Source organism: Centruroides vittatus, unplaced genomic scaffold (assembly GCF_030686945.1).
Source record: "Centruroides vittatus isolate TY-2023 unplaced genomic scaffold, ASM3068694v2 scaffold_3315, whole genome shotgun sequence".
Lineage (NCBI taxonomy): Eukaryota > Metazoa > Arthropoda > Arachnida > Scorpiones > Buthidae > Centruroides > Centruroides vittatus.
The window spans coordinates 101883-164467 of NW_027122703.1; the positions used below are offsets into that span (position 1 = coordinate 101883).

At 29.1% G+C, this 62585-nt stretch overlaps 1 protein-coding gene across 4 annotated transcripts; it reads right to left on the minus strand.

Annotated features, from left to right (window-relative positions):
* Positions 1-2275: 2275 nt before the first annotated feature.
* Positions 2276-60728, minus strand: LOC136988553 (orphan steroid hormone receptor 2-like). Of its 4 annotated transcripts, XM_067286428.1 has the most exons (16): positions 60493-60728; positions 32781-32934; positions 32547-32673; positions 23790-23860; positions 22349-22589; positions 20038-20217; positions 17912-18069; positions 15065-15146; positions 14770-14966; positions 11047-11119; positions 9783-9939; positions 9563-9702; positions 8841-8978; positions 8599-8725; positions 4924-5060; positions 2276-2974 (listed from the first exon to the last, which is right to left on the minus strand). In XM_067286428.1, the coding sequence occupies exons 3-16, from the start codon at positions 32644-32646 to the stop codon at positions 2955-2957; spliced, it is 1821 nt and encodes a 606-aa protein (XP_067142529.1). In that variant the 5' UTR covers positions 32647-32673; positions 32781-32934; positions 60493-60728; the 3' UTR covers positions 2276-2954. The 4 variants fall into 4 exon arrangements, with proteins under 4 accessions (XP_067142529.1, XP_067142528.1, XP_067142531.1 ...); XM_067286427.1 differs by lacking the exon at positions 32781-32934 and having other exon boundaries at positions 60493-60727; XM_067286430.1 differs by lacking the exon at positions 32781-32934 and having other exon boundaries at positions 17912-18054; positions 60493-60726.
* Between the last annotated feature and the right edge of the window lie 1857 nt (positions 60729-62585).

Here is a 62585-nt window from a genome sequence, read left to right on the forward strand (position 1 = left end):
CATAAAAATTAACTGCCTTTATTATTATTATTATTATATGTTTTTTAACACAAAAAAAATTCAATTTCTTTATATTTGTTATGGCATTAGCAACAAATACAAATTTAAAAAAAAATAATTCAAAGTACTTGCTTTATCTGCTATTTGTGTAATAAGCAAAAATTCTCATATCTTTATAATGTTTTATTAGTGTCATTAGAATTAATGACAAAACAATTCTCACAATTTTTATGATAATAGTAAATATATATATATATGTGTATAAAAAGATAATTCAAAGTACCTGTACTTGCTTTATCTGCTATTTGTGTAATAAGCAAAAATTCTCATATCTTTATAATGTTTTATTAGTGTCATTAGAATTAATGACAAAACAATTTTTGCAATAAAATAAGCTATCACTGGGCTAATTAATATACAAGTGCATATTATTTATATATTTACTATACAATTTGTCTTCATTGTTTTGTGCCATAAGAGAAATGAATATTTGGTATCCTAAATTCTTTTGCACATTTCACAATTACTTAAATTTGTACAAAAACAACTCCAGTATTTTATGCTAAATAATTTAACTCTTTCAAAAAATATTGCAAACTTACATGCATTTTTTTATTATTATTATTAAAATGCTTAACGTGTTTCAGTTATTATGTGTACATGTGCATAATACACTGATAAATATATATACATACATACATACATACATACATAGTGTATGTACTTTATTTTTATATAGAATGAATCAAATAAAATCCATTATACCATAAATTATACTATTCGATGCATTGTATATACTAAAATCAGAGCCTGTATGTGCAAATTGAATCTATCCATAAGTACTATATCTATGCAATTGTATTGTAAGCTATTTATATGTGTTTGTCAGTTACAATGCATCCAAATTTGTGTTTTTTCATGTGGAAATATTTCTGGACATTTCCCACATGATACACTAACACATTTGAGTAGTTAATGGATATTTGAATAGATTCACTCTATATATTACATATAAATCATGTTCAATGTGATTCAAATGAGCACTTATTTTCTAGTTAAAAAAAGAAATTTGATCTTATAAATTATAATTTTTAATTTTAATCAATGTTATCAAAGTCAAAGTCTTTCTTTATCATCAAATAGTTTATGTATGTATATATATGTATATATTTTTTAAATTTATTAATAGATCTACTCACATATATTAAAGTAACATATCTATCAACAAATAATTTTTATGAAAGTTGTCAAATTCCTGATGTTCTGATGGTAATTTTCATATACAAAATATGATCCTATACACACGTGATACACATTTGTATATGACAATGAATGCACAAGTACATGCACATGCACATTATATGTACACTTAGTGTCATATGTAATCTTTTATTACATAGAAAAGTAAAGTAAATTTGACTTTATTTAATTCTCAATTTGTGTTTAAATATCACTTGAAGAAATGACCATTTTGATTGTCTAACTGGAATTCAGGCAAAGATGCTTCGAGCATTATTTTAATAAAAATACAAACTATTTATTGCAATATCAGTACAACACAATCTTCATACAAAGTATGTGGGAAGAAACTGCAATAAAATATCCAAATGTTGACAAATTTTCTACATAGCAATTTAAATAATTTAATAGAAAAAGAAATATGGAATGTTTCTTAACTGGCATTCATAAGAAAGATAAAGTTTTAATTTATTTCAGAAAGGTTTTCTTATTGAAAAATTACTTTGATATTAACTAAAACTAAAAAGAATAAATAATAAATATAATTTAAAAAGATAATTAAAATTAAAAAATAAACAATAAATTTAGTTTGGAGAATAATACATACATACACACACACACACACACATATATATATATATATAAATTATTCAAATTGCCATTTGAATGGTTTATATCTTTATTAGAATTTTAGACACATTAAAAACTCTGAAATATAGTTAATTCATCATTTAATGAATGTTAGTAAGGACAGAGAAGTAATCTGAAACATCACAGCATAAAAGTTTTTAAAACTATATTTGTTATTTTTATACAAAGGCTGTAATGTGTCATGTGATAGAAAAAAATTAAGCACTGCTCTTGATGCCAGCTATTTGCCAAATTATTCCATAGATTTCAATGTGATTTATTTTTGTCAATACCAATCAGATAACCAGAATGATCATTTTCTCAGTTATCATCATTTCTATTGAATTCATAATAGTTTCAAATACTTTTCAAGTGAATACAGTATGTAAAAATTATACTGATGATATAATGATAGTTTAGACACGAATATATTTTTAGTTACATTTTTACAATCTCAATGATACAATATTCTTTTTACAGTCAAGTTTTTTTTTTTCAAATATGAAAACTATATGATACTCTATCATAATATGATCTGGAATTGAGAAATATCTAAAATAATTCACAAACTATACAAAATACCAGTCCAATTCAATTAACTAATTATTCTAATAAATTTTTAGTCCTTGTAATTCAAGGAGTGTCAACAAAAACAATTTATTTTGTATAAATTATGTAGTATACAATGATGCAGTAACTACTGTATAAGAATTGCAATATTTTCGAACAACCTGTATATATATATGTAGTCAACATGACTAAATATTTCACTTATTACTGCGAGGATTATTCCATTTCATTTAGAAACCTCTATGCAAACGATCACTGACATTTATATTTTATATAAAACCTGAGAAATTTCTAAATACTGGAGACCTTATACACAAACAAAAACAGAAAATAATTTAGAAAACAACGGACAACTTTTTCTTTTTCACCAAATACTATAAACAAAACCCTCTCCCTGAATTTTCTATAACAAACCAAAAAAGATCACAGACTAATCACTTTATCTACAAAGTATATATATATATCTATATATATATTATTATTATTATTAGTGTTCCAGTGTTGAATCTTCTTTACTAGGAAAGACAATCCTTTGCTAGAAAAAATAAAAATTCAATTAATGATGTTAAGAAAAAATACTTCAAAAATAATGAATATATATTAATTAATTCCTTAGTGCATAACTGAAAGTTTGTCAGCATTATAAAAAGATAATAACATGGAACCTAGCTAATCAAAAATTACTTCTACTTCTTAATACTATTTCCTGTGATAACTATTCATATTTAGTGGGCAATTATTGGAGTAAAAAAAATATTGATATTGTAAGAAGGAAAAAGCACAATTCCAAGAGAGATGTAAGACTGGTTAAATTGGAACAGTGTGACAAATATGTAAAAAATAATTTGAATTATTTTAATTAACTTTGCAAATTTTGATAATTCCCAATATCAGTAATATTGAATATCAATAATAATATTAGCCAATACAGTAGAGCGTCAATTATCCGAAAGCAGATCAACCGAAACGTCAGTTAACCAAAAGCTTTCCAGTTGGACTGTGTGGTGCTGAATCGAATGTTTTTAATACTAAATTAACTTCTAAAGTATAATTTTTTTGTTTTTATATTTTTCAATATATTTATTTTGTTTGTACAAAATAAAGAAATAATTTTTAACGCTACAATAGCCACGATTATTATTATAAAAAATTTGGTTAGTCTTAACATCGACGAAAATTCAACACGAAGCGACATGTAACGAAGAAAAATTTCAACGTGGGATATATTAATATACTATTATTGGGATATACTAATATACTATATTAATAATGTATTTTTTTGTACATAATCGGTTATCCGAAAAATCGATTTTCCAAACAACCCCAGTCCCCAACTGATTCGGATAATCGACGCTCTACTGTATTCATTTTTCCAACTTTAATAAACATTAATATTAAGTTTAAACAATCTTTGTGCACATGGCATTTTTTAAACAATTGCTTTCTTGATTTGGTCATTACTTCTGAGAGATGAAATGTTACTGTCTCATGGACCAAGCAGAAGTTTGTTTCATGAAAGAGCAAAATTTTACAAAAGTGTATCTTTTTCAACATAAACTCTATTTTGTTCAATACAAGTATTCCAGCACTTAACTTGTGCATGAGTTCCTGTAGAAAAAAAAATCTTTTGGTTGTATGCAGTTTGTTGTTAGGATGACAGCAATAAAAGAAACCTTTTTAGTGATAAATAAAACATGGAAATTACTTGGAGTTTGGTCTCATGAGTACAGTGGATGAAGCAGACATTCAGACCAAGCACATCAAATCATTATTCAGTGTATCTAGTCGAGGTAAATCAGTTCACATTAGTCATGCCATTACTAAACTTGCTGATTTTATGCCTTCAAAATGCAAAATGGTTAACAGACCACTGCTCTTCCTTTTGTATAAACGTGCAGTAAAATCACCATCTTTACACTGCTACTATAACATTACACAGCTCATGTAATTTGTGCTGCCATTTGCAAGATATTTTGTAAGTAATTGCTGACTGTTCTGTAAGTAATTACAGCTATGTACAGCCAGTCTAATTTATTTCACTTTTAGGATTTTCATTTCACTCTCCATTGTACTAGCAAAAGTTACAAAAAGCACAGGTTTGATTGCAAAGTTAAATTTATAAATTTTGGAAACTTTCTTGTATTTTGTAGTGAAATCTACTTAGCATTACTTATTTTGTTTATTTCACATTTCAAGTAATGCTTTTCAAGTTTGGAAATAAATTTTTTGTAACTATATTTAAATAAATATCTAATATTAATTTTAGAGTATAAAGTAAAGTTAGAGTATAGAAAGACTTTCAATTTCAAAATACATTTTTTAGTCATAAATAATTTGCATATCAAATTAAGTCATAGAAATTTCAAAAATATAATAAAATACATTACATACTGTTAAATAGACAATTATGATATTACAAATTGTATTATAAACATTGTATCAAATTATTCTTTATTCAAGTTTTTGAAGGTAAAACTTACTAACCTACATCTGGTGTGTATTCACTGGAATCCATTTTCAATATATAAGGAATGATGCTATCAATTTGCACATTGCCTATTAAACCTGCGAAAAATAGCTCTTCAGTTATGTTAGGATGTAGAGAACGTAGAGCTGATAACCTGTTATTGAAAAAATATGAACATGTAATTTTTTCATTTCTGTAGCTTTAATTATTAGTATTAATATATTAACATCAAGAAATAATATTTATCATTCAAACATTAAAACAGGATAATATTTATTACCAAATATTTTCCAATTTTTCAGTTAATTCTCTTTTTTTCAATTAAATTTTAATAGTATACTTTTCAAAAACACAAAGAATAAATAACTATTCTCAGACATCTTAAACTTAAATGAATATTAGATTATGAAATATGTTACTACAGGAAAATATGATAATAGAAATAAAAATTAAATTGTTTTTCAAATATCAAAAATGACATATAAGCATCAAAAATATGATATTAAACCACACAACTGAAAGCTTTATGGAAATTACTGAATAAAAAAATTTGAAAGGTCTTAAAAATGAATTAGAACTTTATCATCAAATATTAACTTTTGTCAAATGATATTGTAAAAGGGAAATATCTATCATTCAAAAATAATAATATTATATAGTTATTGTATATATATTAAAGATAAGGAAGCTTGTATTAATATTATTAAACAATTATATCATTTTCTTTATAAATGAACACAAAAAAAATCTATAAAGACTCTTATCATTATTGTCTGGACATTTGAAAATTTACTATATTTACTGATATACTAATAATAAGTGAAAAATCTTTATTATATTGGGTTGTTTGAAAAGTAATTTCGTTTTTTTATTACTAGAGGAATTAGATGTATTTTTTCCAGCCAATTTTATTTTAAACCACATTTTCATTATATACTTTGACAGCTGACATTTTAAGGCTTATTTGTAAAAAATTTTGTTTGATTCTGTACAATTGTTTTTTTTCGGTGACCCATCAAATATGGAAAATTGAAAGCATCATTTTCAGTATATTTTGCTTTTTTTTTATAACTAAAAAATCAAAATGCTGTTCAAACAAGAAAAAAATTGTGGTACATGTTTGGAGAAGATGTATTGAGAGAAAGACAGTGCCAAAACTGGTTTACAAAATTGCGTTCTGGCAATTTTAATATCGAAGATACACCACATTCTGGATGGCCATTTGAAGCCAATGAAAACAAAATAAAGGTACTGATTGAAGCAATCTACCGTATAACAACACTTGAAATCACTACGAGATTAAATCTGTTAAATTAAACTGTTTATTATTACTTAAAACGAATTAGTTTCGTTTCAAAGCTTGATATATGGGTTCCACACGTTATTAACGAGAGATGCTCTCGTTAATAATGTGACAAATCCCACCATAGGATTTGAAAGAAATTTTTTTTTGAGCTTTTACCAGACAATTTAACAATTGATTCAAAAGTGTACTGCCATCGAGTAAACAAATTGAGTAATATCATCAAACAGAAAAGGCCAGAATTGATCAACAAACGAAGTGTAGTGTTTTACCATGATAATGCAAAATTTCACACAAGTTTGGTAACTTGTCAGAAACTGTTATAGCATAGATGGGATGTGTTATCACACCGACCATATTCGCCAGATCGGGCACACTCAGATTATTACTTGTTCCGGTCTATACAAATTTTTTTTAACTGTAAGACGTTTACTTGAAATGACAATGTCAAAAATCACTTGGATCAGTTTTTTGTAAACAACGATCAAAATTTTTATGAATGTGAAATCATGCTACTACCAGAAACAATGACAACAGGTATTTGACCAAAATGGTCAATATATAATTCAATAAAATATTTATTTATTATAAGAATATTGCATTTATTTTTCTATGGAAAAAACGAAATTACTTTCTGAACAACCCAATAATCTATAGTCACAAGAGAATTCTTGTTATTAATTTTCTATTTACGTCCTTTAAACTTTTACATCATCTGCTCTTTGAAACAATCACAAGTTTAGTATTGTTTACAGGATAATCTCATATACACTCACTTCTCATACACACTCAATAATTAAATTCATCTCAAAAAAATTTTTGTTAGAATTAAGTCCAAATCTTGGACTAGTTACTTCGATAAAAATTTACTTTTTTCAGTTCATCTTCACTGCATTCTCAAACTTTTGTCATAAAATAGAATCCTATCAATAAGATATGAATGACCTCAAGGTTTTATAACACTTGCCTATCCAATGCATCTAAACAGATCTTATCATTCATAGTTTTGTCTAAAACACCAAATGGTTCAATCTTGAACTATTTATTTTGATCACCATATTGTCTAGATATTAATCATAGTAGTATATACTAAAGATAAACGATTGCCAGATTAAATCATGCTATATTACTGCTACTATTAATAATTAAATACTGAATAATTTAGCCCAGAGGTAGGTGTTAGGTGTCATCCCTTATTAAATTTAATAATTATAATTAAAATAAAACTAATTTCTTCTAGAATTTTGTAAATTATTTAATAAAGAGATGGCACCTAACATCTATCTCTATGCCAAATTATTTATGCCAAGTATTTAATTATTAATAGGAGCAGTAATATAGCCTGATTTAATCCGGCAATCATTTGGCTTTAATGTAACTATCAGACTTAGAGATGTTTACATATATATAGTAGTATATACCAGCATTTCTCAAACTTTTTGCACGCATGACCCAATGTATTTGTTTGTAACGGTTCCACAACCCAAATGTTTATAATATAAAATTTTTAAAAAATTTGGCAAACCAGTCACCATATATTATATAACAAAATAAAATTATGCATTATTGATAATAACTTATACATGTGAAATGTAACAAAGTACATTTCTATTAAGAGCAGTTTGGGCCAATTTTGATTTGTAACAAATAATTTAAAGTTCAATAATAAAAACTGAAGTTGAACTATCAAAAAATGTAAGACTGACAACTGTATATAAAACAGACTGTTTTAAAATTATTCAGGACTCTATTTTACTTTGAAAAATATTTCAAGTTTCTTTTATAAACTTAATAAACTCTTTTTTAAAATGTACTTTTCAGATTGTAAGATTTTGTCATTTTCATTTTGTATATACACACACAAAATTATTTATTGATCCACTTTTGCCAAAATTCATCCATTATTTATTTTTTTATAATTTATAATATGTATGACAATAAACCTAGAAGTTTGAATAAACAAGGAAATGATTTCAAAACCATTGCAACTTAAATGACTTTACGACTACGCCTTACATATAATAATTTTCTATTTTGATGTTATTCAAAATAGAAAAGACATATCAATTTTGTATACACACATTCTATAAACTTAATTTTATTACTAAATGACAAAAGTAATTATAAGAAAAAGGTTTCTAACAATTTTCAGTACTTAACAGATGCATCTACTGTTCCTAGTTCTTAGAGAATATTTCAGTATTACAAGTATTTCTGCAAAAAGTAGTATTATTTCATGACCCATAGTCTGAGAAACACTGGTATATACACCTTCAAAACTCTTTAATAATGGAGTAAAAAAATATTTTTAAAAATAATTATTTAAACATAATTTTTAAATTAAGAACTTATTTATAAAGACATTAATATATTAAAATTTGAAAGTTACCTCAATAATAATTTAGGAAACCTATCATTATTTTCAGGAAATGTTTGACCAATATATGAACGTAATTCCTGATATGCCTTCTCTTGAAATTTTTCTACTTGACGTGCACTTGGTAGAGAAGGATGATCTGAAGAAAATTTCAAAGGTTTAAGAGATATAAAATGAGAATTAATATTGCAAAATAAAATATTAAACAAAATTACAATATATCTTAAATATATGTATGTTTTTCAAGAGCGTACCTGGACTAAAAAGTACGATTGCTTTCAGATATGCATACTCATGTTCATCGACCTGCAACCGTAACATTGAATTAACAAACTCTTGAAGTTTACATATATGATCTGTAACTTGTTTTACACGAACTGCAGACAATCTATCTGAAAATGTGTTTCAAAAAAGCATATTAATATAGTAACTTGATGATAATTTTTAGTTTGAAAATCAATCTGTTAAAAACTAAATTAATAATGTTATTTATTAAAATAGAAAAGTCTTCATATGTATAATGCTGAAAAATCTTCATTCCAGGAGTTATTCTTTTCTATTTTGATATAATATTTTTCAACACTATATATGTCTCATCATAACAGACAAAAAAATTCAAAGAACAGTTTAAATCAGCATATCAGATTCACAAAAGTTCTTCAAACCTTTCTGTGAATCTGTCAGTGTTAAATCTGATGGTAAGATGTAAATCATCTTGAAAACATTTTATCCCAATAAAAAGAAAAAAGTTGCTTTGTAGAGCATTGATTAGTGTCTTGTGTTGTTTGAATTTAATTATAAAATTTGCTCATTAATATTCTGTACAGATAATTATGAATTAGCAACAATTCTTAAATAATAAACCAACCAACCAACCATAAAATATGAAACTTTCATCAAATACATTCATCAATAATTCAAAAAATCTTATTTTATATAACAGTTTATATAAATTGCTTTAATAAAATTTCAATACCTTGCTGAACACTTGTTTGTAAATGACTAACAATTGCTGTTAAAATTGTGGCTAATGACATCACTTGAGAACACTGTGCAAGACCAAGCGTAAATAGTTCACTCCAACTTCCTCTTACTAGAACTGTCTGTACTTCGGGTCTAAAATAATTATTTCAAACAATAATAAATCAAATGTTTAAAGTTGTATTAGAGATATCACAATGTGGAAACGTTCTTACGCTAAAAGCTGAAAGGCAGGTATGGATCTTGCCCAATGTGACGATAAAAAGAGCAAACGAGAGGCACTCTCACAAATATAATGGACATTCAGATAAGAGGCACCTGGATTAGGAGTTGTGAGATTAAAAGCAACATGATAATCCATTAAAAGTGGGCCTTTAAAAGAAAAAATAATTATTACCAAAAATAAAAAATTTGTATTGCAGCTTCTAATGACAAAAACAATGCATCATGAGAGAAAATTAGAGATTAATTCAGTTAAAAATAACAAAAACATTAATGTACAGTACCTTGTAATTAGAAAAAAAAAAAAAAAAAGAAAAGTAACAAACAAAACAAATAAAGGAAGCAAACTCACACTAAGAACTGTAAAGGAGTTTTTAATTACTCTTATACTACTAATTGATAACAATATGTTTTAATTTTCATAGTTTGGGAGAACATAATATTTCCAATAATTTTTAATTAATATTATCTAGATCATTCATAGACAAACTAAGTTCAGATCTATCCTGCAAAAAGTTTTATGTAGCCAATACATAATTTTTGACATATTTAGAACACATCATTCATTATTTTTACAAAGTCAAATATTAGTCCAAAAATTTCACAACAAAGAGCAAGGAAATGTACAGCAAGTATAGAAATATTGTGTACAAATTTCAGACTTTTTTGGCTAAATGAGACAAAATAAGTCTGCACATTTCAATTCTGAAAGAATTGAACAAAAAGTTAATTGCTATACATTCACACAACCAAGTGACTGCTAGAAATACAGACTTGATAAGTAAATAAATAATCTCATGAATGTTTGCTTTCATTAAAATTATTTTACTTTTGCTGGTTTTTGGATTTGTGAGATTATTTATTCATTCATATAATCTTTAGAACTTTTTTTGGGCTAGCATTTTCTTTAAAGAAATAGTGAGTGTAAGTATTTAAATATTAAATTCTACATTCAGTTTTTTGCTTTTGTAATCAGAACATAGTTTTTATTGTCATCTAAATCAGGCATAGCAAACATTTTTGTGTTTAGGATACATTCTGATTACAAAAGCTAAAACTACGCAATCACACACACATGCATACACGTATATACCGTATATATATAAAACGGGAGGGCTAATTAATAATAAAGTATAAATATTTTCTCAAAATTTCACATGCCAATATCTACAGCAAATATTTTTATTTAATACTTCTTATTTCAACTAAGTTATTTAATAAATTAATAATGTCATATTAAAATAATTAAAAATGTACCTTCTAACTCAAATAATGATTCATTATCAGAATCCATATGAAGACATATTTGATCAGAACAACTACTTGTAACCTGCTTGAAATAAAAAAATTTTAAATTTCTTAAAACTTTATTATAAAAATTTCTGTTAAAATCTTTATAGAAAAATGCTCAATATATCATATTGTATTTAATAATTACAAAAATTTAAGTTAGTTATATTTAAGTTTATTATTCAAATGATCCAAACACTAAAATAACATTTATGAATAGATATGGATATGTCAGAAAAAAATTGAAACATCAGTCTAATAGCAAGTTGCTCCCTTTAGTTTTGATGACAGCATTAACTCATGGTGTCAGCGTCTACAAGACATTGGTATTGCTGTGGAGATAAAGAAATCCACACTACTTCAACTGCAAACTATAATTCCTTAAAATTAGGAGAAGAGGCTTTCTTTCAAATGACTATTGCAACAGCATCACAGAGATGTTCAATGAGGTTCATTTGCAGGTACCCTGCAAGATAGACAATGATGTTGAAGTCTGTACAATGTTCCTCTGGCCATATCTGAATTCTTCATACTTTGTGTGTAGGTTCATTGTCCCGTTGAATGAAAATCATTGCCATGTTAGTTTAAAGCCATCACAAAAGGTGCACATCAACTTCAAGGATGTTCTGGTAGCTGTTTCTAGTCAATATGATATTAAGATGCATAAGAGGACCAGTATCTACCCAACTAAAGATAGCAATAATACCACTCTTATCAATTTGCACATTTCATACCTGGTTTAAGAGGTTTGTAAGTTCACGAGGTTTTCTTCAGATGTGCATCCACTCAACTGCATAAGATAGATAAAATCTGGCATCACCTGACCAGGAAACCATATGTCAATTTTCAGTTGTCCAGTGACAGTTGTCCTCTTTAGTCTAGATAGACTTGTAGCATGGTGATGAGTTGTTAGCAGAGGCACATGAGAGGGATAACTGCCAAATCTCAGCATGGCCACAGAACTTTTACACAGTGAGTTGAGTAATGGCCACAGATGCACAAGCATTAAAATTGGTTATGATCTGGGTACTGTGGCCTGAAGATTGTTGATTAAAATCTATGAGAGTCAACAAAGGCCTCAAATATTAATGTAAAGTTTTCACCCACAAGTATTGTGTGCAATCATTCTTTTTCAGATGTCATGAAGTTGTTATAAATTCTTGACATGGTTGCATAGGAAAGCCCAAAAGCAACAGTCACTTTGAAGATAGAATAGCTGATCAGTTTTTCAGTTACTATAAGTCCATGATCAAAGTTTCTTGGTTCATTTTTACTGATGTTGATCAGCAACTTTGTCAATTTACATCTACTTAAGTAGTCTATATTATCAAATTAATATAAATGCCAGAAAAATAGAAACACTTCTCATAAGCATGATTAAATTTACCATTCATAATTTCACTAGCAAAAAATTTAAAATTTCTGATCCTAAATAATTATGTTTTTAACATTCAAATACTTCAAAATTTTTAAATGCCTTTCAACTTATACTAATGCTATACTTTCATATAGCATTAACAATCACGATTTTATTTGAGTCAACTTCAACATGAAAAAAAAATCAAATTCCAGATCTATATCACTGTAAATAATGGTTATTGGTGCATCTGTCAAGAAATTACATAAAAGTATGATGCTTTGTTTAGCTTTGTCATGCAGCCCAAATGTTACCCACCCATGATAAATTGGAGGTTGGTTTGATATGGAGGACAATCAATACACAATGCTGAAAGTTTGTTTTGGCTTGCAAAAAATCATTTTTTACAGATGATGAAACCTGAATACAATCCTTCAATTCTGATGAAAAATAGCCCACCACAGTGTGAAACTCCAAAGAGAGCAAGACTTGCTCTAACAGCTGGCAAAATAATGGAAATCAGCTTCTTTGATTGCCAAGGAATAGCATACCAACATATGCTGCCATAAACAATATTCATCAGTCAGTATTACCTGTCAGTTCTGCACATACTGTTAAATCATAGCCACCAGCAGTAGTGGATCAAGAAATAGCCAAAGGGGATTAACTCAAAATTTCAGTATTTCCAACATTGAAACAAATAAACAACAGTTTGGTTGTTTCAATAGTATTGTGCTTTCATTCTCACATTTGTACAATTTAATGATTTTCATTAAATTTCAGTGCAGTCTTAAAAGGTATTCTTAATATATATAAATTATAACAGCAAACTTTAACATTGACAAACAATTATTATATAGCTTTAAAATATAGCCTCAAAATCTGGCAGATTACAGTAGAGAGTCATTCATCCGAATCAATTGGGGACTGGGGTTGTTCGGATAACTTATTTTTCGGATAACCGATTATGTACGAAAAAATATATTAACCTGTCCGGTGTTCAAATTTTTCTCTGTTGTACATCGCTTCATGTTGAATTTTTCTCCATTGCGTGTCGCTTTGTGTCAAATTTTCGTCGATTTTAAGCCACACGAAAATTTTTTTAATAATAATTGAGGCTATTGTATCGTTAAAAATTATTTCTTTATTTTGTACAAACAAAATAAATATATTGAAAAATATAAAAATTATACTTTAGAAGTAAATCTAGTATGAAAAAAGTTTGATTCAGCATGACACAGTCTGACTGGAAAGCATTCGGATAAACAACTCTCTACTGTATTTGGCAACATCATTTTAACAGTTCATTACAGTAGGTTTACTACCTTATTTGTTTATATGAAAATTTCAGTATTTCAGTATTTGTTTATATGAAAATTTCAGTATAACAGTTCAGTTTATATGAAAATAAACAAATGAGGTAGTAAACCTTTCATTGTTATTCTGATTTTTATACAACATTTTAATACAAAATGTGCAGTATATTATAACATTTTCATTGTTGTCTATAGCATATTAAAGAAAATACAGTTTATATACAATTTGTAACAGTGGATCTATACAAATTTATTTGTTGACTTTCAGTCTATAACATTAAGCATTTATCAGTAAGATAACTTAAGTTTATGATGCTTATCTTGGATTGATAGATTAGACAGAAAAATAATTATTTTACAGCGTTTTAGTGACATTTAGGAGATGGTTAAAATGATGGCCGAGTAGTTAAAGTGTCAGCCTACCACTGTGGAGATCTTGGATCAAATCCGGATGGGTCAAAAAAACGCCAGGAATTTATCAGGGGTGGTGCATCCAGGTAGGTCAGGTCCCATCCCTCACCACCTAGCTGCCCCATTATAGACCTTGGCTGAATCTTGCAAAAAAAGCCCTCTTAGAGCTGTATACAGCTCTAAGAGGGCTTTTTCTGCAAGATTCAGCCAAGTTAAAAGTTAAAAAACAGTGCCATTTGCAAAGTATGGTTGGAATAATAATTCAGATGGAGCAATAATGAGTTACAAGTTTTCCTACAGGAAACAATGGAAAACACATTCTGATATCTTAATTCCCAATATACTTGACACCTAAATGCAAATTCCAGCATATAATGAACAAACAAAATTTATTGTTCATTATATGCTGGAATTCGCATTTACGTGTCAAGTTGTTGTTTTAGAATATAGTTCCAGTTTAAGTGTGCTAGTTTTTTAATTCCCAATATTCAAATCATTTTCAGAAATGTATTAGATTTGAGTAACAGTATACAGCTGTATGTTTGTATTTATATTTTCAAGTTTGAAAAAAAAATATATATAATTTAAAAATTTATTCAGACTTACATTTTCAACTAATTGACCACCCTGATGCATAGCCACTTTAGCAATTGTATCAAATGCTTTAGAAATAACACTTTTGTCTTTCAACATATGTGAAGGTGAATTATCTCCATTTATTGATAAACTAGGCATATTTTGATCAGTTGGTTCTTGTTTTAATGCTACTAAAGTCGTCACAACACTTGCTAATGTAGTTAGATCTAAAAAAATTAATTTATGTTTCAAAAATGGATTAAGATCAATTTTATATTTATTTCAAAACCTGAGTTTAAGATCTATTAAAATAAAAATTATTTACCAGCATTCCCACTGCTCACGTGATTTTGTACTGAACAATTAGATGAAAGTGCAGAATCTAATATGCTTCCTGTCCTCCCATCCTACAAAAATAGCATTTATGTACAGTACATATATATTTCTTTATTTATATGTAATAAATAACAAAACTATATACATTTTAATACACACAATTTAATGTCGACATATATAAAATCTCCCTTTTATATAAGGGTTTCACTTAAACTAATTCATAATGCTAAAACTAAATTACTATGTTTATAAACAGATAAGCAAATATTTCTTGTATATTCTTCTACACACAGATTTCTTGTAATAAAATTTTATTTAGTACCTACAATAAGAAAATAACTAACATTTCAACAATGATAACAATATAATAAGGTGAAAAGCCATTGTGTAGAATTAGCCATCTGTTTACTTCTTTCTTTTTAAATTCTCACACAACCTTTACACAAAAGCAGTCATTTTAGAAGTCACTAGATAAACAGATGTATTCAAAAAAGTATTAATAATTAAACCAGCTTTTACATTGAGCTCATTGATATTTCTTTGTAGGAAAGGGGTGGTGGAAATTACAATTTAATAAAGTAAAAATTACATTACAGATACTAGACATATCTGTATTTTTCTTCCTTGAGTGCGTAGTGAGTGCTGTATCAGTAACGTAGACCAAGCATTGTGATTTATAGTTATATTTTTACAAAATATAACCAGATTTTGTATATATATACATTAAATTTAAAGCATTTTCAATGGGACTGAATTTTGTTGCTATAATTTTGTAGCATTCTTCCCACAGATGCTATTCAAATAAAATAATCTTTTATTTGCATTAGACAAATTAAATTCTGGAAATAAATGTAATTTGTCCAATGCAAATAAAGATTATTTTATTTGAATATAATCTGTGGAAAGAAACTTTTTTGCAAACTGTTGCAAAACTATAGCAACAAAGCTCAATTCATTGAAAATGCTTTAAACAATACTTTGAGTTTTTAAACGTCGGTTTTTCTATTCTGTTGGCTACATGAATGAGTTTAAATATCACTTCAGGACATTCCTATCTTGACCACTTAAGTGAGGTGGCCAGTTCTCACGATGGAGTTTGATTTATATTAAAACTAATGCAATTTTACAGGAGAATTTCAGAGGTGGCCACAAAACAAGATTTTACCATATATATCTATAGTTGTTTTTGACTTATTTTTCATTATGTATAATTCTACTAGTCTAAATTTTTCACTAATCCAAACAATCTTGTACAATAATTATTTCTGATCAGCAAGAGTATATCTTTTTCTTACAATTAATTTTACCTTCTTTCAAAAAGCAAACAAATCCAGCAACAAGTTGTGTAACTTTCCTAGCTGTTACAAAAAATAACTTTTATATTATTAATCATAATAAATAAAATTGTGCATGGTACCATCTGTTATGAGATTTTATTATAAAAATTTTTTATATTATTAATTATCATCAAATGACAAAAGAGATGAGTTTTATAAAAAAACTATAAATGCTAATAATGAGTAAAATTTTCATTAAGTCTCAATAATATGACTCATAATCCTGCTCCATCTCCTCATTCCCTTCACCTTTAACCACCAATATTTAATAGTATCAATATCCCTTATACATGAGCTACCATAATAAATTTCATTTTTTAATCATTACCAAATCTTGAGATATTAAACAAAATAGATGCCAACACACACACACACAAATAAACATCGTACTAAACCCGATAACATTAAGCCAATACATCGCCACCTGCCGTAGATAATCGGGCTAACTTTTGGATATAAATGATTAAAGATTATGAATAAATTTGGCACTTGAGGTAGGCATTAGACGCCATCTCTTATTAAAATTAATAATTATAATAATTTAAATAATTTAGATTAAACTGGAAGAAAATAATCGACCCGAAGCAAAGAATTTTTTCCATTTTTTTTTTTTTTACTCTTTTATGTTCAGGTCTCAAAACATGGAGATTTGCAAAAAAGCTCATAGGGTCAAATTTGACATGATTCCAATACTTTCCCTTGTTATGTGTACATAATAGTTGGGAAAGTAAAAGGCTACAACAAATAATAACTTTAAAAAATAGATTAAAACAAACTAGATTGTTCTAATAATTTTATTTTCAGATCAAATATAAAAACAGATTTACAAATCCTTATGCAAAAAAAAACATGCAGTGTAAAGAAACTACCATGGTAATAAAAATAGAATGCATGACAGAATGGAAATTGATTAATAAATTTAAAATGTGAATAAATGATTTTTGTTCAATCATCATTTAGTAAATATTTTTTTTTATTTTTTACTCAAAGTGCCAATGAAACATATCAATTTCATGTGCTTTTTAAATATATTTTCTGGAAAGAAATGAAATTTATTTATAATATTACAGACACAAGATTTATTTAATTTATTATATGAAAAAGTGTCTGACACAACTAACCAATTTTCCTCCTATGGGCAACAGCCTACATATTAAATGCTTTCCGACTTCCAAAAATATACCACACAAATGAAATGTTCAAAAATTATATAATGTCTTTATTATGCTATCTCAAAAATCAAATTTAAAATGTCTCAAGACAACTTTATTATAATTTCAATTCATAATAGATATAATTCTTAATTACATAAAAAATGATTTTGTCTCAAAAATTTCAATTCCAATTTCTATTTTAAAAAATGGAAATTGGAATTAAAAACAAAACCTGTAAGTATTAAACATAACGATAAATCACCAATTTCTTATTCATCATTCATTTATAATTTATCAATATATAAAAAAAAAAAAATTTTAAAATTAGTTAAATATTTCACTGACCTTTTCAGCACTAAATGTTGATAAAGCTGCCAAAGGAGAACGAATATCTCTTCGAATATATATTCTTTGAGAACTACTTGATGCAGATTGTGTAATTGTCTTATCTCGTACTGAATCTAATGGTTTCCTCTCAGACTGTACAGCTGAAAAGCCAAAATCTGCTCAATTAAAGGTTGCTTTTTTTTACTTAAAATTTTAAAAATTAATAAAATTAACAGTATTAAAAGATACAATGCCACAAAAAAATATTAAAAAATTACTATTTGCAAAATATAAGGAAACAAAAAACCATTAATATTTTATTGTATTAATGGTTTTTCAACTGGTTTTAATGTTTTAAATAATGCATAAAACATTATTTAAAACATTAAAACCATGGATTAAACAGAAAACAGAAATAAAAGTTAAATTTTCACAAATAATTTCACTGTAATCAAAGTAAAACTGACAGAAAGACACTTTGCAATGTGAGATTTTTATTAGCTGAAAATGCAAATCTGGCTTATCAAAATTAATCTAAGAATATCAAAGAGTAATCTGTCCAAAAGTCAAAGACTGCCTCTATACAATAATATTTTCATATTTCTGAAAATTTGTCAGGATAAAAAATATTTGCATATAACTATAGCCTATTCACCATAGAGACAATAAACTCCAAACATCAATATTATCTAATGTCACATAATATTAACAAACATCTCTAGAATTTAAGGATATCACTAAAAATACATAGGAAGATATAAGGGGATATGCAATAATACTTTTTAAAATGCATGACTTGCACAATAATAGTAGATACCTATGAAAATGTCAAGAAAGTTACTTTATGGTATTCTGCTATATAAAAGTTAATACAAAAATTCTATTCACTAGATGAATAGAATTTTTGTATTAACTTTTATATAGCTCAATGATCAATTACTTTTAGTTAATAGGAAGTGACACTATAATTTTTATAATCATAAATATAATTATACATAATAAATGTTTTAATTTATTACATACAGCAAATTATATTTATTTCTTGCCATATTAGATAAATATAAATGTAAATGTTTCTAAATCCAAACTTTATAATTTTTGAACATAGAGCAATTTTGCTCTAAAATTCAAATTCTCTTGATGCTATCATATGAAACTGTCAATGCCAACAATATCTCTCTCTGTCTTTTATTTATTTTTTTATTTCAGAAGTAAATTAATTAATAGCCAGATTAAGTAGGCTGTATTAATGCTAGAAACTGCTAATTAAATATCAAGTAATTTGACCAGGAGATTGGTGTTAGGTACCATCTCTTGATAAATTTAATAATTATAATTAAATTAATTTTCTTCCAGAACATTCTAAAATATATTATTAAATATTAAATTTATTAATAGATGATGACTAACACCTACCTCTAGGTCAAATTATTTGAGATTTAATTACAGCAAAGCATCAATTACCTGAAACAATTTGGGACTGGGGTTGTTCGGATAACCAATTATGTACGAAAAAATATATTAATCTATCCCATGTTGAAATTCATTCAAAATCCTGGCACATTCTTAAATACCCTCTCATGGTCACGCCATGCTGCCAGCTAAAACAGGCACACCAACAAAAATAATATTGGAGTAGCCCAAGACATAGCCAAATATTGCAGCGCCACAGCACTAGCGGAAATTTAAATTTGCCAACCAGAACACTTTTGGTTAACCAATGTTTCGGTTGATCAATATTCGGACAACCAAAAGTGTTCCAGTTGTCAAATTTAAATTTCTGCTAGTGCTGCGGCACTGCAAAATTTCTGATAGTGCTGTGGCTTTAATCTAAAAATCAGTTAGTAAAAATTTATATTTGTGTAAATTAATATATATATATATTTATTTTTTTTTAATCTTTCATTTTAAAATTTGCAAATGTTTGCAAGTTTAAAAAGTAAAATCTTTCTTAATAATATCAGTAAAGCAGTTATTTTTTTCATAAACTGTTCACAATATAGTCTTGTTTCTCTTATGTATATTATGCAAATATGGTATCTTAAAATTGTTTTAAACATTGTTTAATCAGAGTATTTCTAATTTATGAATAATAATAAACAATTAAAAAAAATTGTTTAAAAGGAAAAACAGAAATTACTCACAATCAGCTCTCATGCCCATGCTAAGGCACTTTTGGAGTCTGCAATATTGACAACGATTTCTATGATGCTTTGTTACTTCACAATCGCGATTTCCACGACATGCATATCCTAATTGTTTGCGTATACTGCGTTTGAAAAAACCTTTACATCCTTCACAACTAATGGCCCCGTAATGCCGTCCTAAAAATAAAGATAAAACATACATAATTGGATGAAACAGTAAAAATATAAAAAACTATTATAAAAGATAGATTTAATAAATGCTATACAAATAAACTAAACAAGTAATAATGATAATAGCAGATGCACCATCAAACTTCTATTTTATTCTGATATTTATTTATTTAATCATAATTTTCATTTACTTCTAGAAAATAAATAATATTTCATAAATGTTCAGTTGTAAAATAAATCTTAAACATATTTTTGTAATATATAAAATAACTAAAAATTCCTTATAATAAATATACATCTGCAGCTTTGTATAAAGGTCTTAAAGGCTGGCTGTATGGCCAAAACAGTTCAAACATCAATTTAACACTGATCAAATGAGATCAAATTCAGGCAAGCCACTGGAAGGATTTTTCATGAAAAATCTGTCTTGAATTATGCTCTATTCCTATTCCTCATAACCCAGCAGCTCTCATTGTGGGCCAGTCAAAGCCATTATGGATTTGGAAAAAAAAAGACCCTCTTAGAGTCCACAGAATGAATGAGGAAGAAAGTCTAAAAGGCTTTTGTACAAACAGTTGCATTATTTTCTTCAGAATTATGACTACTGAATTACAATTAAAACAGACAACTTGAAACATTAAAGATATAGTACTATTGAAAGGATGCTAGACATTACATAACAGACAAGGAGATAAATACAGAAGTTACTAAAGAAACAGGTTAACTATTGATGTAAATTTATAGAACATCTTTTCATAAATTAGCAAATAAACATCATTTTAAATATATTTTGACTAATGTTTCCAATGTTCCTAGAAAGTCATTATCAGGCTAGATACATTTGATACAGTTTTCAAATACAAATAGAACATCAAAGACAATATAAAGAAAAAATTGTTTAATGTTTTTTATTCATATAAATGCACATAAATGCACTAAAAAGTAAAATCATAACATTGTCAAACAGATTCGACAATTTTCAATTTTTAGAATTTAGGAATAAATAAAATAGATGTTGACTATGGTATACAACAGCTAAGAATGACTGATGTCCTAAATGATTACAATCCCAATTGCAAATTGTGTTGTACTTTGCCTCACAACAAAAAGATTGATATCAAGATGGACTAAGGCTTTGCAAGAAAACTATGTATGCTAGAAAACTAGGGCTACATCACATTTACCTGTTGCCCTAAAAGAGCTCAATTAGAAAGGAGTAGACAGTATTGCAATTGGAAGCCTGAACAGTGGAAAAATGTACTTCATAGATTAATCTGAAGTTTTACTAATAAGAAATTCTCTATACCAATACATCTATCAAGTTGAAACCTGAAATCATCTCTAATATATCATGGAAAGGAACAGTTTTGGCAACAGCAAACAATAAATGCAGAGAGGTATCATGATTGATGTTCCTGTTCATTTAGATTTTGTCTTCATGATTATTAACCCAACAATTGGACAAGGATTTTGGATGAACATCTTGAAAGTAAAGACATATGAAGAATAGATTGGCCAACCAGATTCCTAGACCTTAACTCATTGAGCATGCTTGAAATGCTTTAAGCTGGCAACTGTTATCATCAATTGCTCCCAAAAACAATTTGTAAATTGAAAACTGCTCTGCTACAGGAATGAGAATGTCTCCTACTGAGCTCCTGAATCATCATGTTGGAAAGCATCAAAGATAATTATGGGGTCTGTACAACTGTAATATATTATTACAAACCTTATTAACCTCAAGCAGAGCATAAAACACCAATGTCTAAAATAAGACTGAAGTATTTATGTGCTTACTTGCTTGCAACATATTAACTTTATCACGATAAAGAATATTTGATATTTTACAGAAGTTTTAGTTAAGTCAAAATGTGTGTCCATACAAAGATTGATTACATATAAATTTCATTTAACTATTCGAATTCGTTAATATTAGTTTATAAATTACACTAATACAGATTTGGTATGTACAAACAAACATTGTTTTAAATAGTTACATGTTACACATTTTTCTCACAAATTTTTAAAAAAGTGTTATAAACATTTATTATTTAAGTATTAAGTAATAACTTTTTAAAAAAATTATCTATTGTAATGTTGATATGAAATTAATATAACATTAATAAAATAATTATACCTGATGCTTTATCCCCACATACAACACACAATTCTTGACTTGTTTTTTTATCATTTCCATTTAAAAGAGAAGGATCTTCATCTCGCATTCTTGTTAACTGTTCTGCTGTTTGCCATTCCTTGACTTTAATAGCCCAGTCTGCTGAATGAAGATTTCTGGATGAATTATTAGAGATCATAGGCACACCAGCACTCAAATACAGAGGTAATGGTTCTATTTTCATTGAATCTGGATCATCATTCTTAAACAAAAAAATTTTTCATTTTTGAATTAAAAATCAGAATTAACAATTATGCTGTATTTTAAAAGTGAAAAAATTTGAAAAATATACAAGTTTAATTCATCAATCAAGATTAATTAAGGACTTTAATAATTAAAAATATAATTTGACGAAATAAATATAAAAGAAAGTGCAATATAATTTTCATTGGACTTATAATAATATCAATTTGCATATCCATTTAGACTCTTTGTTGACTGCATTATATAAATAAACAACTCATACAACCTTTTAAACCGCAGCCATTTTTATTACTATTCAAACGTTTTCGGTCATCTTTAATGACCTTTTTGAAGAAGAAACAAAATTCAAATGCTGACAGATTTGTATTAACAATAAAAATAAAGCATTCCAAAAGCAAATTTTATTGTTAATACAAACCTGTCAGCATTCGATTTTTGTTTCTTGAAAAAGGTCATTAAAGATGACCGAAAACGTTTGAATAGTAATAAAAATGGCTGCGGTTTAAAAGGTTGTATGAGTTGTTTATTTGTTGTATATCCATTTAGCTTAAGTCAAACAGACTAATTTTAACTAAGAAATAAACATTCTTGAAGTTTCTTCTAGATGTATTGTGAACATTCTAGAACATTTGTCTGGTGAGTATATAAAGAACATTCATTTGCCGGAAGCAAGTCAGTCTAATACTAGACAGTGAGTTGAGTGATGAACACATCCTCCCAAATCACCCCTGAGAAATTTTAGTTACGCCACTGGATATAATTATCTACTTTTATGCCAAATTCCATAATCTACTTAATTAACCTTAGCTTCGTTCTAGCCCAGTTTTACTTTTTTTTGCAAAATTAACTGAGAAAACTTATAATCTAAAATATTTTAGTAGATTTCTTTGGAAAGTATTGTTGACATTAACTTGAGAAATTTTATAATGTAGAAATTTACTTTGCCAAAACTTAAATCAAAACTGTTATGGCATTTTGTTCATTATAACCACAAACTTGTTATATCCATGTTTGTTATAACTGAGTTCAACTGTATTTATATGATAAGTATAAGGTCATCTTGTTTTATATCATTATTAATTATATTAAATATATGCAATTTAATTCAAGATACAGAATTATATTTGATATATCAATATAAAAATGTAGGAATGTTTGTATTAAAATAATTAAAAATTATGTTAAGTACAGTACATACAGGAGAATTTTGTTGATTGTCTACTTCTCTTTGTTCTGAAGAACTTGAACTTGCAGAAGCACTACTGTTTTCTAAAAACATTAAAAAATTTCTATTACATTTTCAAAAATTTCATACAACTTAATGTAATAATAAATGTATAAATTGCATATATCATAAAGTATTTATATATAAATAATTAGTATATTTACAATAATATTTACATTTAGGCTATAGCATAAATAATAATAATTGTAGGTAAAGTCTTCAAAAAATTCTTTCTTCCCCGAAAAACCTTCGTAATCCAGTGGTAGGTGTTTCTACAACAGCTAACGTTTTCAACCCCCACGGGGTCTTCTTCAGGCACAGCACAACTGGAAACACCTACCACTGGATTACGAAGGTTTTTCGGGGAAGAAAGAATTATAATTTATCCAGTACGCAGTAAGAAGTATACTTGTCTTCAAAAAATTTTTTGTAAATTTGAAATGTATGATTTAAAATGTTATTTATTTTAAGCATAAAAAATTCTCTTAAAAGTTGAAATATTTTCAAATTTAATCTTCAATAAATACAAATAGAAAATTATTTATTTTTTCATAATACCAATCTCTATCTTAAAGCAGCACATTTTACAATAGTATTTCAAATATTAAATTAAACATTATCATAATACAGTAAAACCTGTCTAAATGAAAAATAAATTTTAGAACTATTTGCTACATAAAATAATAATATAAATTATATAAAGTCTTTCTGTTTCTGTTTGACAGAAACAGAAAACATTTGAGACTGACAACATAACCCAAGTAAAATGAAATTTTTTGAAATAATAACTAAACTCTATTATAATAAAGGCTATGATTTTCTGGCTTGAATCATGGCATTAAGAAAAAGTAGCTGTAACAATACAATTCCCACTATTTCTCCTCAATTCTCCAGAAGAGTTAACTCATTCCATACAAAAAAATGAATATTTAAAAAAATATGAACTATATTTGAGAAAAAAAAAACAAGCTAAAAGTCTAAAAAGTAATTACTAAAAATAAAATTAATTCAAAAGATATTCCCATTTTTTGGACTTAAAGCTTATCAAAAAATTACAGAAAATTGTTTTAGAACAAAATGCTTTCATTCAACGTATTAGCTAAATAAAAGAAAAAAAAACAAACAATGCTTTTGACAAAATTCTTAGTACTACTCAAAATTCAGTACAGTGGTATCTTGTACTTCAAATGACATCAGAGTTCAAACTGTGTGTAAAGTGAAAAGATGCACTCGAAGTGTAAACACAATTCGTTGTGCACCTAAGTTGTCTTGCTTCTATGTTTTCAGTGCTTTTGTTGCTTTATTTTTTGTGTTTGGTTATATAAGTTGTGTGTTATTAATTGATTTTTAACAATTTCTTCCTGCAACTTTTCCTTGTTGACAGCTTTTGGACAACCAGTACATTTTGTATCCTTTAGTTCAAAATTTCCTAAATGTTGGAATTTTTTAAACCACATTAGACATTATATTAAAAAGCTTCTTGCCTATAGCATGTCCTATATATGTGGTGTTGACAAAAGGAAAAAACTAATTACAACCATAAAAAAAGACAAAAGGACTATTCTCAAAGTTTTTTCTTCCTGTTTGTATTGCAATTTCATTAAATTGTAACAGTTTTTCATTTGTTTACTGTAATAGAGTTCCTTAGTACATCTTGTAAAAGATTACAAGGTCAGTTACTGATTTAGATATACCGTATTTACTCGAATATAAGACGACCTCTCATATAGGACAAGGTGTGACTTTACAAATAAAAATAAAGAAAATTAGTTTTATTAATACAGTTCTAATTTTATTTCATTTAATCACAAGTAAAACATCAAGTGAATGTAAATGCACACATTGTCCCGCAAAAATTACTAGCATTTTAAACTTTAAGGAAAAATTTTGTAAATTCGACAACATAATTTGTTCACGTAGAGCCGGACAATCGGAAACCTTTTTTTGCCAATTCTTAACAGTCGAATCCACTCTCCATCAATTACACTTACGAGTTTCTCCAAATTCTGATTTCCAAATAATCATCTGTTTTTCTCTTTTTCTTCATTAATAAAATTTAACATTAACATAATTTAGCATAAAGTTCTAAAACTTTATTTTTGTATCAATAAAATTTAAAGACATCCCCATCATCTTTGTCTGACTATTTAATGAAATGACTTTCTATTACAAACAAGCTTATACTTTCATTTTTTATTATATAATGCAGATTATATTGAATCTCATTCTATTTATAGATGACAGTTCAACTAAACATGTTTAAACTGAAAAGAAATTTATCCATAAGGAGAATTTTGCTCTATTGGTCGAACATCCAATTAGAATGCTTTTCACTCCAAATATTCTTTTCTATATCTAGGTTTAAGAGGAATGCAAAATACTGAAGTTTACCATTATCTCTGATAGTACTGTACCTAGTTTATCATGAAATCATTGTTTCTGTTACTACCAAAAACTCAATGGAAAGTTCCTTACAGTAAACTCTTTATGGTGGTTTATAGTCAACATCAAATAAGAATTATGAAAGGTGTGACTTGAACATATGCCTCCAGGTTTATAAAATCATTTTCAAAATTTTGAAAATAATGATTGAGATTTAAAGTTTTAAATATTTTTCGATATGAAATTGGCCTTCTTCCAATATATTAATAGCTATACTTTTCAAAATATCACTTCAGACTTCTTAATGTTTATAATAAATGGCATGAAGTGCATAGCAACAAGAAGAATTTTTATACTTATCCAAAAGTTGTATATTTGATATCAATTCAAAAATTCTTTACTAACAAAATTTTTATCCAATATATGTAGGAATAATGATAGAAATGGTAGTAACAATAATCTTGTAGCATTCAGCTAAATCTTCCAACCATCTTCAAACCATCTTATGGATAGCACGATGATGTTCTGCCATTCGTAACGTCTTTTGTCCTTTTCGCACCGTCACCAACTGTCATCTTCCCTCACTTGTCTCCCTCTCACATTCTGTCATGTCTCCCTGCAACCCCTCGTTTATTGTTTTAACGGTTTAGGAATGCCACTCGTCCAACCCTCACATTGTCTCCCCTTACTTGTCTCTTTCTCTCATTCTCCTCATCTCCCTGCAACCCCTTGTTTATTGTCTTATGGTTTAGGAATGTTACTCGTCTAAATTCAACATGTATGTAAATTAGTAAGCAATATGTTTTGTGATATAGTAAACTCCTACTTTTACAGTACCACACATAAGGTAGCAATTTTTCACAACAGTTTTCTGGAGACTTGTGATAAACAAAAAAAAAATTTTTTTGATTGAAATTTTTAAATGATTAGATGTATAACATGTAGCATGAGGATATAATGGAAGCATAGCTAATTAAATCGGTTTGGTGAAAAATGCCCATGAAAAACTTTGCAGATGTGAAAGATCACTACTATCACATTTTGATGTAATTTTGGAACCAGTATTTGCATTATGATAGCCAGGAAAAATAGTCAAACTGTTTTGTTTCTCCCTTGTATTAAATAGAGAATCATTTAGTATCTGTGAATTAATAAAGGCATAATCTTACTTTGTAAACAACATTGTTATCATCAAACCATGTAATTTTTAAACTGTCAAAGTCTTGTATGTATGTGTATGTAGATATTTGTCAAAGTCTTGTGTAAACATTATCACTATATACAATTCATATTGTTTAAGGTACTTCAGTTTAGTGCCAGTTTCACAGGTACACAAATAGTGATGCTACATCAAAATTTGACTGTAGTTTAATAATGTTTTTGTTTAGTAAACTTTAAAATTTTAATTTTAATTATACCATTACTTTCTTCTCTTTCCTAATACTACAAAAAGAAAAAAAAAAGTGTTAAATTTTTATTAAATTTAACTTTCTTATAACTTTCTAGAAAATTGCAGGTAATTTAATATTAGCATAATTAGTTTTTTTATCTATAAATTCTAAACAAACAGAGTAACCACGAAGGATACTATAATAAAGTTTACATAAATGAGCAATATTTTATCTAATAATGTAATAATAAGTTATAAAATATTTAACAGAAAGCATTTGTGCTTTAATTAGCAAGAAGTAAAAACAATTGGGTTTTTATACGATTTGATTGATTTAACTTATAATAAAATTTCAGTAATTTAAAATAACTTACTAATAAAAACAGAAGCCATCTAAAGGGATATCCTTTAACATTTAATTTTGTTATATAGAAGCAAAGGTCATTGTATAAAGTTTATTTATATAAATCATCATCATTACTATTTTTAATTAAATTAATAAAATATTAAACAATCCATTTTATTAAAATTTAATTTATAAAATTTTTGTATTATAATGTTGTTGTTATACTTGAAAATAAATATTTTCTTTCAGGAATGAATAAAATAGATATTAATTAATTTAAGAAATAGGATAAACTTCAAAGAAAGTAAATTTAATTTTAAATTGCTTGTTTTAAATAAAAACCAAAAGTTTAATTAAATGTCATTAAATATTAACTATTATTTATAAATTAACAATAGCACATATATAATTAAGTAACTAAATCTATAAGGTTCAAATTCCTTCGATAACTTGAACAAAACGTTAAATATTTTTTTCGGCAACAAAACAAAATTGTTGCAGAAAAATATATTTAGGGTGTTATTCAAGCTAAATTACTTTCACAGCTTACATAAAAATGTTTCCTTCAATAATGTTGACATTACTTATAAAATAACATATTTAAACATTACTCATTTTACATAAATGTTTTTGTCTTTAGTTTTATACCATCAACCTGAAGAAATTCTGCAATCAAACAAATGTAACAAAGTAAAATTAAGAAATAGTTGCTGATATTATTTTCTATTTTTGGCTCTTTCCACTTTGTGAGCACTTTATTCTAAACCCGTTAGTCAGGCCCATAGTAGAGCAGCCAAATGGTAAGAGACAGGGCCTAACATATGCAGAATTAGCTGACTATGAGAGATTTCTGGAGTTGTTTACCTGGATTTGATCATAGATTCTCTAGAGCAATAATCTAACACCTTAACTGCCTCAGCCATCTGGCTGGAAATGGTGATGACCACATAATAAGAATGGATAATGAACAACACCTAAGGCAAGTTTTGAATGGAAGCTCATTGAAAGAAAGTAGAAAATATTTTTTTACAAAATGACAAGTAAGCAACTGACAGATTGGAACCCAAGCTAGAATGATAATGAAATAGACATCAAACAGAAAAAACTGGCAGAGTTTTAAAATAGATCTCATATTGATTAACACAAAAATAATGAATGATATTCATGTTCATTTTAACTGTTAAGAGCAAGCAGATGCTGGACTTCTGCAGTCAATATGGTAATAACTGACTCTGTATATTATATATTATATAATATAAATCAATATTAATAAATTTCCAGATGCAAAAATCAGACTAGGAATTTGGATAGTCTAAAATAAATGTAATTATTATAACATTAATGTAAGATGATGCCTAAATGCTTACCTTTAGTCCAAGTTACTTTATTTTAATAATTAAAATCTAGCCTAATTATAGCCCAAAAGAAATCTGGCTTGGTTGTTATTTATTTTATAAAGAGTGTTAAAAATAATTAATCAGCATTCATATAGTACAGGGGTGGCAAACCTATGGCACGTAAGGAGAAATCATCTGGCACGAAATGTATCATACGATTTCTGTCTTTTTCAATCATCCTTTCGGTTTATCATCTGATCATCTTTTTTTTCAATCAGCTTTGTTACAGTTATTCTAATTAAAGCATATTCATTTAATTTCTTTAAATATCATTATTCGAAGTCTGAAACTTTGGCACATTAACATCTTTAAAGCTAAGTATGCTCACAATATGGCACGCAAACACAAAAAGGTTTGCCATCCCTGATATAGTAGACAGTAGATAGTAGATATATATCATACTGAATAAAAATCTTTTGACTACTCAATCATTTCTGAGATAAATAATCCAACAAAAACCTGGAATTTTCAAGAGATTGCAATTCTAAAAAAGATACCAAGCATGAATAAAAATGGAAGGAGGACACATGTGAAACACTTATAAATATTGAGGCAAAGATTTGGTTAGATTATACTCTTTTCACAAGTCGTTGTATCAACAATAAGTCAGTCATGCGACTATGATACTAACATAAAAAACTGTTAATATCTTAGCAGTAGTTGAGTTTTTGATCCATGCTTACAAAGATCTTTCTACTCAGTATGGTGTATATTATCTACTATATAAATGCTGAATGTTTTTATATAATACTCTGTACATATATATACAGAAAACTTATGTTAATATGAATCACTTGGGGAATAGTTGTTAGTTCACTTTATTGAAAATTTTTATTAACATTTTCCAGAGTCAAGGTCAGGATTGTATAATGCAGGGAGATAAGGCTTAAAAGGTGATTGAAATCTCTAAATTATAATATTTTGAATTAATTTACTAAATAAAGATAAATTAAATTAAATTTATTTACAACAACAAATTAAATGTTCTAAATGACTTTCAAATAAAAAAAATGAAGTGGTGAGGGAGTGAAACAGTATATCATAGTAGTTAAACAAAATGAAATGAAAACAAATTGACTTTTTCTGTTGAAAATTGTTTGAAAAAATGGAAAATATATATACATTTTTTAACTCACAAATGTTATCTTTAGACATTCATCTGTGTCACTTTCAAATTGCAGATATGGACATATGGTGTTTATTACACCTGCTGGATGCTTGAAAATAGACTTAGACAGCTGAACATCACTGCTTTCATTTATGAAATCATCATTTTCATTGAGCAACATCCTGACTGATCCTGACACTATTGTGCAGCGTATGACATAAGAATTTAAGTTATGATAACAGCAGCACACACACACACACACACACACACACACGCAATCAAGGTAGCCAAGACACCACTTTTTCTAATGTAAAAAGAGTAAAATAAGGAGCCAAATTTGGCACAAAGTAGTCAAACCTGGCATCACTGTATACACTTCCTAATATGAAAACTAGCATGTGTTTGCATGGGACTGAATACATTTAAAGGGGTGTCCTTAAACTTTAATTCCCCTATTTTCTGAGTACAGTAGAGTGGTCTGCTAAAACCAGATGTTAGAATTGCTCTAAAATCAGAGGTTGAACCTGTCTTTGCTTACTAGGAAAAGAAAATCTATTCTACTGAAAATGGAACATTTATTACAGTACCACTTTTTATTGTTCTCTTCAAAAAGTGTAAAAAACAACCATTATTGGAAATAGGGATATTTATTGAGCATTGTAAAAGTAATTTACAGTTTGGTTTAATGAGTTCAGATAAGATTTTTGCTTTATCATGTGAAAATTATCATAATGACAATGGTATTTTGCCACGGCAACTGCAACATTTGCTTCAATGCAAGAATTTGCTTTATTGGTGTTTGTTTTAAGGTGAGTTAACTGTGTCTATATACAAGATGTGTATACATATTAAGATAAAAACATTTTCAAGTTTTGAATATTTTCATTCATTTTAAATTAATAGTAAAATATTTGTACAAGTTAGTTTTTTATTATTTTAAATATTTTTAAATTAACTGAACAACAAGAATTCATTAAGAGATTTTAAGATTATCCGTAGAAAATATATTCATACAAAATAATTCATTATTCGTTTAAAAAAAAAATGAAACATGTTCTAAAAGTATTACTAGAATAATAAAAGTTATCACCATTACTATTAGTGATATTTATATACAAGTTTAAAAGTCAAAACTAAAAAACTTATAAGACAACTAACACAATAACTTAAAACCAGCAATAAGAACACCCACTTTAAAACAGCAAACAGGCCGTCAACTTCAAAGACAAAGAAGCTTTCCTAAATGCACAAAAAATATGCTTCCATCCTCTTAAACCTTCATATTTCCATGGGTTCTCCACTGGAACCATCTCCACCAATCAGTAAATGGCTACATATTCAAACCTGTTTGTTCCAAAATGGGTGGTTCTATTTTGAACATTAGCCTAAGGATGTTCATTCAAGATGGAAGGAAGAAAATGTTTGTTGTTTTAATGTGAACGTTATTATTGCTGGTTTTAGGTCATTGAGTTGGTTATCTTGTGAAACTAACCAGTATCTAGTAGACATTCATTGTTAAAAACATTTATTTGTACTATCCATCAAATTAATAAGAATATCAAAACAAAATACTAAATTTTAAAACCATATTATTATATACCTAAAAATTCTAGAATAATAGAGGACATTTATTTTCAAACAATACACAGTACATATTTTCAAAAAAAATACACCCAATATGTTTCTCTTCAATCTCCAGGCATGATATAACATGATTCTTTTAATCTAAAACTGCATTTGGGGGTCAGGTTATTGTGATGAGATGTTGACAGAATAACATGACTCTTAATGCATTGTCTCTTTCCCAAAGACCCTGATTTTGATAAATGCTCTGGTGAATAGACAGCAGCATTTCATTTGTAAGATCTAACTGTCAGAGAGAAACCAGTTGAGAATTTTTTTGGAAATATATGCTGCATATTGTTTGAAAATAAATTTCTTGCTAAGATTCCAGAATTTTCAGACATTCTGTATAAATAAAACAAATGAAGTTAGTTTTCTAAAATGGAATATTGCAATATTGATAATCGAAATAAAAATTTGTAATTTGCAAAAATAAAAATAAACAATCTAATAAATGTATTTAGAAGTATCATAAGATTCATACCCAAGATTGATGAACTTCCATGTATGTCTTCATTTGATGTCATGTTGATAATATTTCCATGATATTCGTCTTCCACTGATGTATCATCTAGTGAGGCCATGGAAAGCCCTCACAAAATGGTTTTTTCCTATTAAATAAAATATGAATATATTTAATACATGTGTTTATATACAATATTCATGTTTTATATATACATATATATATATATATAACAAAATCTCACTTTATGGATACCTCTGAAGTTCCCCTGTAAAACTGCAGAAGTTTTAATACAAATCAAACTCCATCTTATCTTAACCACTCACTTAAATGGCCAAGATACCATATTTTCATAGATTGACCAGCATGCCAGAAACCAAGGGTTACTGGCAAGTCAGTTATGCTACAACTAAAAAATAAAATTAATCAGATCTAACAAAACTACTTATTAATTAAAATTTTATTAACAAGTACTTTTGTACTTAAAAAAATGTTTTCTTTAACTTTTAATGTTAAAGAAAATATTCTGAGTACAATAAAATAATAACATTATAATTTGACTGACTATTTGACAGGATGAGTTTTCATTTACAGGACAATAAAACAATTAAATGGCTTATTGATATTAATACAGTGGATGAACAGTTAACGAACAAATTGGATAATGAACACTTTCACAAAAGATTTTTTATGTTCAGACAACAAACACCTCACAGAACAAACAAGAAGAAGCAATGTAAAATAATTAATACTGATTAGTCTTCCCTTGTCTTCAGGCAACAATTCGAAACTTTTCAGAGTGCAGGAGACGTCAACATCAATGCTCAACCCGGTATATACTAATTGGATAGTATTCCTCCAAACTTTGAAACTTTCCCTTGTAATTCCAGCCTTTTATTTTTCTGACAGAAACAATTCTTTTATAGTATTCACGAGACTGTCGAGAGGGCACTCGTTAAGTTTTGTGTTGGGTTTTTTTTTTCGAAAGGTGAGAATATAATAGCAAAGGTAGAGAGTGAGCAGATGATGTCTGATGTATGGCTTAAACAGGTCTACAGTAGGCCGCAGTTCAATCTTATCTAAGAAAGATACAGTATAATCAAAAAGACTCAAGCAGCTAAAAAAAGTAACAAAAATCACATCTGAGAAATAAAGAACATTGAAGAGCTCATAATGAAACCTAAAACTGATCCAACGACAGAAGAATGCCAAGCACTCTTGAATGAAGAACACCAAGAAACTCGGTGAGATATGTTTTCTTCTAGAAAAGAGGATTAATGCCGATATCTGCTATTAGACATCTTTGAAGAAGTGGAAGGATGTCAGAACAACGGTCTTAGAATGGCATCCAAACCAGGTTGAGGTTAATAGGCTTAGGGATCTCTACAATTACAATGCTATTAATTACTTCTGAAAAATCCTGAAGAAGAGAGAAAAGCAATCGATATTGGACAGATTCTTTAAGGCCCCAGACACAAACAGAAAAAACATGACCAATAAAAATGCAAGACTGTGTATATATATGTATTTTTATTATTACATATAAATTTAGTAAGAAAGTATATATTTTTTATTTTTTGGAGTTTCCAGAACAAATTAATCAAATTTCCATAAAAACCTATGGTAAATTGATAATCGGTTAATGAACAATGTCTTGGAATGGATTAAGTTTTGTTAACCGATCACCCATTGTAGTTGTAAGTCAGTGTGAGGGACACTGACAAATTACCTGACCTTAAAACAACACCTTTCTCTCAAATTTTACATAAAACAGATGTTAATAGGTGTAAGATGAGATAATTTACAGCAAGTTTCTGAAAGTTATTGTTTATTTTTGAATAAAATTATAATAAAATAAGCACTTTTGGCATTCCATGAATATTTTACATGGTTAGAAAGAGGACAAAATAAACAAAACTAAATATATAATCATAGGTTTTGATGTAAAGTTTCAAAGTTTTAGAATAAAAATGTGTTCATTTTTATGTGACAAAACTCATTCTTTTTTAATGCACCTTTTAGAGAGGGCTGTATACCCTCACTTAAATCGGCATTCCCCAGGATAAACTGGCATGCTGGTTTTCATCATATGGAAATATCTGATTTCATGTTCTCCCTGGATAGACCAACATGCTGGACAATCCACAAAAATATGATAAGAGTATCCTAAAGTGAAATTTATCCTCGTTTATGTGGCCAATCAAATAGGAAACTCCACATTCCTAAACTCAACATATTGTTTAAAGCCAAATCTTGACAAGCTACTGATTTTTCAGAAAGTTGTTAATTGTTACAAAGAGATTTGATCACTCATTTATTTATTTATTGTGGTATAGTTCCCGGAATATTTTGTCACTGTTGTTCTGATAGTTAAATCATTACATTTTGTACATATACTTATTTATTCATTTACTTACTTCATGTACTGTACAAACTATACCATATGTTCATGGTGCAGTATATAAGCCTGTATGGCTCTTGCACCAAACTCCAACAAACCAAACTAAATCACCCCACAGATAAAGCATGTGTTCAATTCCTGTAATAGATAGCAGATTTGTCCAAAATTATGAATATAATATAAAATAACTGCTCATTTGTTAAATCTCTGCCTTAAAAAGAACACAATAATGATGTAAAAAATGGCTGAACAAATAGAGCACTTACAACATTTTCTTCTGAAAATGACATTCATGTCTTACTTCTGAAAGCCAGTTTCCTACATCCAACTAACCACAAGATCCACCTTAATCATCTTGAAAAGTTGGAAATCTACAAAGCCAACAAGAAGACAATGAAACAGTTTTCATCCATTGAATCTCTCTTGTTACCATGCAGGACATTTCTGGGAAAAAGCAAGATGAGTGTCTTTGCAATTCACACAGCATGAAGTACTGTACCTGTATACTCAATACTAGGGTTTCTCCAACGGGATCCTGGAAACCTGGCTGTTTTTTAATTCAGGAAATCCTGCAAATTTGTTAAAAGTTCACTTTTTTTCTTATTTTGTGTTAAAGTTGAGGAAATTTTGCAAATAGAAAGTATGATTATTAACTCATAAACTGTCAGAATACATTTGTATTTATTAATTTTAAACCTGCTTATTAGTTTTTTAAATTTTTGCTTATTATGGTGTGAAATCCGCAAAGTTCTGCATTTGACAGAACTTCAAATTTGTTGGAAATTGAAACAAATCCGACGGAAGAACACTCTGGGTGAGAAATTAGATCATCACCACCGTTTTGATAAGAATCTGATGGAAAAATTGACATGTAAGTGCCAACTCAATGCTTTTTTGTCAACATTTGACGGTCATGTGACTCCCTTTCTCACGACAAGGAGATAAAAGTGAGAGTTGCCAAAACTCGAAGAGAGCAATTCAATGGGAAGTTATATCTGAACCTCCATACATTGAACTGGACCCAAGAAGAGGAGAAGACACCCATTGGATGAACATCCACAACAATGACCCTTCCTTACAATGAAGTTTGTCGAATCAACTCTCTGCTATGCGTAAGAGAGGTATTTAGGAGGCTAGAAACTTGTAAACTCTCTCTGCGAGCAAACCATTAGAACTTGGGAAATAGGACGAGCACGTGTTTTGTGAACTAGATAGAAGTATTAGTACCTAAATAGGAGTATTTGTACCTATATTTAACCTGTATTTAACTGCTACCTTTAGTTATAGAATAAATGTTAATGTTGTTAAGACCTGTCTCCTGTCAATCTAAGGACACCTGTCGACTTACTGATGCACCCCCCACTCATTTTGCCCTCCTATCCATCCAAGACTCTGAGATCAGACTTCACCAGCCAGTGCAGATTAAGTGGTCAGGAAGGATTAACCCCTGACCCCCTGCTTATCTCACAATGGCATGTCACAGTGTCAACAATCAATAGGTAGCCTATTTGTGACAGGACTCTGAAAATTCTTTACTTGTCAGAACCTGTAATATCTGAAATAATTGTGTTTATGCTGTCTTAATTTTTAACCATGCCCAGTAGCTTCAATAACTGCATAACATCAGGTTGTGCAAATTGGGCAAGGATACAAATGAGTATGAAGTCTGCAAGTATGAAGTTTTTCTTCATAAACCCGATTATTAAAGTCAAACAAACTGTCGAATTATTGGGCTGTAAGCTTGATGCCACTATTAAAGCAGATGAGGTAGACAAATCAAGAATACTAGATAGCAAAAGAAATACTGTAACACATCTCAAAAACAAACTAGAAATCTTCCAGGCTACGGGTGAAAAAACACATAACATCCGTCTTCTCTTAAATGCATTAAAGATGATTCCATCCACATCAATTGAATCGAGAAAAGCATTCTCGGTAGCAGGACTTTTCTTTAGTAAAATAAGAATCAAATTGAGTGTCAGAGTATTGACCATCTTTGCTTTTTAAAATCTTATTATAAAAATTTACAATAATATTTTGTATTGTGTTTTATTTAAATAACGAAAATTACCTTCTAAGTTAGAAGTTTGATCTAAGTTCATTTTTTTCTTTAAATTTTCAACTCAACTCAAAGGCATTTTCGTTGTAAGCAGTTTCCAACAAACTTTAATAAACTTTTTCTATTTGTGAAAATTTCTAAACTTTTTCTATTTGTGAAAATTTCTACGTAACTCAAAAATAATTTTTTATACATATTTCACACAGCATTATTATTCTTATTTTGGAAACTGCAGGACATATTAAGTTACTTAAAAATGAAAAGTAATTATTTCATTCGATTTTAAGATTTATTTTATATCTTAAAAACAATTAATTATATCCTGGGAAACAGATCACTTTTTTCCTGGAATCCCAGGACAAGCTAAAGACTGGGAAATGAGAAACCCTACTCAGTACTCTCGTGACTTTCAATTCTACACTGTATGCATACACTTTTCCCTCAGCAGGATGCTTGTGAATGTCCAAACCTCTGGCATTTGAAGCAACGCAGAGGATTTGGAATGTACAGGCAAACTGGACAATGGAGATATCCTGCTGCAACAGAAGATAGCATTGTTGGTATATTAAAAGTCAAAAGTAGTTGCTTAGTTGGTATCAATTTGCCATCTCAATGAATAGAGATGCATCAAACTGCACTGACACCGTAATCCGATAGTCCAATTTGAATATCTGATTCGTCTTCAGACATCAGATTTAGCTCAGATATCACACCACGTGATGAGTTTAAACTTCCATGTGGTGTGACTGTAATTCCCATATCTCCCAGAGTCTTCATTGCCAAAAGCTTCGCTGATTGTTGAGAGGAGGTTGTTTCTATAAGCAGGATCTCTGACCTCAATTTCTGTAATTTTTTCAGATGCCCAATGGTTGATTCCAAATAATTTTTGAATCAGGAAAGGAAAAGCCTTAGACAGAGGTTTTTCTCCAATTGATGCACTACTAAGTAGGCTGGCTGACCGGAAATCTTTTCATTTGTTGTTGTTGACTTGTCTGGACCTTTTATGTTTATTGAATCCGTGATTAAGAAATAATTATTCAGCTCCTAGCGACCCCACCCACCATGGGGCCCAACGAGGGAATGTGAACACATGGGGGAACTCTCCTACACAGAGTTTCTCAGGAGCTATACCCTCACAATGCAATCAAGAAAAGCATATCTTATCTGACATGACAAGGCTGTCAAGCAGAGACATGTCTGTCCAGTCTGCATCAATGAATTGAATCCGAGCCAAGGCCAAGTTAACGAGTCCCATAAGGATTCATTTGAGTCAATGACCAGCTGATTGACTCAAATGGAGCCTGATTTGAGCCTCCCACTTATCCAAAACAATGTCAGGAACATTACGTTGCTCCTCAACTACTAGGATCTCCCTTTCCGGCATATGGGTCACCATGCATAGCAAACACATGGGCGGGCATTTAGATCCCAGAGATGATAAAGAAGAGTTACTAAACCATCTCTGGGAGGTCCCATCACCATGAACAGGAACCCACTTCAAGGGGTGTGGGATCTTTTGTGTTTATGAGATTATATAGATGCATTCTTTCTAAATGCAATCTTTATGTTGTTGACTCTGGCCATTTATTTGTATATTCTAACAAGATGTTGGTTGTATCTAATAATCTTGTAACCCTTGTTCTCATTGTTGGTGGAAGTGGCCAGTGATACATACCATATTTACTCGCATATAAGATGAGGTTTTTATTTATTTACAGTTTCAAATTCCTAGGTCGTCCTATACACGCAAGCAAAAGATTCTTTGTGTTTTTGCAAATAATTTTTTTCAACCGTGTATTCGCATGTTTTACCAGATACTTATCCTCTTGTATTTAAAAACAAAAGTATTTTATCTGGGTTGTTTGAATCGTTCTTGTATATTGTCAGGAGTAAAGATGAATAGCAATAGGAAGAACAAAGCTTTTGAATTGAATTCCAGATTGAAATTCCAAAATCACACAGGAGCCCAATATAAGTTTTAATCCATTCCCACATGAAAACAGATGATTATTCAGAAATCAGAATTCAGAGAAACTCATAAGTGTAATCGCCGGAGAGTGGATTCAACTGTTAAGAATTGGCAAAAAAGGTTCCCAGGTTTACACGAACAAATTACGTTCATGTAAAGCTGAGACAATTTTTTGCAGAACAATGTGTGCATTTATGTGCATTTGATAATTTATTTGTGTTAAATGAAATAAAATTAGAATTGTATTAATAAATCTAATTTTCTTTATTTTGATCTTTAAAATCACATCTCGTCCCATATGCGAGGTCGTCTTATATGTGAGTAAATACAGTATTTGTTGATTAGATCCCTTAATAATGTTGGAAGGGTAGCTGTGTTTCTTGGCAATCTGCATGATGTAGCTGAGTTTTTTTTTTCTTTCATGAATGTTAGAAGAGTGTATGTATGCCCTGTTGATTAGGTCCCTAAAGGAAGCGATTTTAAAGGTATGGATGGGTTCCTTGACTTCACTAGTATAAAAATTGATAAAAAGGTTTTCTATACATTCTGGTTAACATGTAGCCTTTGCAAATAGCTAAATGGATATCAAGAAAATGAGCAGTGTGGTGACTTTCCTGCTCAACTTGGAAGTAGAGGCCATATCTGTTGTTGTTCATGCAATCTAGAAAACAGGTAAGTTAGTTTTTAGATGCCAAAGTATCATTATGTCGTCAACATACCAGATGTAAAGAAGAATCTGGTCATCAAAGAATGAGAGTACAATGAATAACATATGAGTTCACAAATGCTGCCTGATATGGAGTTACCCATTGGAACTACTTGGCCTTACAGGTAAACAACCTTTTCTACTGGAAAAATGAAGAATGGCAAACTAGGTCAGTTATCTCAAGGATGTTAGCATGATGTTTGTGTGGCTCACTGACATGTTTAAAAAGAAAATCAAGCAGTTTGCAAAAACAGGATTCAATTTTAATTGATGGATACAGAGATAGGAAGGCACATAGTTTGATGTAGGGCCTACTTTTCATCTGTTGGTGTGATGTTGCAAAGTTTGTGTGAGATAAAGCTTTTTTTTAACATGATGATGATTTAAAAACTGTTGAAAACATTTGTTTTTTGTTATTATTTGGTAAAGTATATGATTTGCTGGATATTACTGGTATCATTTCATTATTTATACTTGATTAAATCCAGTTTTTAAGTATTGTATAGTTGTCATTACCCTTACAAAAATTACTATTATATATTTATAATAATTAATGTGTTAAAAAACTGCTTAGCTTTTGCAACAGTCCAAAGTTATGAACTAAACTAGTTTTATTTTTAATCCATAGCATATATATAATAAACATCTTACAGCCCAATGAGTATATATAGAAACACCAATGATCATTCAAGCAAACATTGGTGTTTCTATAATCCACAGCAGTTTTTGCTGATCATCTAATGAACTCATCAATTTTCAGTTTGGTATTCCAAAATAATCATTACATCATCTATATATATTTTATCCAAACAAAAACATCTGAGATGTAAAAAACTTGCACCAAGTAAAAAATGATGACAATTTAGATGACAGTCAAATTTTCTTTTCTTGGCAGTTTTTCTTTGGTAAAGGTAAGCTTAATGCTTTGAAACAGTACTCACAAGATCTTTATTATTGTTTCCTACATTTCACTTTAAAGTGTCAAGCTTATCTTTACCAAAAAAAAAAACACTTCTAAGAAAAATATTTGTCATCTAAATTGTCATAATTTTTTACTTGGCACAAATTTTTTACATTTCAGATGTTTTTGTTTGGATATCAATTGTTTTTTGGTTAATGATTGTGTTATTACATCAAGACTTATCATGATGACATACAGTTCAGTGGTCAATACTTAGGGTGACCATCCATCCCTGATTTCTGGGGACAGTTCCATTTTTGTCCCCAGAAAGGAGTCTTGTGTCTATTTGTCCATTTTTTTGTTTCTTTATGGTTATTGTAATATTGTCTTTGCTCACAGTTTTTCTGCCAGAGGACATGTCCAATGTCTTCACGTTGCCGGGTAATTTTTTTTATAAAGTAACCAATTTTTTGAGGAAATGTCAAAGGAGTCAAATTTTTAATGAGGACAAAAAATATAGCTGAAAAAGCACCAAAAGTAAATAGTTATAAACCTTATTAAAGGAGAGCTATTTTATTGAAGCAAATGAGCTCAATCAAAATTAAAATGTTTAGGTTTCAGTCATGATACAGACCATGGTCATGCATATGTACAGACAGTACCCACTTGACAATACCTATACATGTAGGCTGCTGCTGTGTACCCTAAAATGTGACAATTAACACATGTCCACAGATTTGCCAAAAATATATGGTAACCTTACTATAGTAGTCATGTAGGCCTATTTTTATATGACTACTATAAACCAGTGATTTAACTATAGGATGAGGAAAACTAGGCTAATACAGTCAACCTCAAACATGTTATAAACAATTGTATATATAAAAATAAATTCAATAATAATAGTTTAGAAAGCTATAAAATTTTACTGAACGTGTAATTTTATTCATAATTGATTTAATTGTGTATTCAAAATTAACAAAAAAACTTTTATTTGCAGCAAAACAAATTTAATTATAAATGTTTTTGGTCTTTTTTAACAACCATCTTCAGGTAAAATACAGAACTGAATAAAACAAAAGAATAGAATACAACAAAATCTTTGGAACAGTAAATACAGGTTAATTTAAATTAAAATAAAAGATTAAAAATAAAATATGATAAATACAAATATAAATGTGAGGTCCTGGACAGGTCCGTACCATCACCAAATTTGCAAAAAATTTATTAGATTTAGAAAGAAAAGAAAAATGTTTGCAGATAGACATGATTTTTTGTTTATTGAAAGAAGCAACATGAAGTCGTACACAATACAAAGAATGTAGTTCTAAGATCGACCATCTCTGGTTGGGAGATTAAATTCATTTTGAGTTTGATCTCTCCTGCAATCCAAGTTGGAATCTTGTTATGCTTAGTGACATGTGAACAACCATTTGGAAAGTGAGGACAAGGGAGAGTAACCAATTAGAGTGGGAAATTGAAGGCAAAAACTTATTTAATCCCCCGGACTTCAAGGACATGATGCCCTGGGAGACGCAGCCAGTAGGACACAATGCCAAGCATAGGAAAGAGAATGCAGTGCACACACAGTGTCAGTATATGATGGGAGTTCCTTTTATTTGTGTCTTTGGTGAGTACCGTGCCATCAGGGCAAAATTGACATTGCCCCTCGTCGAAGACTGTAGACTGCCTTATCAAAATCATGCATCTCCATCACATTCAATCCAGCAAAAGATGTCCTGCCACCACCCTGAGGCTACAGCTGCTACACCAACAACTCTAATGATACTTCATGCCAGATTATACCCACTTGGTGAACGAACTTTTGGACCTGCCTTGATAAACTTGGACTCTCTGCCATCCATTGTTGTAAGCAACTTTTAGTTTAAATAAATAGTTTTATGGAAATATGCTTGTATCTGTGCCTCCACCACCAGCACCCACATTCTACAGAACCCTCGATTATCCAGACATGGCATTGATTCCCTCTAGTTGGCTAATCCACATAAATGAAGAAATAAATAACAAAAATAAAAATATAAAATGAAAATGAAGAGTGTACATACATACATGCATAAAAGAAAGACATCAGCCGTACATGAAATATTTAGCCAGCAGAAAGAGGGTAAGGGAAAGGGGAGGGGAAGAAGGAGAGAGAGGAGATAGACAATAGAGAAAGATACGATCCCTCTGAACGATATACATATGGCTACAGTACCAACTATTGGGTTGTTCGGAAAGTTCGTAGCGATTTTTAAGAGAAATAAAAGAAATTGTTTTAATACTAAAAATATACTTTTATTCCATTATGTATGCGCCATTGTTTTTAATGACGTGTTGCCATCTATGGGGCAGCTTCATGATACCCTCTTCGTAGAACTTTCCAGTTTTTTCCGCGAAAAACTGATCCACGTGGTTTTTGCAAGCTTCCAAAGTATCAAAGTTTTTATCATGAAGGGAATTTTGTAGAGAACGGAACAAATGGTAGTCTGACGGGGCAAGGTCGGGTGAGTAACGGGGGTGGGGTAAAACATCCCAGCCTAGTTCCAATAATTTTTGGCGTGTTCGTAAAGACGTGTGAGGTCTGGCATTATCTTGGTGAAACACAATGCCTTTTCTATTGGCCAGTTCCGGACGTTTTTCTTTAATTGCCATGTTCAGCTTATCCAATTGGGAACAATACTTATCAGAATCAATTGTTTGATTCTGTGGAAGCAGCTCATAGTACAGGATTCCTTTCCAATCCCACCAGACAGTGAGCATGACCTTCTTTGGATGAAGACCGGCCTTTGGAGTTTTTAATGGTGATTCATTTTTCTTACCCCACGATCGTTTTCGGCTGATGTTGTTATAAATGATCCACTTTTCATCACCTGTCACTAAACGCTTCAGAAAAGGGTCATTTTCATTTCGTCTTTCAAGAGAATCACAAATGGAGATGCGATCCAGTAAGTTTTTTTCTGTTAAGTCGTGAGGTATCCAAATGTCATAACAATTCACGTATCCGAGCTTCTTTAGATGTTGAAATACAGTACTGTTTGATGACTTCACTATGTCTGCAATCTCTCGAGTTGTGTAATGAGGGTTTTCATCCAATAATGCTTTGATCTGGTCCTCTTCAATAACAGGAGGTCTTCCTGAGCGAGGAGCATCTTCAAGGCTGAAATTACCCGTTTTAAATTTTGCAAACCACTTTCGAACAGTTGATTCTGATACAGCACTCCCACCATAAACATCACATATCTTTTTTGCTGTTTGTACAGCATTTTTGCGTTTACGAAAAAAGAAAAGAAACAAGTGTCGATAATGCACGTTGTTCGCATCCATTTTTGCAATGAGCCAAATTACACGCCATTTGAATAATCTTAACGGTTTTTTTGTAACGGACGCGTCTCAAGGTCATTTATCGTAATATTCATTGGTTTGTACAATTCTAATCATTTTTGCGTCAATCGGTGTCTCAACTGTCGGCTATCAAAAATTGCTACGAACTTTCCGAACAACCCAATATATTGATGGTGTGCAGTTTGTAGGCTGCAAGGCTGTAGTCCCCCGAAGGGCCTAAAAGAAAACCTGAGCGTAGTGAACACCAATAATTGAGTGCTGCCATGAATAGCTAAGTGTAGAAGTTAGTGCCAAGTGGTTGTTAGTAGGAAGACTTATATCTACTTAATACTAATAAAGCTGAACACGATCACAAATTTTAATACTACTTAACAGCTAGACAGACAGCACGAAAAGCAAACAATCACATGACAAACTAGATGAGACGAACAGACCGACAGAGACAAATGAGCAAAACTGCAAATTTTTTATTTTTTTTTTAATTTTATTTTTATTTTTATTATTTTTTTCAAACATTAACTTACTCACTAACTAAACTAACCTACCATAACTTAGGACAAACCTAACCAGACGACTAAAGCTACAAACCCTAATCTAATTTAACCTAACCTATCATATCCTAATTGGAAACCAAGCTAAGAGTCCCTAATCTAACTTACAATTAGGACTAACTAAATTTAGACTGAAAAAGAAGACAGAAAAAAGAATTAAAATACAACGTTAAAAAGCAGCTAATTGCTGACAGTTGAAACAAAGCAAGGGAAAGCTAATTGCCATCCGTGCCCCTGGAGTGAGTGCTCTCAAGAGCCCCACTAAGGGGTATGAATGCAAGAAGATGATGGAACATTGTACATGTGTGAATGAGTTGGTGAATAAAGAGTGTAGTGGTGAAGGCCTTAACTGGGTCAGACTTCTGAATGTTGTACTTATGCTCCTTCAGTCTTGCTTCTAAAGATCTCTATATAGTTGAGGCCACGTGCATATCTCTCATCGTTAAGAGGAACAGCATATCCACAAGTTTCTAGGGAAGGTTCGTGTATTTTCCTGTACTGTAGCACCACAATCACGCCACCATTAAGATACTGCAATCACAATGGAACTGAGGAACTATACAATTGAGAATATAATTGATTCTGAAATAACTCATAGAAATTCGTTCATAATGACCACTTTTTTAGTAATTGATAAGTGTTTGATGTTTTAAATTATAAAGAGAGCATTTTTGACCGTTTTTACACAAGTTTAAATTTTTTCTAGAGTAAAGAAAAAAGCATGTTACATGCATGGTGGAGAATTTAAAAAAATTTTAAAGTAAATTTAAGGAAACTTAAATCCTATTTTATTTTATTTTTTGTTTCTAGAAAATAATTGGCAAAATTTATTCTAAAATTTTACTAATATTCCATTATCTATCAGGATATATTTATATTGCCATTTAATTCATAAAGTAGTCCAAAACATTCACAGAATGTCATAGAATTAAGTCTAATGCAAAATGTTCAGATTTTTGAATAGTTTCTTCTACAAACTTGTATTTATTTTCAGATGGATGGCCATTTTCACTAATTAGTACTATAAAATCATGGAATAATGACATGAGAGAATGGCCACCTTCGGAATATCCAGTTATATTTGAATATCTTATTTTAAAAGTCTATGATTATGAAGAAATGCTTAATTATAGGAGTCTTGACTCTTGTAATTATTTTTCAAATAGTAAAGTAGGTGAAATTCTAATTAAAAAATTGTCACAAAACATTTGTATCCTTAAGACAAATATACAGCATCACTTGCAGATAGGGTCATTCTGTATAGACTTGTGTGTCTAATGATGGCAGTTAGTTAACTAGCTGGATGTACAGTACATGCATAGCTGATTACCCATTCTCTTCTTAAATTTTCATCATGTATAAATAAATGTAACTGGAATGATTGAATACATAGACAATCTTGATGCATCTTGTTTTCATGTACATAGCATACAGCTTCAAATCACTTATAAAGAGCTCTTTGGCTGTTATGGCAGCCAACCACTGCACAATATCTACCTGAACTGGTTTTATAAGGAACGTCGTCAATTAAAAACTAAAAATTGCAGATCTACACAACTAACAGTATCTTAATAGCTGCCAAGACATATGCCCTCGTGTGACAGAATTCTGGAAAGTTATGGATACCCCAGAACATTGTTAGGGTTGGGGGATTCTTATTGTTATGTAAAAGCTTGTAGATTGTTGGATTCCTTTTGGTATAAGATCTTTCATCTGGTAGATTACCAGTCTTCTTATAGATGTGATGGAGGAGTCCTGCAAATTCATATAGTTTGATTTTATAGAATCATTCATGTTTTTGTTTACTTTCAACCAAAACTTATCCACAAGAGCCTGAATAATGCTAAGTTTAAGTCCAAAACATTTTAAAAGAGATTCGATGTACAGTAAAAACTGCAAAAACCAGAATTGCGTGATACTGAATATTTTTTCTAGTTCGGCAAATTTTTGTTTTAAACAGTTTTTTTTAAACATAAAAAACTGCTTTATTCCAACGAACTTTTTTCCAATTTAAGCAGGTTTCCATTTAATTCAGGTTCCATTTTGGATATGTTTACTGTACTTGAATTATTGCATCCTATCATGGACATCTTGACAGTGTGTGTACCCTAAAGACTTCCAGTTTACAGTGCAAGGAATCTTGAGAGGCCCAAGTAATGAACAACAGGTTGTCAGTTTTCTAAAAAATACTAGTCTTAATAGCACTGCCTCTATAAAATAAAGATGCCCAAAAAGTGTGCTTGAGAGTCACTCTCCTTTTAAAGGTTTATAATGAGGTTGTATGGGTTGGCGTTAGTGTAAGAAATAAATTCACCGATTTTAAGCCATGTTCTCCAAATAATAAGTTGTCAATACAACTGATACATGCCTATTTATTTATGTATCATAAGATAACTGGAAGCTAAAATTTGATTTATAAAAATATTTAAACTTTTTGTATAAAACAAAGATTTCATTTAAATTAATTTTTTTATCATTAAAACAATTACTTTGTATGAATTGTTTACAATTATTTATTTCACTGAAGTATCATGTTTCTTTTCTATAAATTGTTGCAAAATCCAGATTCTGGAGTATTGCCAGAATATACTTAAACTTGGCAGCTTAAACAATTCTTAAACTTTAGAAATTAAATACATCAGCATGTTAAATGATGTTAATTTTTCAAAGTATCTATTTTGATAGAAAATTTGAGTTTTAGTAGAAATGGGAAATGAAGAAATTTTATATAGGAGCAACAAGATGAGCCGTAAACATGATGACAAAAGAACATTTTGAGGATTGTAGGAAAAAAGGATGCTAACCATGCTAGGGAAGATGGCATTGAAAAAATGTAGGGAGGTTAAAAAGATGCACATTATCTTACTTCTTTTAAAAGTGCAGTTATTAGAAGACATAAAGGAGGAAAATATATCAATGACAGAAGGATTATGAATTTAGAGAGAAGAACCTAGACTTTAACACAGTTAATTTCAAAATAGAAAAGTATTGTCAGAGGTGTGAAATTGGGAAGTGAAACAAGCAAAAAGAAACAGTAGAAAATACAGAATACAAAGCAGTAGAATTTAAATGATTTGGAAGAATAAAAGATTGAAAAAGAATAAAAGAAGAAGAATTCTATTTGAAAGTTTAACACAGTATTATTATTATTTTAAATAAAGAAAACAGTCTGGAAGTGGCATTCAGTTGATATAAGCGTTCATCTATTCTAGCACCTTTTAACTGGATGAAATTTGGAATGTTTTTAAGTCAATGGAATTTGAAATTTTGTTTTATTTTAGTTAAATAATAAAGTAATTTTTAAAGAATTGATTAACATGGAGAGTGATAAAATTTTGGAATTGATTTTATTTTTATTTATTTAATTTATTATCAATTCACTTTAACCTTATTATAAAATTGAAATTAAAATGATTATTCAGACTAAGAGCTCTTCAGAAAGTTGGTTTCATTTTAACTTTTTCAATATCACTCAAACCTGAATTATAGTTAAAGATGAATAACCTACCAGCTATTGTTATATAGAATGTGTTTATTATCCATTACATATTGTATTTAACATTTAACAATTATACTGTGCCATTAATAAGTGTAACTAATTGTTAGGACTCAAAATTAAATAATAATTTTTATTGCACTTGTTTTGGCCATTATAAATACGAATGATTGCAAGTCAAGGACTGAATGTATTTGTTAATTATAAAATATCTTATTCTCAATTCCTACATCTTGTGTTTCTTTCCAAAAGTTAAATATTTTATAATCAAAATTGATGTCAAAGCCTTCTAATATAGCAATACATTAATGTCACATATTGTTATATAGATGTCAAACGGTCCTCATTTTCTATTGGCTATTGATTTCCTATGGAAATCAATAAAAGTTAAAATATTTAACTCTTCTGGATCCTTTATGCTACAAACTTCGAGAATATTTCTAAATTTAGTTAACCCTATATAGAAACAGAGCTTTACAATTTGAGTATCACTATTTTGACAGCAATTCACCAGCAGCCAGGCAAGGCAATAAAATCAGCTGGATACAATATAGTGCCCATTCAGAAGGGTCTGGGGAGAAGACTAATGATGATTATCATTATGATCATTGTCATCAAGTTCTAACTTCTAAATATTAGTGAGGTTGAGGCCAAAGTTTTAAACGCGAAAACATGTATGTGGGACGTTCAGTGCTGCTTTCCTGTAGCCTAGAAGTTTTGACAATGGTGTTTGGAATGCCGAGCATGATTCCACTGACTTTCCAAACACCATTGTCAAACTTCTCAGCTTACAGGAAAGCGGCGTTGAACATCCGATGTACACATTTTTGCGTTTAAAACTTCGGCCTCAACCTCGCTATTATTAGAAAACATTAGCATTCAATTTCTAGAACTTGAGCATTTACAATAAAATGTTTTGAGATTGCTATGACTCAAAGATCAATTGGAAAGAAAACTGTTTATTTAGCTATGTAAAATGGATTTGCTAAATAAATAGATTAAAATATAGAGCAATAAATAATCATATAAGAAACCAAGTCTAAATCATATTACTAATCAAATAATCAAACCAGATTTATTATTGAGGTACTGTACATATAAATGTTTTAAGTCATTTGAATATATATGTGATCTGATCAAAAAATAAGATATCTAATGTTCTGCAAAGTGTAGGAATAGAATCACATGGGCACCACTATTTAGTAACTCCAAGTGTCCAGCTGATTATTAGTTTCATCAGAAAATAAGAGTAATCAATCAGTATTATCACCCTTATTCTTGGACCATTAAGAAGTTCAAAATGGTTTTCTCTTTAAAAAAAGTAAACAAACTTCAGGAATAAAACAGGTGTGTTTACTTTTTTAAAAGACATAACAAAGACATTTAGTTTCTTTTATTTTTTAAATATTAATGTCATCCTGGCCAATGTGTTAATAGTTTTCTCTGCTCAGAGGGTCATGCTGAGGAATTTTTGGGATGGAAAAAAAATTGTTGACACAAAGTATCTGGCTGAGGGAGAAAATCAATTCAGTGAATTATTAAGAAACTTCATGAATATTCAAAAAACATCCTTCAGGCCAGAAAGATTATTATTATTTCTTTGCATGATAATACAAATTCTGTAGTAAGAAAACAGGAAAAATACTACAGCTTTATTCTTCAATCTCCTTACATTCAAGATCTGGCACTATCAGACATCTAGTTGTTCCTAAAATTAAAGAAAGCATTGAAAGGTCAAACACTTTTCATCAAATATCAAAGTTAAAGCTGCCATATGAGAATGGATGAAAGAAAAACTATGAAGATATCTGAACATTTGGCAAAACTGTGCCACTCTAAATAGTGATTATATTGAAAATTAAACATGTACGATTAAAATAATAAATGATTTTTACTACTTTTTAACAGATTTGTCACATTAGTCTACTTCTTCCCAAACTAATTTTATATAAATAGACTATGTAACTGCCATTTTCAACCATAATGAGATTTATGATCATCATCATCAAGAACAATAACAATGGTGATAAATATCTCTGTAGTAATTTTTTACTATTTTTGGATTTCTAGAAAAAAATTTGTTAACAGATTTCTACATCAATAAATATTTCATCATTGATTGAATTATCTTATATAATTTTTGTGTTGTTGCAAAACATTACTTAAAATTTCTCTGACATCACCACAACATTGTTAAATTATTTTCTAAAATATGCTAGTTTACTTATCAATTTTCATTATAATTAGTTGTTAAAACAGTAAATTTATTTACAATCTTCTGTTGTTTTGAATGAATAATAAAGCAATTATGTACAATTTCAAAACACAAATACATTATAACACCATAATGTGGAAATAAAGATTAAGAGTAACTACTATATAAACATAAAGGTCAAAGCTTAGTGTTAAAATAGAAAATGTGCATTTTTATTGCATTAAATCATTATTTTAAAAATTCTCTTAAATAGGAACAGAAAATTAATAAGATAATTACAAAAATATGTATACCATATTATACAAGAACAACTTTCATTAGACTAACAAATTATCAGATTATAGTTAGATAACGCTTTCAATTTAAGAACAAGTACAAACAAAACATATATCTAGATATCTGACAAGAAGACAAAATATACAACATGAGTTGTTTACAAGAATATAAAACTCAATAAAAGATTGATCAAAGCATAGAAATAAATTTGATATTAACCACATCTGTAAAAAATACTGTATTACTTTATAATTATTTTATTTAAAAATCAAAAAACCTATTATTTTTGTTTTATTCCATTAATACTACTAAGTTTTATCTTGTATAAAACTTAGTAGTATTAATATAGTCATAACAATTAGCAGACTAGAATGATTTGGAACATATCTGAGATCAAGATATTTGAGATAACTTAAAATCAAATACATTCTAAATCATTCTAATCTAATGAATAAGTTGAGGATAATCAAATGCTGACAACAAAATATTTTAATAAACCCATGACTGGTACAACAATTTCAAGGTGATCTATAAAAAATATTTTATATATTTCAAAACTTTGCACATGTAGTATGAAAACAAGATCCAAAAGTTGTCATGAAAAGTTATAAAGGCCACTAATTGTGAACCTTGGATTCAAATTATCAAGATCAAATAAACAGCAGTAGATTTCCAATTAAATTAAATATTTGTTTCTGTTATAATCACATTATTATTTTCTTTTTGCTTACATGGAGTTTATTGTTATTTGTCTGATATAAATTAAAAAGTTAAATAAAGTAAAGTCTGTAAGCATTTTTTATTTTTTTAATTACTCAAATTGGTTAATGTTACCTATGGTTCCAAGATGGCGGCTCGTCTCTGATTCCAGCAAGGAAACATTGGGGACGCACATTCTAACCTAACCTAACCTATTCTAATAAACTGCCATAATTATTACCAACAAAATTATTAGAATAGGTTAAGTTAGAACGTGCGTCCCCACTTGCTGGAATCAGACGAGCCGCCATCTTGAAACCATAGGTAACATTAACCCTTAAATTAAATATTTGACTTGAAATTTGAAGTTACTAAATTTTGAATTCAATTTTGACTTACCTTTCGAAAAAGATTTGCTATTGCTGGTATAGATTATCTGAACAAGCTGATGTTTTATTTTCTATTTTAATGACACCAAGTTTTGTGAATGATCTAGCCATATATTAACATAAGAAACTTTTTAAACAATTTAAAAACATTCTACTGCAGAAAAAAAAAAAACAACAAACAGCATAATAATAAAGAAAATGTTTCATGCTTAAGTTTGATAAATAAAAACGAAAATTATATATCCTCAGAGTAAACTGTAAAAAAATATAGCTCTAGTCCATTTGCTTTCAAGCAATGTTGCTCATCTTCAGGGCCTAAATTTTCTAAAGTTCTAGAATGTATAACAGTAAATATTTTTTGTTTTATCTTAGCATTTATATATTTTTTTGAATTTTGGATGAAGATGAGCCAATAAAACTAGTATTATTGTAGTTCGGCTCACTATAATCACTTTGAAACTTGCCTAAATTGATAACGTTACACCCACAGGAAGTAAATAGACTATAATTAGTGAAATTTCTAATTTCATTGACTTAAACCTTTGAACTTTCAAAGGATGCATTGTCAAGTGCCTGCATGACAACACACTAATTCACACTGCATTTCATGTGAACATTAAAGAATGTGACCCTTCACCAAACTTTCTCATCCACCATACACGCCCAACCTGGTCTTGAGTGACTGCTATTTGTTATCAACATTGAAGTCTGATCTTCTTGGATGAAAAATTAACGGTGATGAAGAGGTCTAGGCAGCTGTTTTTGAACATTTTGAGGGCAAAGACAAGAAGTACTTTTTTGAGGAATAAATTTGTTAATTTCACATTATGAAAAATGTAATGCAATAAAAGGGAGCTATATTGAAAAATAATATATATCTTTTATTTAAATATCTTTTTATTTTTAATTAAAAATAATGTCTTTTATTTATTTGACACTTCTTTCTTACTCAGGCTGGGAACTTTCAGACCTACTACTGTACATACCTTATAATTCCAGCAAACTATTTAATTGAGAAATGCTTTGACTTTATTTAAAGACCATCTTCAAGCGAGAACAATTCAAAACATTTATAAATAAACAAATAATCGACACACACCGGAGAAATGTACAAATAATCCTTCATTAAAACCTTTAACTGGCGTGGGGTATGATCAAATTGTGTACGCAAACGTTTTTGGATCCCTCCCTGGGTCCGTCCTCAAGCTACGTTCTTTGTAACGGTCCGTTATAACGAAGACCAGCCATTTTTGGATCAATTTTGGAGCCAATTTGATCATACCCCATGCCGGTTAAAGTTTTAATGAAGGATTATTTGTCAAAACATTTATCTATCAAATACTAGTCTCGTTATCTGTTCAACTCAAATTACTCAATAACATAAGCAACTTAAGATATATCGTATTTTACGGACTATAAGACGCACCTAAATTTTGGAGGCAATTTTTTGAAGAAAAAAGTGCATCTTATAGTCCGTAAAATACGGCACTTATCCTCAAAAAGTAATCATACATAAACTTTAAAGAAACAGAGACCATCAAACTCTTGGAAGGTATCATATTAAAATTCGATAACACTCAATAAGTGGAGGATAAAATTTCCAAATGTGCAGACTAGATTTAATATGAAAACAGGTACAGAAGGCTTTTAGCCAAAAGACTATTAAGAAGTTATCTGCATTCTTTGTTATATATATTGTATGCTATATATATTATTTATATAGGCTACTTTTATTATGTTTTCGGTTTTTAAGAATGTTAAACGTTTGAATTTCAAAGTGTAAAATTGTAAACGGTTCTAAACTTAGAATATTGTAACTGATGAGATTCATATGCAATAGACATTAAACATTTCAAATCTTTCTTGTTTCTTGCTTGAAGATGACTTTTAAAAAAAACATTTGCTGGAATTATAAGGTGTAATTTAATGATTCTCAAACTTTTAAAATAGTGATAATTTCTTCATGCCTCTACAAATGGTCTCTCACCTTATAGGTCAGAATCATTATCATAATGTATTTTAATTTGTATGTTTTGGAACCTGCTGATTTCAATAACATTTACCAATTGATATCCACAATTACCACAAACAGACTTTACTGTATTTTAAGTTTCATTCTAGCAGTATTGTTTTTGAGCTCTAAAAGGAATGAAAGGATTTTCTGTAGATAATTTTAATAAACAGCATAAAAAATGAGTATGAAAATAATCAGCTAAATTGTTTGATTAATATTTAACTATTTAGAGATATAAACCACACTCGTACCCAGCAGAATTCAATATACAAAAAACTTAAACCAACACCTTAATGTTTGCTGAGAGATTTATTAATTTAACTAACGTTTTCGGCTTACTCAATAAGCCATCTTCAGGTTTTAACTTTCGAAAAAGAAACAATATCGTTCCATTAATAGAATACAATTGTTTGAAAAAATTCAAATCATTAGTAACGGACAAAAAATAAAAACAAAGAGGATGAACATGGTAATATAAATAAATAAATATACAAAAATAAATAAAAACAAAAAAAGAAGAACATAGTAATATAAATAAATATACAATAAAATCGTAAAAGATACAACAAATGTAAGATAAAAAAAACGTTTTACCCGTGCCCATATATAATACTATCTATCCTAACCAGAAATACTTCACCATTAAAATATACTAGAGCTCACGTGCCTCTTATAAATTCTTAACGGCATATTTCCAAGCCGAAGGAAGACCTTCTGCGTCCCTTGTGTTAATACATTTATCTTTTATCTTGCTTCTGTAAATTTCTATCTTTTCAGCCGTTCTTGCCAAAGTTGGGGAGTGTACCTGCTTTATGATTTTTGCCTCATTCCAATGTACCAAGGATCCCTCCGCCTGCCCCATCTGGGCTAGTACTGTTGTGTTGGAACCTTTTCTAATATCATATTTATGTTCCTTGATCCTTATTCCTAGGTTTCTAGTAGTAACCCCTACATAATCTTTATTAATACCTAATAGCTGGTTCTCGTAGGGAATCTTATACACACCCGCCTTATCTTCTTTTTTTAACTAACCCTTTATCGTTTCTAAGTATTTTATACAAATTCGGAGCTCTTTTTAAGATCACCCTTGTATCCTTAGTGTTTGCTATTTCTTTCATAATCCCTCCCAGATACTTATTGTATGTAAATTTCGTGTATCTGTAAGGCCCGTGCCTAGTGTCTTTATCATTACTGGCCTCAAATTTTCTAATAATTCCCTCAATGACTTTCCTCCTATAACCTAATGTTCCTGCTATCTGTATAATTTTTTCTATCTCTGTATCCCGGTCTATCACATTCTCACAGTATAAAAAAGGCCCTTCTAACCAATGCTCTAAATGCCGCTAACTTATATTTATAAGGGTCATTAGAGCTTGCAGGGATATATAGTGGGCTATGCGTTGGTTTAATGAATACGCCAGTGGATATAAGCCCTTTGCTAAATATAACATTAATGTCTAAGAAATGTACTATCCTGGAGCTTTTCTGCTCTAGCTTCAGGTTAAGGCCCTCTTCGTTCTCGTTAATTCTATCTACAAAGCTAGCAATTACTCGATTGTTCTTCCATATTATAAAAACGTCGTCTACATATCTCTTGTAGAATACTATATCCCTTTCGAAGCCCCGCAAAACCTTTTCTTCTACTTTACTAACCACAAGCTCGCAGAGGAGCCCCGAAATTGGGCTTCCCATCGGTACTCCCCTTTTTTTGCTTATATACTTGGTCTTCGTACGCGAAGAAGGATTCGCAACATACTAGGTTAGCCATTTCTATAACCTCATTTCTGTGTTGTGTTAACGTTGGGTTATCTCTGAACAAGAACTCCATAAGTGCTTCTACACAGGACTCAATCTTAATAGACGGGTACATGAAGGGTCTAATGACCTTTATAAATATAAGTTAGCAGCATTTAGAGCATTGGTTAGAAGGGCCTTTTTTATACTGTGAGAATGTGATAGACCGGGATACAGAGATAGAAAAAATTATACAGATAGCAGGAACATTAGGTTATAGGAGGAAAGTCATTGAGGGAATTATTAGAAAATTTGAGGCCAGTAATGATAAAGACACTAGGCACGGGCCTTACAGATACATGAAATTTACATACAATAAGTATCTGGGAGGGATTATGAAAGAAATAGCAAACACTAAGGATACAAGGGTGATCTTAAAAAGAGCTCCGAATTTGTATAAAATACTTAGAAACGATAAAGGGTTAGTTAAAAAAAGAAGATAAGGCGGGTGTGTATAAGATTCCCTACGAGAACCAGCTATTAGGTATTAATAAAGATTATGTAGGGGTTACTACTAGAAACCTAGGAATAAGGATCAAGGAACATAAATATGATATTAGAAAAGGTTCCAACACAACAGTACTAGCCCAGATGGGGCAGGCGGAGGGATCCTTGGTACATTGGAATGAGGCAAAAATCATAAAGCAGGTACACTCCCCAACTTTGGCAAGAACGGCTGAAAAGATAGAAATTTACAGAAGCAAGATAAAAGATAAATGTATTAACGCAAGGGACGCAGAAGGTCTTCCTTCGGCTTGGAAATATGCCGTTAAGAATTTATAAGAGGCACGTGAGCTCTAGTATATTTTAATGGTGAAGTATTTCTGGTTAGGATAGATAGTATTATATATGGGCACGGGTAAAACGTTTTTTTTATCTTACATTTGTTGTATCTTTTACGATTTTATTGTATATTTATTTATATTACTATGTTCTTCTTTTTTTGTTTTTATTTATTTTTGTATATTTATTTATTTATATTACCATGTTCATCCTCTTTGTTTTTATTTTTTGTCCGTTACTAATGATTTGAATTTTTTCAAACAATTGTATTCTATTAATGGAACGATATTGTTTCTTTTTCGAAAGTTAAAACCTGAAGATGGCTTATTGAGTAAGCCGAAAACGTTAGTTAAATTAATAAATCTCTCAGCGAACATTAAGGTGTTGGTTTAAGTTTTTTGTATTTAGTGATATTATATTGTCAAGTTATTTTTTATAATATAATTTTATTTTTAAATACCTTCAGATATATAAAATTCAGTTTTAAAAATTATTATTATTTTGTCTCTTGTGATAAATAAACTTTTCATTATGGTACACTTTCTAATCTTTAATGGTTTTTTAAAAGTTTAAACATAAAATACAAATGTATTATTGCTTACATTTTTTATCGTGTAATTTTAAAATTTGTATAAAAACATTTTTGAGTGAATTTATTAAGTTGTTTTCATGAGTTTCTTCTAGAATTTGGACAAAATCAAAAAATATGTTATGTGAAATTTCTACTTATAACTCAATTTAGACTTAATTTAACTTAAATGACCAATAGTTATTGATATACAAGTGAAAAATTACTATTATAAATTTTGTTAATTTGCCAATTATTTATACTGTATATGTTTCTAAGAAATTTTTCCTCCAAAAAAAGTTTGAATTGAATTTATGTTTGAAAAACTTTCTTAACAAGTTTATGCCCAGTTAACAATACAAATTACAATTGGCAGTGTTATTCAATGTAATATAGCAGTGACAAAACCAGATTAATATAGATGAACAACAATTATAAAAAAACTTCTCAATATAATATAGTACATACTAGTTTGATTTTACTTTGTGTTATAGCTCTAGATTCTCATTTAGCTATCATATTGTCACCCAAGTGTGGACATTTATTTAAAACAATACAGTGAAATGTTGGTGTAATGAAATTGAGAGGATCATCAAAATATTTTTGTTATATTGAAATACTGTCAAAAATACAAGGATAAAAGAAATTGATTCATGATAAAGAAAAACCACTAATGGTTTGAAGTAAGAAAGTTTTTAAAAATGCAATTTATCTATTAGTATTTATATGGAACCAAATTTTACATTTTCAGAAAGCAAGTTATATTAAATTAGGATGAAACTTAATCTGTAACAAAAAATTTTGAAAAAATATCACAAGCGAATAACTAAAATAACGATATAGTAGTACCGATTAGTTGAAATCCTGCCTCTCTAATTGTTATTTCTGCTTGAAGAAGTTATTTTCTGCTAAAAGAAGTGTAATTTTTGTGTTGTTTCTTTAATCAAAGTTTTTTCGATAAAATCCAGTACTGTGACACAACATTTCAGTAGACCATCAAGCACATCTTTTTGTTTAATTTCTTTTTGCATATTATCTGATATTTTATTATTCTCTTCCAAAGAAAACTGTTTTTGTTTTTCTCCATTTTTTTCTCATAAACTTAAAAGAAATAAACTGTGGAGTAATAGTATCAAAATGAAACCATAACTACTTATTAAAATTAGCATTTCCAGTTGAACAAGACATTAAAATTAATATTGCCAGATTGTTTGACATAATATTCATTATTTACTAATAATGAATGATTTATGCATTTATAGATATTATAATAAAACTATTCTTTCGTAATGAACAGAATTTTTATTACATTAAACTGAAATTTTTGTCATAACGATATTGGTTAAACTTAAATCTGTTTGCATCGAGCTGAATAGGAAATTGGCAGGGGATTCGAGATATATTCGTAATACCAAAAATTTCATTAAACTGTCATTTGTTATACCGACATTTCACTATATATGTGATACGCTTCTACTAGCAAAGAAAATCATACCATATAATGGTAGGACTATTTGTTAGCAAATGGCTTCAAATGGAGATGTGGCAAAACAATAGAAGAGTATTATTTTTATTATTTATGGTACAAATTATGCTTATGTGTGCTGATGCTAAAAAATTTCTCTCTGAAGATTCACTAACAAATACTTAAAAATCTATATAAATGAAGTTTCTTCTATATTTTCTGAGCCTTTATTTTTATTTTTTGGAAATGACACTAAAACCACATACATCTAAATAATGATATATAACTTATGCTTATTCTAAAGTATTCATTGATATATATTAGGTATAACTAAATCCATATCACAATACATAAATACAGTCTGAATATTTTTTTATTTTCTGTGATAAGAACAAATTTTAAAAAGTTTATATCTTTTTACAAAAAGCAGAAAAAATGAAAACATATAACACACTATACTACATCTGATTTGATGATCTGATGTATTACAGATGATGTAAAATATCCGCATACGTTACACCTTAACAATGATTAAATTTATTAACATTATGTATTTTAAATAAATATATACATATTCTAATATTCAACTTTTAAAAAATAAAATTCATTTTATAAAAAAAAAAATATATATTTGTTCTTTAATGTCTTCAGTTTGTTCTTACAAACCAAGACCATTAAATAATGTATTCAATAACATTAGTCAAAAACAATAATTCTCATTTCTTTACAATTGACACAACCAATATTAACTTTAAAACTTAGTCAAAAACTAAAATTCCACAATTAGAACAGGATTTAAGCAAAGTAAATGATCTACTAGTGCAGCAGTCGACAACCAGTGGTCCATGGATCATTGATGGTCTGCAAGAAAATTTGGACATTGATCAACCGAAGATTACATGAAGTATTACGAAAGAAATGCAAAATGCTCAGTTGCTTTTTTCACTCATTGGGGTTTTTTTTATTCAAATCTAAAACCAAATGTGAAGTGACTATTATCAATAAATAATGAGAAATAAACAATATTGTGAGTGCAATTGTCATCCTTCGTGGAAAAGCGTCAAGAATCCATAAACTTACTTCCAACAAGAAGCAATGAACTTTAGGCTTGCATTAATTTGTTATAATTAAAAAAGTAAGTTTCATATTAACATAGTAAAATTGAGCTTTTATGATCATTATTCTACAGATTTTGTATCGTTTAAGAAAATTCACGATAGTGGTCCGCCGTATTCAAGTTGGTTGGTTGATGTTTTTTGGCGCAAGGGCCAGACTGGCCATGCTGCGTCCCGCCGTATTCAAGATTGTGAACTTAGTGGTCCGCGAGGTCAGAAAGATTGCCGACCGCCGATCTAGGGTGTATGCTTTTTATCTTTCACTTAGTTCGTTATTTAAAATTATGTATGTTAAAATTTTGCATGCTTTATGCAATATCTTCTACATCATTTTACTAAGATTCCTCCATAGCATGAAACTAAAACACAACTTCGGTTATTGGTTTTCAAGCCATCGCAATTCTCGATAATAAAATATCTGCTGATATTTGTCTTCAAGCTAAACTTTTTTAATTTTATAAGCTTCGGTTTATCACAGATCATCATCAGCATTGTCCTTAATATATTTGCTACTACAATATAACAGGGAATATAACCACTTTAATAAAAAATGAAAAGAATTATGATGATTGTGGAAAATTATTATGGATTTTAATCTATTTATAAAATTAATTAAAATCACAAATATATAAAATATATGCTCATTAACAGCATATAACTTAATAACAGTTATGAAGACAAATATATATATTAATTTTGTTATTTTATAAAATTTAATTTTCTATCAATTACAATTAACTCCATTATTATTATCATCATCATCATCAACATTAATGTAAACATTTTTATATGTATATATGTAATTTATTTAAAAATAAATTTTATGTTGGACTTTTATTATTATTTTTTAAACAATTTTATGAAAAATTTAAATAATTAAATTACCATATTTTAAGTATGAATCATAATATAAACAGAAATTGGTAATCTTCGAGGTTATACTCATACTCATCATCGTCATCATCCATTATAAACACGATTCCGTGTGTAATTTAATGAAATTTGCCTCTCATCACTTCGATAATGTTCGATTTTATCGATTATTTCAATCAACAATTTATAAAAATCTTAAATATAAAACATTAGATTAGTTAATCGGATGAACTTTTGACCTCGCAACATTTCCTGGTAAACTTCGACCACTACCAATTATATCCACGTTTAAATATAATTAAAAAGCATCACATGTTAATTATTATAATAATTTATAAATGTTATTACCTGTATAACAAAATATTCTTTAATTTAATAGTTAAATCCTTATTCTTTCCAATTGAACTGCTAAAGGTTAGAGTTCACGACCTCCAACCGAACATACGCAAATAAGAGCTCGAATATTATTGGTCAATTTTGTTGATACGTCATCGATGGTCGGAGCGTAGTCGATGAATATATTGCGAAGTAAATGATAAATTTATTTTGTTTTTTTAATTCCTTTTTTTTCCTTTTCGATTGTGTGTTTTTTTTGCGTTTTTGATTTTTACGTATTATTATTATTTTTTTTAAAGTTAAAACATTTTCGTTTTTGTCGTTTCGCCTTATGAATTTTAATGTTAAGTGAATGCGTATTGGTGAATTGCGTTGCTATCGAGCTTTTATATAAAAATATGGCGGCTTTCAATATGGCCGGCATTCAATGTATAATGGCATAAAACTTATACACTCGACAATATATGCAGTTATAGTTTTTCTCGGTATTTATAACTAAATATTCATAGCTATAACTTTGTTCTTAATGTTCTTAAACGCGTTGTTATCAACATAATGGTATGGATATGTCCACGAGTGTCAAAAATGCCAACTGTATACAAATGATCGATCAGGACAGATTGTAATCGTGTTATATAACAAAAATACGTAGTCATATCGATAGACTTATATATAGTAAATCCAATATTATGATATTGATGTTTAGTACCTAGTATTGCCAATAGCGCCAAGTATATATGTATATATAATGATCGATCTTGATCGATCATAATCAAATTATAAAATTATATAATAAATGCGATTAATCATAATTGATCACATTTCATATACACATATTATTATAAAAATTCATAATTAATACTCTATGTTGAAAACCGATTATTTAAAGATAAAAATTTTTACCAAATTTTCTATACAGATCATACTAATATTTTAAAATAATGTATTTAATATATATTATTCATTTTTAAATATTGAATATCTTTATGATCAAACTACAAATAATAATGTCTAATTGAATTTAAATCAACGTTAAATTGTGTTCCAATGTCATTTACCTAACTTTAAAAAATATTTGTTTTTTTTTTTTTTTTTTTTAGTAAGAAAAGAACTAAATGTGATTTAAACTTGGTTCATTAGAAGCAAATAAAAGACAATATAGCATGGAATTTCGATTAACATTATTTTTTAAGAATAAAAGTATATAAGCACACGCGAATGATCGATCACTACAATAAGAATACAATCACTGCAGTTCGTTTCAAAGTGGAAGTGATCGATCGAAATAATGCTAAATAATAAACACGATTAAATGTAAAAAGATGTTTCTTTAAAATTTTGAAATATTTACTCTTGAGTATTAATTTTTTTTAAATTTCGAAGTTATTGCCAACGTTATATTTTTGTTAGTATTTGTCTTAACTGGAAGAGAAGGGTCCGGTTTCGATTTCTTCTGGCTTGTTTCGATTCACACACAAATCCTAATTTTATATCTCGCGCTTACTGATCATAGTGAAGAAACAATCTTTTCTGAAATCCATTTTCTTAAGGTGAGTAAGGTGTATTAAGGATTTACAGATTGACAAATTTATAAATCTTTTGTAATAAAAAAATTTATAGATTCTTCTTGTAAAATTTTGTGACCCTAACGTGCATTTTATTACGACCAGGTGTATTTATAGATTTCCGTCTTTCTTTATTACTAGTTGTTGTAATATTGCATTTCTTAGTTTTGATAGTAATAATATGGTGAGTTTCGAATAGCTGAATTCAGAGGTAATTATGAATATTTTCATCGTGCAAATTAGGAAAAATTCGACTCGACAAGTGATGTTGGCCACTTGAGGAGTTGGATTCTTTCCAACTCTTGGTGGAACTCTGAAGCAGCCACCTCCACGGGGTGAGTTCTGGGTTGTCGTTCGTCTGGTAATGACGAACGGCAGGCCAAGAGCTGCTTGTTCCATTTTATCCATTCGGCGCTGCTGCGCAGCTTTCTTATGCCGATTGACGTTGAAAACCCAAAGTGTTTTGGTGTTTCATTGAAAAAGTCGAGTACAAAATCAAATTTAAACTTATTATAAACTGCTGATAAGTAATTTACAATT

What these genes read in the sequence shown, in the direction of transcription:
- LOC136988553 (XM_067286428.1), bottom strand. Translation starts at nt 32,646, where the DNA reads ATGGCCTCACTAGATGATACATCAGTGGAAGACGAATATCATGGAAAT. An exon ending in ATGTGGGGATAAAGCATCAG is followed by an intron (nt 20,218 to 22,348) that starts GTATAATTATTT and finishes CTTTATTTTTAG; the next exon opens with GACGGCATTACGGGGCCATT. An exon ending in CAACATTTAGTGCTGAAAAG is followed by an intron (nt 15,147 to 17,911) that starts GTCAGTGAAATA and finishes CTATTTTTGTAG; the next exon opens with GATGGGAGGACAGGAAGCAT.